At 41.6% G+C, this 65,254-nt stretch overlaps 2 protein-coding genes across 53 annotated transcripts in view; both read right to left on the bottom strand.

The window, feature by feature from the left end:
* Positions 1–5,030: 5,030 nt before the first annotated feature.
* RBM44 (RNA binding motif protein 44) lies at positions 5,031–33,525 on the bottom strand. Of its 3 annotated transcripts, none has more exons than XM_043448150.1 (16): positions 33,409–33,525; positions 30,306–30,396; positions 27,653–29,256; positions 27,312–27,367; positions 25,305–25,481; positions 24,280–24,463; positions 24,162–24,184; positions 23,948–24,029; positions 20,978–21,092; positions 19,963–20,091; positions 18,043–18,122; positions 17,870–17,943; positions 15,736–16,024; positions 10,380–10,525; positions 10,102–10,246; positions 5,031–5,833 (listed from the first exon to the last, which is right to left on the bottom strand). In XM_043448150.1, exons 2-15 carry the CDS (start codon positions 30,376–30,378, stop codon positions 10,123–10,125), a joined length of 3,156 nt encoding a protein of 1,051 aa, XP_043304085.1. In that variant the 5' UTR covers positions 30,379–30,396; positions 33,409–33,525; the 3' UTR covers positions 5,031–5,833; positions 10,102–10,122. The 3 variants fall into 3 exon arrangements, with proteins under 3 accessions (XP_043304085.1, XP_043304101.1, XP_043304094.1); XM_043448166.1 differs by having other exon boundaries at positions 15,871–16,024; XM_043448159.1 differs by having other exon boundaries at positions 27,653–29,253.
* Positions 33,526–40,479: 6,954 nt separating this feature from the next.
* The window catches only part of LRRFIP1 (LRR binding FLII interacting protein 1), a 160,538-nt gene continuing 135,763 nt past the window's right edge, over positions 40,480–65,254 (bottom strand). For 37 of the 50 annotated variants that reach the window (XM_043462108.1, XM_043462113.1, XM_043462135.1 and 34 more), the window contains 5 exons: positions 62,205–62,297; positions 61,184–61,276; positions 59,930–60,022; positions 58,260–58,401; positions 53,163–56,085 (listed from right to left, as the gene is read on the bottom strand). In XM_043462108.1, the coding sequence (XP_043318043.1) occupies positions 54,407–56,085; positions 58,260–58,401; positions 59,930–60,022; positions 61,184–61,276; positions 62,205–62,297 (2,100 nt within the window). In that variant the 3' untranslated portion in view covers positions 53,163–54,406. Of the gene's footprint in view, positions 41,341–43,112; positions 43,218–44,725; positions 44,806–45,872; positions 45,991–48,082; positions 48,133–53,162; positions 56,086–58,259; positions 58,402–59,929; positions 60,023–61,183; positions 61,277–62,204; positions 62,298–65,254 lie in introns of those variants that run through there. The other 13 variants (XM_043462130.1, XM_043462132.1, XM_043462126.1 and 10 more) reach the window with 5 other exon arrangements.

Raw genomic sequence — 65,254 nt, 5'->3', positions numbered from 1 at the left:
TCATTTAAGAGACAGATGAGTCCCAACTACATGTTAAGACTTTGCTGGGTAAACAAGGCAGGTGGTTCTGCCCTTCAGTTGGTGAGTCCAGTGAGGCGCCTGCAAAAATCTCAGTAACACAGGAACCACAGGCCTGGGCCTGATGTGGCTGGCTCAGCGGCAGTGTGAGAAGCCTTGAAGGCTGGGTGGGCGAGTGTATGAGAAGGCTGCAGGCCAGAGTGAAGAGCCTGCTGGGAAAGGCACAACTGAGGGGTGGGTGGGAGTGGGGGTAATAAGTGAGGTCCCAACCCCTCCCTGTGAAGCACGGGATCTCTGCTCTCTCAGACTCCCCCTCCACTCACCCTTTCCCCCGTGGCTTGTGGACCTCTCTGCATCTGCTTATGGTTGGGCTCTTTCTTCATTACCCAAGGCACCTGGGACCCCTCTCCTTTCACTGTTGGGGTCGGCAGGAGGCAGGGTCTGGGTGGGAAGCCCTCTGCCATTTCTCCTCTCCATTTTCTCATGCTCCCCACGCTGACAGATACATGTACCTGACAAGACAGAGTGTATTTCTCAAGTCTGTGGACTTAGGAAGCTCACAATTCTCTTGGGAATGCCATAGTTGGGGGTGTACCCACTATGGCACTTTCTCCCCTAATGGTTTTATCTGCACTTGGGTCTGGGTAAGAGATGCCCCAGTAATTACTGTGGGTTTTCCCTTTGGCAGAGGTAGGGAAGTGGGACAAACTCTCATGTCTTTATACCTATGATATCCTAAGAGTTGCCAATTTTGCCCCAGTCACATTTCTTGCTGGTAGCATGGACAGTCCTCTCCCTGGGCACCTCCATCTGCATGAGTGTTAGGTTAAGCAATGGAAGAGTTGAGAAGATGGCCAAATGCTTTACTGTATGCACAGCAGGGTTAAAGACACAATCTAGACAGATCAACAAGACCTGGTCAACATGACTAAAAATTCAAAGTTAAAAGAAGACTTCAGCTTCCATCCATGATGAAGTAACAGGGACTGGATTCACCTTCCCCGCTTAAACTAAAACGTTGGACAAAACAGATCAAGGAACAGTTGTCACCCGGGACTGCCAGACAGAGGCCCCGAGAGCAGGGAAACAAGTGAGGCAAGCCGTATGACCGCTCACTGCCCGCAGTTTCCAGCCACAGTCTAGGGGCTCCCAGGGTTGGGCGGGGGGGGCAAGGCAGCTGGAGCTAGCAGGCTGCCAGAGTACCAGAGAGGAGAGAGCTGCACAGAGAAAGCTGCAGCTGAATACTGATCAGAGTATGCATGTAAGGACAGTATCTGAGGCAGGAAAACAAACCCCTGGCCAGGAGCAGGTTAGAACAATCTCTCAGAGCTCAGGCAGGGCCTGGAAAAGCTCCAGCTCCACCAACCATAGTGAAAAACCCAGAGATAAGTACCAGAGTAGTGAGAATTACTGCCTTTAGAGTCGGAAAAAAAAAAAAACAAACTATAAAGGCTGCCCTGGGGCCACCTGACAAGGCTTCAAAGCAAGAACTGACTAGATCTAATAAACTCTAAGTAACTAGAACAAAGACTTAAGAGAACAAAACAGCAAAGAACCATGAGACAACTTCAAGTGGCTTAATATATGTGCAGCTGGAGTTCAGACAAATATGTGACATACTGTGTAAAAATCTTGATAAATCTATAAATTCAAGAATATCAACAAACCCCAAGAACAAGAATGAAGAAATATACATCAAAGCACACCACAATCAAATTGCTTACAACCAGTAATAAAGAGAAAAGCTTTATTAAAGCGACTGGAGGAAAACTATGTTATGTACAGAGGAGCAGAGATAACGGCGACAGCAGGGTTCTCGTGGGAAACGATGCGACCCAGACAGGATGGAGCAACACTAGCGAGCAGAGAGAAAGCACATCCCGTGCTCTACAGACAGCTTTTCCGTCGTCTGCTGATACAGGGCAAGGTTTTGCTGGAGCCCCCACGCCCAGGGTGGCAGTTGAGGTGGCGCTCTAGTCGTCCTCAGTGAGGACTGAGCGTCCCAAAGGCGTGCTTGTAAGCAGCGACAGCGCCGCCCTGTGGCTTGCTCACACAGCACAACTGTTGGACACACATGAAACATAACCAGCTGCATCGTGGGAGCACTCAGCGTCATCAAGTTTGGGCATTCAAACCTCAACACTGCTGTGTGCCTATTTCCCAGTTCTCAGTGAGCACTGTAACCATTCCTGCGTACTCAGGAGTGTGTGTATGTGGAGGTGGAGGGGTGGTAGGGTGGGGGAGGAAAGGAGGGAGAAGAGGAGAGAAAGAGAAAATGGGAAGAAAGCAAAGGCTTTTGATCCAGTTAAATCTGAATTATTTTCTGGAGGTGTCAATTACGTGAGTTAAATTTTACTTTTTTGTGTGCTTTGGCTAGTTTGAGTTGTATTTCTGTCATCTGTAATCAGCTGCCCGCGAGTAACATACTAACTTATGGCCTGCTTCATTCTACGAAACTTTGAGGCCGTGTATAGGCATTTATAGAAGAGGGAGAAAAAAAGATAAGAAAGTGGAATGAAAGCAAAGCAGCAGGACAGCACAAGTCGGGGTAGTCACTGCACAGAAAGACGCATCCCTGCACACTGCTTGCAGAGGCCCTTCCAGCAGCGGCAAAGCTTGAAAGCCTCGTCTACTGCGACAAGTACTGAGGCAAACGCTCTACTCCATCCCCGAGGGCAGCTGCTTCCATCTTCATCTGACACACCAGACAACTGAGGCACAGGGCTGTTACCTAACTGTCCAAGGTCAAACACAGCTGACAAACTCAGCCAGGAATCTGAATCAAGGAAATCTGGCTTCAGAGCCTGCCTTCTTAAACAGTACACTGTTACAAGTGATGCAGGAGTTTGAGCAAACTCCAGGAGATAGTGAAGCACAGGGAAATCTGAGGTGCTGCAGTCCATGGGTTGCAAATAGGCAGACATGACTTAGCGAGTGAACAACAAAGCTAGGGGGTTATTTAATACTCACAGCTCATAACCGCTTTATCCCCAAGAATCAAAATTCAGGCAGGAATCTTATCTTGTCCCCAGAAGCTCTTGAGAGATAACCCTTATAGCTGTATTAGTTTTCTATTGCTGAGGTCACACACTACCACAAGTTTGGTGGCTTAAACAACACAGACCTACTATCTTATACTTCTAGAAGTCCAAAGTTGGAGATGGGTTTCACCAGGCTAAAATTAAGATGTCTGCGGGGCTGCATTCCTGCTGGTAGCTCTAGTGGACCAGCCCTTTCCAGCTTCCAGAAGCCACTTGCAATCCCTTGGCTCCTAGCCACCTTCCTCCATCTTCAAAGCCAGTTAACAGTGGTGGAGCCCTTCTCAAGATGTCATTTCTCTGCTTCTCTCTTCTGCCCGAAGATAATCCAGAATCATCTTCCCATCTAAAGGTCAGCTGATTAGCAATCTTACTTGCTTCTATAACCTTAACTCCCTTTTGCCATGTGACACATTCACAGGTTTCGGCATGAAGACTGGTCAGTTTGGAGGGCCATTACTTTGCTGACCACAAGAGCTAACAGTATTAAACATTTTACTATTATGCCGGATAGATACTTTGTAATAAGTAACTGATCAATAATGAAAAAGAAGTTAAGTCAACATATAAAGAATTTCGGCTGAAAAACTTTTTTTTTTTTTTTTAAAAAGAAACCACCTGAAATATTGAGCTGCTCAGTTACACATATTATCTCTTTTGACCAGAATTAACACTGGCATTAGGCAGAGCCAATTTAGAATTTTCAGTCCCAATTTAGAATTTTTTGGGGATAGTCTCAGGGTATTTTACAACATTCTAGATCTCTGGTTATCTCTAAACATAACTACCTGTATATCCTAGCTGATATAGTTAAAGTGCTCTTTGGTGTCCCAGTAATACAGTATGAAATAAAAAATGATTCTGAGCAACAATTAATCATATTGAAATTATCTGAAATTTTGCTGAAGATATTTAGAAACTTGGATAATCTGACCAGTCTTTAAAATTCTCTAACAATTTTATATAATTAACCAATATCAAGTTAGAGAACTTAGAAAATAAATATTGCTTTTTCACTTGTAGTTCTAAAGATTCATGAATTATTCTAGTTTCTACATTTTACTTGGGAAGTTTAATAACAGGGATCAATTTACATGGTCATTGTTAAAAACCTTTTGATCTAAAAGCTGCCTGATCTTTCCTTTATGTTTTGAAGAGGACATCTTTATTCCAAAAAATCTCAAAGTTATAATTTCAAGTGATCCTTTCTATAGTTCCCCAAAATGAATTCATTAATTTGGTCTCTATGTTTTTTAAAAGGGAATTCCACTTCATTAAATCCTTTTAGAAACAAATGACTAGAGGCAAAAATTCCATGGACAGAGAGGAGCCTGGTAGGCTACAGCTATGGGGTTGCAAAGAGTCAGACATGACTGAGCACACGAGCACATACATATACTCCTCACTGCCACTAGTATGTTAAAAATAATGTCTGATCCATGTTTCAACCTCATTTAAAAAGGTTACTCTGAATGTAGCCTTTTAATATAAACAGTCATTATAGGAAGCAATTTGCGTAATTCTAGGATTCTACTAACTTGATGTACAGCCCAAAGGAGAGAATCACTTACTAACCTGATGGTTATCAAATTTCATTTAATAGTGTCCTTTTAAATCATTATTATTACTTTCTGTATCCTGGAACTCAATTTCTGGTAAACATTTGGAGTGGATCTGGTAATAACTTGAGACAAATCAATATATGAAATAAGCCCAAAAATTCCATGGAAGAGAAAAAATTTGAAACCCAATAGTTTGATCTATAGCCTTACTGTCCATGTATATTTCATATAAACACTGGTAGGTTAATTTACACTTGGAATGCCATCAAATGTGCAGAAAGTATTAAAGTTTACTATAGATTCTACCTTTATTAAATATAATACACCAATTGTAAATGTTAAATAGGTAACTTTTAATCAAGCAATACCAGCTACATATTGAATGCTATAAACATTTTAAACATTTGAAGAAAATACATATTTAAGTGTTCATCTTACTATTAGTAAGACCCTAACTTTAAACAATATTATCTTTAAAAGTAAACAATTAAAATTTATGTTATCAGATAAAGCAAAAGAATAGGTCTTGAAAAGTGTTCCAATGTATACTCTAACCTAACAGAACTTCTTACAAAATGAACATAATCAATACAGTGACCACTTTATATTTAAGTAAACAGTTTACCAGAGCACAAACGGGTTCACTCTTCCTAGTGAAAACAGGGAAAATACATCTAAACCTATTAATGCATCACAACAGTAATTATTTTGGAAACTTAAAAACAACATACACGTTACAAAATGTGTATCTGTAGATCCAGTTTATCTGTTATCCTATGGTCCAATATAAGAGTCTTAAGACAACTGAAAACTGAAAATAAGAACTTCAGATAGATTATATTCTTCACATATAAAATAATACTTTCTATTGGTCAATATTTTAAAAACTGACTTAACACAGATTTTTTTTTTTAAATTGACACCATTTTTGTCTCTGCTCCAAAACATGCAGCTTCAAGTCTCTAAGTGAGAAGTTTGAAATACAAAGTCTATAAACATTAAAAAGTTATCTTTTAATTTATATATAGAGATCTTTATATTGTCAAAACAACAGTTGCTAGATTTTAAGAGATGGCTATATAAAGTAGAATATTATAACAGCTAACCCCATTTATCGAGCCTATTTAATTATATCATTTTGCTATTACCACAATTTTTTCCTAAGTGCTGGAGAACATTCTCTGTAGGAAGGAACTCATGCTTTCCAAGGAAATTCTAGAGGTCAAGAGAAGAAGGAAGAAACCAACAATAAAATGTTACACTAAATCCAAAATTCCGTAAAAGTACATAGTTATCAGTACACTTTATTACTAAACCAATCATTGTCAGTTAACTCATTTATCATATCAATTAATACCATATTTACTTATACACTTATATATGCTTGCCTGGTGGCTCAGGCGGTAAAGAATCCACCGGCAATGCAGGAGACCAGGGTTCAATCCCTGGGTCAGGAAGAACCCCCAGAGAACGGAATGGCAATCCACTCCAGTCTTCCTGCCTGGAGGAGCCTATCAGGCTACAGTCCATGGGGTCACAAAGAGTGGGACACGACTGAGCAACTAACACTTTCACTTTTCATACTTATTTGCCATTAATTTCTACCCCCTACTAGGCATATCACTAAACTCAGTAAATACTGAGACGTGGAAATACTGGATCATATAATTCTATTTTAATATTTGGAGGAACAGTCATACCATTTTCCACAATGGCTGCACTATTTTACCTTCCTATCAGCAATGCATGGGGAAGTTTCCAATTTCTCCACATCCTCACCAACACTTGTTATCTTCTGGTTTTATCAGGAGGATAACAGTCATTCTAATGGGTGTGGAGTGAATATCCCATTGTGGTTTTGGTTGTATTTCCCTAGTGATTAGTGATAATGAGCCTATTTTCATACGCTTATTGACCATTTGCATATCTTCTACAGAGAAATGTCTATTCAAATCCTTTGTCCATTTTTAAACTGGGTTGTTGCTGAGCTTCAGCTATTCTTTATTATATTTTGGATATCAATCCTTGTCAGATAAATGATGTACAAATACTCCCTCCTACTCTGTAGGTTGCCTTTTCACTGTTGATAGTGCCGATACACAACAGTTTTAAATTTGACGCAGGTTATCTATCTTTTCTTGTCTGTGTTTTTGGTGTCATATCCAAGAAATCAATGACAAATCCAACAGTGTGAGGCTTTTCCTCTATTCTTAGATTTTAGTTCTAGCTCTTGGGGTGGTGCTGGGGACCCCCAACACAGTACATTTTACTCTCTTCCCAAGTTACGAGGTGCTTAGAACAGTTGCAGTACTTAATTCTCTCTCAACTTACAAGCTACTATTGTCTTATATTAATTACATTAGGCCCTATAAAATACCATTATTCTTGTTTTATATAGTATTAGTTGATCTATACACTTTATTCTTCAATTTGTCTGCGTCTCTGATCTTTCATCTGAAATAAGTTTTCTTCTTTCTAGAAAACACTCTTTAGTATTTTCTTTACTACAATGGGTCTTCTAAGTAACAAATTATCTTAGCTTTTAGTTGAGTAAAAATAAATTTATTTCACATTTACTCCTGAAGGCTCTTTTTGTGAGTACAGAATCCTAGGTTGGTAGAATTATTTGACAGCTTCTGTTGAAAATCAGATGTCAGTTTAATTGCTGTCCTTTTTTTTCTCTAGTTGCTTTATGGCTAGCGTTTCTTTTTGTTTTTCAGTTTTCCTATGTGTATGTGTCTGGATGTGCAGGTGAGCACCGCTTTTTTTCTCTTGCTTATTCCCTTATTCATAAAGCTTTGGGGCTCATTAAATGGTTTTGATTGACTTTCAGCAGCTTTGCATGGTGGTCACCAGGATCACATTCAGGCAGTTTTTCTGATGTACTGAGGTCTTTTTATTTTTCCTGATTGGCATTTGAAAGTTTTACTAAATTTCTAATATTTTATCATTTACATTTTTTTCAAATATTGTATCTGTTCTATTTTCTCCCTCTTTTTATTTTTTGGTTAAAATTCCAGTTGCACAAATTATTAGAGGTTTTCTTGGTATATCTTTGTTTCTTCTTTTTTGTGTTTTTCACCCCTTTATCTCTGTGCTTCATTCCACAATTTTTCTGACCTTTCCAATTGTCTAATATGCTATAGAACTTGTTAACTGAATTATTCATCTAAGTTATTCTGTTTTTCATTAATGGAATTTCCTTTAAAATATTTCCAGTTCTACCCTAAAATTCTTAACCCTGTTTTCTGTCTCCTTGAACATAGTATTAATTAGCTTTTGCTGTGCAACAATTAACTTTCACAGCTTAGTAGCTTAAAACAATGAGCATCTGTTTAGCCTCTGATTCTGCAGGTAGCAATGGGCTAGACTCCTCTGGGTGATTTGGCTCCCCTTGGTTGGGCTCACTCATGCCTCCACGGACAGCTGCCTGGTTGGTAGGTTATCTGCTGATCTGTGCTAGGTTCTGTCACGTGTTCAGGGGCAGCTGGATGCAGGGTGCAATGCCTCGGCTAGCCTCCATGTACAGCTGGCCCTCCATGTCTTCAAGTTCTGCACTTGCAGATTCAACCAACAATGGACTGAAAATATTTGAAAAAAAATTCCAGGAGGCTCCAAAAAGCAAAACTTGAAATCTACTGTGCTCTGGCAAATATTTATAGCATTTATATTGTATTTACAACTATTCATAGTTATTTAGAATAGTATTATTACATATTAGAAATAATCTAGAGATGATCTAAAGTATACAGGAGGATGTGTGTAGCTTATATGCAAGTCCCTTGGAAAGCAAGGAGAGCAAACCAGTCCATCCTAAAGGAAATCAACCCTGAATACTCAATGGAAGGACTGATGCTGAAGTTGAAGCTCCAATACCTTGGCCACTGATGTGAACAACCGACTCACTGGAAAAGACTGGGATGCTTGGAAAGACTGAAGGCAGAAGGAGAAGAGGGCAACAGGGGACAAAACGGTTGGATAGCATCACTGATTCAATGGACATGAACTTGGGCAAACTCTGGGAGATGGTGAGGGACAGGGAGGCCTAGCATGCTGCAGTCCATGGGATCACAAGGAGTTGGACATGACTTGGTGACTGAAGAATGCTATTTTATATAAGAGGTTTGGGTGACCTCTAATTTGGTATCTGCAGGGGTTCCTGAAACCAGTCTCCCATGGATGCTGAGGGGTGAGGGGTGACTATAGTCTCTTGTCCTCTAGCAGGTATCCTGGGTATCCCTATGTGGCTGCAGTAAATTTCCGAGAGAGCAGAGTGATCAAAGTCTCTTGAAGGCTAGGCTTGGAAATGGCACAAGCAAGTGAAAAGGTCAGTCTAGATTCAAGTGGTGGGAGAAGAGACTCCACTTCTTGGTCAGAGGAGGGTCCAAGTCACACGGCAGAGGGGGCATGGTTACAGGGAAGGAATAACTGTGGCCGTTTTTGCAAACCATCTACCACATGCTGTTATTGTTCAGTCACTCAGTCGTGTCTGACTCTTTTCGACCCCATGGACTGCAGCAGGCCAAGCCTCCTTGTGCATGGGATTTCCCAGGCAAGAATACCAGAGTGGGTTGCCATTTCTTTGTCTAAGGATCTTCCTGACCCAGGAATCGACCCTATGCCTCCTGCATTGGCAGGCGAATTCTTTACCACTGAACCATCAGGGAAGCCCCAATCTTCTCTTACCCTGGCCCAATAATTCATAGTATCTTGATAGCTCTCTTGTGTCTTCAAGCAGGCACAGTCTTTATATTTATTCAGCTTTTCTAACTATTTGCTGTGTAAAGTTGGCTTTACTCACCCAGACAGTTATAAATAGGAACAAGGCCTCATCCATTATTTTATAAACAGGGATTCTATGTTTGTATGTGGTAATTTAAAGTACACGCACAAATTCTTTGAAACACCTTTCTTCAAGAGTGTGGATTCACACAGTGACTTGCACCTGACAGAATGTGGTAGAAATGGTGGAGTATGACTCCTGAGGGTGGGGTCACAAAAGCCACTGCAGCTCCCATCTTGCACTCTCTCTGATGGCTCTTGCTCTGAAGAAGCCAGAGGCCGTGCTGTAAAGACACTCAAGCAGCCCTACAGCAGGGCCCACGTGGTGAGAAATAGAGGCCCCTGCCAACAGTCACGGGAAGAAGCTGTCTCAGAAGCACGTCCTCCAGTCTCAGTCAAGCCTCCTGATGACTACAGCCCATGCCAGCACTTTGATGCAACATCACGAGTCACAAAGCTAAAACCACCCAGCTATGTCATTCCTGAATTCTGACCTGCAAACTAGGTGATGATAAAGATTGCTTAAGTCAATTAATTTTGGGATAGCTAGTTTTGCATTAACAGTGAACTAATACAGTATGCTTGTTTTAGCTTTTGTAATATTATCTTATTATTTTCAATATAACTTTTATTTGAAAAGGAAATGGAATCCACAGCTTAAAATGTTTACTATTTAAATATGAAAGATATGACTGACTTACCTCTTATTGCTTCTTTTATTCCTAACTGGAAGCAGAGTTTTCCAAAACAGAGGAAGTCATTTCCACAATCGTATTAATAGATAAGCCATTCAGAAAACCTTTATGATTTACTCTTACTTCCTGAAGAGCATCTATAATGTGATCTCTATGCCAAAGGAAAACATACATGAGCATTTGTCTTTTCCAAAGTAGCACATTCTAAACATGGCTGTTATTGAAAGGAACTGTAGTTTTACACAAACTTTTAAAGCCAGTTAAAATATAACTGTAGTCATTACCTGCTAACTTCTGGATGTAGTTCAGCCAGTCTCTTCATGATCTTGGTAAAACTACGCAGGTTCAATGTATTTGGAGGTATGAATTGAATAGGTGTATCAGGTAATAATTTAGTAGACTCAATCTGTTTACAATTCTTCTTTATACCCTAAATAAACATTTTAAAGTTTTATTTAAATTAGTGATGATTACAGAGGCAATTCAGCCTATTCTGATTTTAAAAGTTACAAATAGTAAAATCAAAATTTCTAAAACATCTATTTTGAGATTATTTTTTTTCTACCAAGTATATTTACTTGAAATGTATTCAGGGCCACTTATTTTAAAAAATGCCAAACACATGGCAAGTATATGGGCTATGTTGAAATTAGCCTTTTTCAAAAAGGATTACTCATCTGATCCACAGGACTCAGAAAATGTTAACTATTTTCTCAATTTTCCCTAAGATAGGACATAAGCAGTTTTAGATGCATAGGAGAGAGGTTCATTCATTACATACAATGGATATCTTAGGCTTAGGGCATGAAGGCTTCATTCTTTTACCCAACCTGACAGAGAAAGGATAGTCTACATGGTAATTATATATACATATTTATATCTTATAATCTGTGTCTTATTTACTAAACATTTAATGAACAATCTATATGCCCAGAACATGCTGGGGAGGGGGGAAACTAGTGCTATAAAATAGAACCATCAGTTATATATCTTATAATTAAACTGAAGAGACAAAATTAAAATGATCAATTAATTACTATTAACCATCCAAAATATCAACTACTTCTGCTTCACTGACTATGCTAAAGCCTTTGACTGTGTGGATCAAAACAAACTGTGTAATATCCTTAAAGAGATGGGAATACCAGACCACCTTACCTGCCTCCTGAGAAACCTGTATGCAGGACAAGAAGCAACAGTGAGAACCAGGCATGGAACAACCGATTGGTTCAAATGTGGGAAAGGAGTACATCAAGGCCGTATATTGTCACCCTACTTACTTAACTTATACGCAGAGTACATCATGCGAAATGTTGGGCTGGATGAATCACAAGCTAGAATCAGGATTGCAGGGAGAAATATTAACAACCTCAGATATGCAGATGATACCACCCTAATGGCAGAAAGTGAAGAGAAACTAAAGAGCCTCTTGATGAGGGTGAAAGAAGAAAAGTGAAAAGGCTGGCTTACAGCTCGACATTCAAAAAACTAAGATCATGGCATCTGGTCCTATTACATCATGGCAAATAGATGGGGAAAATGTGGAAACAGTGTCAGGTTTCATTTTCTTGGGTCCAAAATCAATGTGGATGGTGACTGCAGCCACAAAATTAAAAGACGTTTACTCCTTGGAAGAATAGCTTTGTCAATCCTAGACATTGTTTTAAAAAGCAGAGACATCACTTTGCCGACAAAGGTCCATATAGTCAAAGCTATGGTTTTTCCAGTAGTCATGTATGGATGTGAGAGTTGGATCATAAAGAAGGCTAAGCACTGAAGAATTGACGCTTTCAAAGTGTGGTGCTAGAAAAGACTGTTGAGAGTCCCTTGGACTGCAAGGAGATCCAACCAGTCCATCCTAAAGGAAATCAATCCTGAATATTCACTGGAAAGACTATGATGAAGCTGAAGCTCCAATACTTTGGCCACTTGACGCGTAGAGCCAATTCACTGGAAAAGACCCTGATACAGGAAAAATTGAGAGCATGAAAAGGGGGCAACAGAGGATGAGATGCTTGGATGGCATCACTGACTCAATGGACATGAGTTTGACAAAACTCAGGGAGATAGTGAAGGACAGGGAAGCCTGGCAAGCTGCAGTTCATGGGTTGCAGAGTCAGACACGCCTTAGTGACTGAACAACAACAATGCAAGTAGGCTATAAATTGTATGAAACCACTGTACATCCCATAAAAGTTCAACAAGGAAAGAGCTGACACTTTCAATCTAGATGAAATTCATGGTAAGATATATAAAATATTAGATCTCCCAAATCACAATGTTATATATTTTAAATATTTGCCTATTGCCTTATCTCCTTCATTAGATTTAAGCTCTTTGAGTTGATCAGTCGTGTCCCAACTCTCTGTGACCCCATGGACTGCAGCCTACCAGGCTCCTCTGTCCATGGGATTTTCCAGGCAAGAATACTGTAGCGGGTTGCCATTTCCTTCTCCCGGGGATCTTCCTGACCCAGGGATCGAACCTGAGTCTCCCGCATTGCAGGCAGACACTTGACTGTGAGGCAGGAGGGAATCACCTTAAGCTCTTTAACAGCACAGATTTTTGTCTGTTTCGTTCATTGCTATTTTCCCGCTGCCTGCAATAGTGTACACAGTTGGTATACTATTTGCTAAATAAATAATTCTGATGTAATAGTTTAGATAGCAGTTGAAACCACAGAGAGGATGGGTTTTCCAAGAAAGCCAAGTTACTAGTAAATAACAGTTTGTGGTGGTGTTGTGTGTTATTCAATGTCGTGTCCAACTCTTTGTGAACCCATGGACTGTAGCCTCTGTCCATGGGATTCTCCAGGCAAGAATACTGGAGTGGGCTGCCGTTTCCTTACGGACTGAGTACACTGTCCATGACAGGTATTGTTCTGAGGAATTTTCTGTATTAAACTCACTTAAAGCTCACAACATTTGTGAGGCAGGAAAACTTATCCCCATTTTAAAACAAGGACGCTCAGACACAGAGGGTGGTAACTTGCCTAGCCCATGATGAGTAGGTAGTAAAGCCAGGTTAAGAATCGGTTCTTCTTAATCATCAAGCTCTACCTCTTGTTATAGACAATAAATATTTTATAAATGAATGAATATAATGAAAAAATGTTAATCTGAGAAGAAAGGTGACAGGAAGCTGCTAGAAAAGTAAGAGTACAATTTAACAAAGACGCAATAAGAGCTGCCCTGTCCACAGACTCGAGGACAGCAGACTTCTGGCCTAGCCCATGGTGCCCTATTTACAACACATGACCTTCCCTCTACCAGCTCCATGGCCTGCTGCCTCTGCTGACAGGATCAAGAGTGCTGTTATTACCTGAACCCATGAACACCAAAATCAGGCTGGATCAGATTCCCTGTCTAAAGAATGTGGAACTGGAACACAGAGCAAATGAGTTAGTTAAATGATTACAGAAGCTTGAACTGAAAAATACTGTAGTCAGAATTAAGCAAAATAAAGCCTCCTGGAGGGTGAGAGAAGTCGTGAACAGACAGAGAAAGCCAGTGTGCAGAGAGAAGCAGAAGAAAGGCACTTACAGGGATGTAGAGGCAAGAGACCAGGTGAGGGGCAGGGAGGAGCCACAGCTCCCAAAGCTCTAGCTCAAGTCCCCCTGTATCCCAACTGTAGTTTCTTTCCTTCCTTCCTACTATGGATTGAAGTTACGCACCAAAAAACCCATCCTAAACACCAAGTGTCACTAAATGAAAGGAAAAGAGGTTAAAGAAAGGAATGACCAACATCAAATGGGCTAAATGGTCAAAATGAGGGAAGACAGGGAGAAAGACCAATGATAATGTCACTAGTGACTGTAGAAAGAGCACTATAAATAAAATTTTAAGAGACTGAAGTCAGATTATTACAATGAAGAAAAGGAATAATCAAAGAAACCCAGACATTGGATATAACTACTTGTTTGGGAGGTTTGACAGGAAAAACACAGAACAAATAAGGACGGTCATGTCAAAAGAATGAAAAGTCAAGTGGAAATGTTGGCAGGATTAGGAAGAGCTGTGCATAACTCTAAGTGGAGAAAGGCCTGTGAGTAGAAACAGAGTCACTAATGGTACAGAAAAACAATGGTATAACTCCAGGAATTAGTGGAAAGGATGGGATACAGACACAGGGAGAAGAGATCCCTTTATCTTACTTTCAAGGGAAAAAAAAACTAAATTCATTTACTCAACAAATATGTTTTCCTTTCATCCATTTATTAAAAAGGGATTTTCTCTGATCTGTAGAGTCCAGCTAACTACAGTAAAAATCCAAGTAGGATTTTTTAATGGACAGTGACAAGCAGAATTATGAGATTTATGGGCAAAGACAGTGGAATAGCCCAAACAATTCTGGAAAAGAATAAAGTTGAAGGACTAATTCTACTTGATTTCAAGACTCACTGAATGCTATAATAATCAAGATATGTAGTACTGGTGGAAAATTTGAGAAAGAGGTAGAAAAGACCACTCTAGAAATAGACCCACCCAAATATGGTCAATTGATTTTTGACGAAGGCACAAAGATAATTCAGTGGAGATCAGCTAATCTTTTCAACAACGATGCTAGAACAATTCCATACACAAAACAAAAACACAAACCAAAAGCCTCCTCAATTTATATCTCACATATAATATAAAAATGAACTCCAAATCTTTGTGACCATGGGTTATGCAGAGGTTTATGTAGAAATGTAGAAACAACACTAAAAACACACTTTAAAAAACCTGATAATTGCCAATTTGTCAACATTTAAAACTCCTGCTCTGAGAATACACTTAAAATAATGCAAAGTACAGGCTGGGAAAAGTATTTGAAAATTTCATACTTTGATATGATAAATGATTTATCTTCAAAATATGAAAACCTCTTAGAACTCAGTAATACAATGCATTAAGCTAGCTGAAAGAAGCCAGACTAATAAGGCTATAACATTCTGTTCACAGGATGGTCTATAAAAGGTACAATTATACTAAAAGGAACAGGAAACAGAGCAGAGCACAGGGCTGTGTTGAAGTGATGGAACTGATCTGTATCTTAATTTGGCAGTGGTTACATGCCTATGTACATATGTCTAAACTCAAGACAGCAAAGAGAGTGAATTTTACTGCATGTAAATTAAAGAAGAAATCTATGGCATGCCTATAGGATGCCAGGTATTTTCTTGAGCAGTACAGAGATAAGAATGAGTAAGCCTCAACTTTATCACCTTCCTTGTACCATTTAAAACCTCAACGAGGTAAAGAGGAGAGCACACATAATATAAATGACTATATTTTATGGTTTTAATAATTATGAGATAAGGTTAGCTATGAAAAAAAGAGAATGACGAAAGTGTAAGTAGCCACTTACAGAGTAATACTGTCCAAGATAAAGAGATAAAAAGACTGCACAGAATTGACAAAGAGCCTAGTTAAGGAGAAATGAGTTTCTCTGCAACAAGGTCTGCAAAGATCTGTTTCCTCCAGGAGCAACTGGAGTTGTACAGAAGCAGCCTAGTCTGGAGTCAATGTTAGAAACTATTCAGATTAACGTCCTTATTCCCATTTCATGATGCTTTCCTAGAGTTATTTGTATACAGAGTTACTTATTGAAATATAGCATACGAGACAACCACTTAAGGGTTTGGTCAAGAAAACTAACCTTTTGGTCAAAAGGGAAGAACTCACTGTCTTGCTCAGACCCCAGCTGTCTCGGCCGAGTTCTGGGCAGTCTAGAAATAGAGGAGGGTGAGCTGATTTCTTTGCTGGTGCTTTTTTCCAAATTACTGAAACTAACTTTATTTCCATTTTTGGAGGAAAGTGGTGATGTATATTCTCCAGGAGTTTTGACAAGCCGCACATTTACTGATTTCCCATTTATTTCTATACCATTCATTTCTTTCACAGCCATCTTTGCATCACTGTTTTTTTTAAAAGCAAGAGATGCATATCTAAAACATAAAAGCAGAAAACCAAAAGGTTCTTGTTAAGGACTTTAAATGGCCTTAAACATCATTGTGTAATAATTGGCTAGCGTGTATCTTTCACAATAACTACTGCTCTTAAAAATAAAAAAGTCACCACACTTACCTTGGGATCAGGAAGAATACTTAAAAGACAACTAAATAAAAAACAACTCAAAGATGGAAAATAAAACAGCCATTTCTTCTGAATTATCGATTAATTTTATATAAAAATTTAATGTAAAGCATTTGCAAAGTTCATACATGACAGAGTTACTACACAGATTAGTGTTCTCAGGACAATTAGTTATCCACATTAAAAAATTAAAATTAATCCCTATATACATAAATGTGTCTGAAAGATACATTGAATACATTGAAGGCTTGAATGTGAAAGGAAAAATTTAAATAGAAGAGAATGTCCTATGGTCTTGTACTGAAAAAATACGTAGTCCAAAAAGAGTTGGAAAATCTAACCAGAATTTTAACTTTCTAAGTGAGAAGGCTGGGCAAGAGTCCTCCTTCTGAAAGTGCCAGCTCTAGACAGTGTAAATGCCAGAATATATATCAACTCTGAAGGGCAGATGTCTTCAAAAGATGGGACCATGATTAATCTTTGTAACCTCCTTATATTTTTGTATTTAATTTTATTTCCTAAATTTTCATACAGAATGTATAATACGTCAAGGAATAAAAATACATAGTTTCTCTTTTTCAAAGGATTCAATAAGACACTAAAAGAATCTTTCACATCAAGTATAATAGTAATAATACTCTTAGGAGCACAACACTACTTTTAATATACTGAAATATATTAACATATTAATAGGTCAAAAAAAGCATATGATCTTAAGTCTATACATTTAAGACAAAATGAAACACTTACTTTTAATAAATTTCAACCTAACTACAAATGGAATCCTTTTAAAATGTATTTTAATTTTTCATATCTGAAATAAAAAGCTATACTTTTTTGTGATAAAACACTAAAGCCATTTCCATTAAGCTATCATCATTCTTATTTGATACTTTTGAATGCTCTGATAATGTCACAAAAAAGGAAGTAGCAACATATGTATTAGAAATGACTATCTGTAGATAATATAGTCGTCTACCTAAAAAATAAAGTATCAACTGAAAAGTAATTAAAATAATAAAATTGAATATAATTTTCTGAGTGCCCATTACATGCCAGGCTTTATTTCTAAAGGCTTACTTATTTACTTCATAACAGTTTCACAGCAATGCTATGTAGGTAGCATCATTATCCTCCAACTTTATAGATGCAGAGTCTGAGATACAGAAAGGTTAAATAACTTGACCAAACTTATTCATCAAGTTGCTGATGGAGCTGGGAAGTGAATCCAAGCCATCTAACTGTAGAGCTTGTTCTCTTAACTAATGTACTCTACTGCCCCCCATGAAATGGTATGAAACAAGGTAACTTCAGAAAACTCAGAAATTCTCCTGTATCTCATTAGTAACACGTTAAAAAGTATAATGAAAGAAAGACTTGATTAAGAAGAGCACCAATGAATGACTGCAGCTATCTGTCAATGTGTATTCCTCTTCTGGGCTGTGAAAGTGTTAGCATTAATCACTCGGTTGTGTCCGACTCTTTGTGACCCCATGGATTATAGCCCACCAGGATCCTCTGTTCATGGAAATCTCCAGGCAAGAATACCAGAGTGGGTTGCCATTTCCTACTCTGGGCTGCAAAACTCCTGGTTTAATCACCAAAGTGGTTGACATTTAGTCAGAGAAGACCCCTGATTAGACCTACACACACCAGACACCCAGTAAAGGTACATTTATTGAATTTGGGAAACATACCTGTAATTAGGAGAAGAGTCATAAATTGAAATGTCAGAAATTTCATATTTCTGGAAATAAGACCTTAAATCAGCCTAAAAGAAGATAAATAAAAGTTTGTGAAAGGCAGAACAATCAAAATATGAACACTGATAGATCTGAAAGTGAAGCTCACAAAATAAATCCTGGCATACCTCAGACACTGAAGGGCAGAGACCACCAACATGTATCAAGTAACCTTTCTCTCTTCGTAAGGGTTCTACTTTCTTTATTTCTGCTTGTAGATAAACATGATATATAGCAGAAGATAATCATTATTGTATCAATATTTTTGAGAGAATGTAACAATTGTTAGATTTCATTTTTTATTATCACAAAGATTATTATAAAGCTATTAGCAAATATCAGTACTAGGCTGAAGAGTAATAGCCTGAAGTATAGTTTCAAAATTTCTGGGATTTAATCATACCATGTTAAAAATAAAGAGGTTGGATTGGTTGATATTTAGTCCCTTGTGGCTCAAAAATGGATCAATAACATCTAATTAATTACATCAACCACTAAAAAAAGTATCCTCCATTTATCTCTGATTCAGAGAGTGCTATCTAGGATGTTGGATGCACCCAGGATGCTCTGTGTGGACGCTGGTGAGGGCTCTCTTTACATACATTCCTTTGCTAGCAAAACATCATACCAGGGAAACATCTAAATCAGACAAAAATATCAACAGCAGGTATTATTTTAAAAAACATAGATATCGGAATTATAGATTCATTTGATGACATTTTCATGATTTCTATTTTGAAGGAAACCTGGTCTGAAATCAAAAAGAATTTAGTGAACTGAGATTCTTTCAAGTTACCACCAAAATCTAAACCTGGCGCATAGAGGGTGAACAATAAATATCTGAGGAACAGATTCTTAGAGTAGTTCTATTTGTGATTTATAACTATTTATGATATAGGGTATTGGTAAGTTTTATTTTTTCATTAAATAATAATAGTAGCATAACACTTCTTGAGTGCTTTCCATGTTCATGCAATATGCTAACACTTTATATGCACCATCTCTTGTAATGCTCACAGATACCCTGTTAAGTTGCAACCATTACCGTGTCCACTTTCCAGATAAGGATACTGATGTCTTGGAGTTTACACCACAAATCCAATAAGCGGTGGTGCTGAAATTTAGGCAGAATCCTTCATCCTTAGGCAATTAATACCTAACCTTCTTCATTAAGTTACTTTAACTTGTTATAATCTCTTTCGTTTATAATGTACTGTATAGAGAGAATGAATTACTTATCTTTATAATTTTACATTGGGGTGTGGAGGGAGCAAGGAGCTACAATATAGTAGAAAAGGCAATAAATAAGAATCAGGAGACATACACTGTACCCATCACCTCACCTTCACCAGTTTAGCCTATCTACTAAATACCCCACGGGTAGAATGCTGTACCTGGCACTGGGCATAGGCAGTGAACAAAACCTCAGAGTTGATATTTTGAGTGTGGGAAGGCAGTTAAAATATCAAGTAAGCAAACTACACAGCATTTGATAAGTGATACAGAGAAAAATAATGCAAAGAAAGAAAAAAGTACTTACAATAAAACTAGGCAATATGATGCCATTTATTTTAAACTATATATGTATATTATACATAAGGATAAAGAAACACATTGAAGAATGGTAATGAATATTAGTAGTTATTGCAGGTTAGAGACAGTTCAGATAATTTTAACTTTTATATTTTGCTTAAAAATCTTAAACATTATTTATAAAACAGGGAAAAAATAAAAGTATCCTATTATGTCAAAAGAACAAAAATCCATAGAAATATATAAAAGAAATAGGAGAAAATAGCGTATCATTAGAAATGACAGAGGGGCAGTAATCTCAGCTACTAGAGGAAATTCCAACCTTCATAAGCAATTAAATGCCATCTAAAGATGAAAACATTCTTGAAGCGGACTAAGTTATTAGCATGTGGCAAGCAAACGGGAATAAAATGTTAAAACAGTGCGCCCCCCCCCCCCAATAATACAGAAGAAAGTAAGCACTATCTTATGAATGAGCTAGGTTAGGGTTTCTTAGTAAACTTTTAAGAACCAACCAAGTGTAAACTTCGGGTCCCCTTTGTCTTGTTCTATCTGATTTTCTTGTATGCCTGAGAAGTCTGCTCCAGTCAGGTTCTCTTTAGCATCAAACCAGTCTTCATTTACTTCTCGGTAATTTTTGCAGTCTGAGAAATTGAACAGAATTAGCAATGAGTTATATATAACGTTTAACATTGGGATGTTACCTGAGTGATCTGCCTCCCAGTTTTAATTAACACGGATTCCTAGCTTATTCAAAGTCTTATTTTCCTGATTACAAAAAGTTATTTATTTATGTCTGGCTGCGCTGGGTCTGGGGCTGCCTGTGGGCTTTCCCAGCTGCAGCGGGCAGGGGCTCCTCTTCACTGTGCTGAGCGAGCTCCTCACTGTGGCGGCTTCTCCCGATGTGGTACACGGGCTCTAGAGCTTGGGTTTCAGTAGTTGAGGTACATAGGTTCAGCTGCTCTGCAGCCATGTGGGATCCTCCCAGGCCACAGAGCAAACCTCTGTCCCCTGCATTGGCAGGTGGACTTTTAACCACCGCATAACCAGAAAATTCCCATATTTTTATGATTTTTAATTATCCTTTACTGAAGAAGAAACATCTTTATAAACAGAATAATAGTAAACATCTGTAAAAAGGGGTTAAGCAGTGCTACAGGTCTTTATTTCATTAAAAAGTGAATTAATGATCTTTCTGGAATGATCATAATCTTTTCATAGAGAAAACTAAAAAAACAAACCAAAAACCACACAGTTTACAGAGATATAAACTGGACAGAAGAAAGAATTTTTGAATTGAAAACCATGAATCAGAAGAATAAGTCTGTATTATTATTTGGCATTGTCAGATATATTAAGTAACCTTAAAGGTATCAAGTAGATGTAATAAGAACATACTTAACATTCATAATCAGAATTTTGTCATTCAGTTAATTAAAAAGTTTAACCTAATAGATTGGCAGAAGAGATATTTTAAATTTTATTATTTACTTTCTGGCAATAACACAAGACAAACATTTTTATACTAACCTTTATCATCAAGCTTTAGTTGACTCAAGTCTACATCTATATCACCATTTTTTGAACCACCCTTTTCAGGTGATTTATCTTGTTTAGGATGACCATTGTCAAGTAACAGAGGTGTCTGAGGATTAATAACAAAAATAATAAATAAGGACTAACAGTTATTATGCACTCTTACTATGTGACAGGTAGCTTTATTGGCATTATTTATCCCTCACAATAAGAAAGACTGAGAGACAAAATAATTACCAACCCAATTCACAGATGAACAAACTGGACCTAAGCAACCTGTTTATTTAGTCTTATGTCTGTCACACACGAGAATTATGATTTGAAACTAGCTATACAGTGGAAGCAACAGTTAGAACTGGACATGGAACAACAGACTGGTTCCAAATAGGAAAAGGAATATGTCAAGGCTGTATATTGTCACCCTGCTTATTTAACTTATATGCAGAGTACATTATGAGAAATGCTGGGCTGGAAGAAGCACAAGCTGGAATCAAGATTGCCAGGAGAAATATCAATAACCTCAGATATGCATATGACACCACCCTTATGGCAGAAAGTGAAGAAGAACTAAAGAGCCTCTTGATGAAAGTGAAAGAGGAGAGTGAAAAAGTTGGCTTAAAACTCAACATTCAGAAAACCAGGATCATGGCATCCAGTCCCAACACTTCATGGCAAATAGATGGGGAAACAGCGGAAACAGTAGCTGACTTTATTTTTCTAGGCTCCAACATCACTGCAGATGGTGATTGCAGCCATGAAATTAAAAGACGCTTACTCCTTGGAAGGGAAGTTATGACCAACCTAGAGAGCATATTAAAAAGCAGAGACATTACTTTGCCAACAAAGGTCCGTCTAGTCAAGGTTATGGTTTTTCCAGTGATCATGTATAGATGTGAGAGTTGGACTATAAAGAAAGCTGAGCGCCGAAGAATTGATGCTTTTGAACTGTGGTGTTGGAGAAGACTCTTGAGAGTCTGTTGGACTGCAAGGAGATCCAACCAGTCCATCCTAGGGGAGATCAGTCCTGGGTGTTCATTGGAAGGACTGATGCTGAAGCTGAAACTCCAGTACTTTGGCCACTTGATGTGAAGAGCTGACTCACTGGAAAAGACTCTGATGCTGGGAAAGATTGAGGGCAGGAGGAGAAGGGGACGACAGAGGATAAGATGGTTGAATGGCATCACCAACTCAATGGACATGGGTTTGGGTGGACTCCAGGAGTTGGTGATGGACAGGGAGGCCTGGCGTGCTGCAGTTCAAGTGGTCACAAAGTCAGACACGACTGAACTGATACAGTGACTGCATGCGAGGTGGTAGTGGTTTAGTCACTAAGTTGTGCTTGACTCTTGCGACCCCATGAACTGAAGCCTGCCAGGCTCCTCTGTCCATGGGATTTTCCAGAATTCCAAGAATACTGGAATGGGTTGCCATTTCCTTCTCCAGGGGATCTCCCTGACCCAGGGATCGAACCCAGGTCTCCTGCATTGCAGGTGGTCTCTTGCATTGCAAGCGGATCCTTTACTGACTGAGCCACCAGGGAAGCCCCTGTATGTGAACACCATCATTATTTAGCAAAGTGTTACAACCACACACTAGAAGTACCTGAGATGATTTTTGGAGGTATGCATGTAAGTATTTTTCAAATTGATATTTAAGTTATATGTTTAATGCATGCTTATTTATACCTTTTTTTTATGGGGAGGCTAATATTTCTTTCCCACACATAAGTTACTCTTCACATATAATTTTTTTAAAAAAGGAGAATCATTTAAAAAATACAGAGCAAACAACATTATAGATAATACAAGACTAAGAAAAATTATGAAGAGGTACATAAGTAGTTGAAATTTAGAAACACTGCATACTTTCATGTATAACTTAATGAGACAGGTATTAAAAAGTATTCCTAACTTAAGATAGTTTCAGAATCAAAATTAAGATTATAAATGTTATCCCTGCTTCTTGTACTTTTAAAGATTGTTCTGCCCAAATAAGCAGGTTACACCATTGCTACCTTTATAACGATGAAAAACAAAACCCCTCCAGAACATCATATATCATTAAATGGACAAGTTGTTTAAGCAAACTATTTAAGTTATAAAAATCTGATTTTAGACCTGTTAATTCTTTGTGGATAATTGAGACTTTCTTTTTTTAAAGAACAGAATGATGGAATAACTAATTTGCTAATTTATTTTTAATCATTTATCTTAACAGAAAGGAATATAAACCAATCAAGTATTTATTTCCCTTTTGGCTTTGGGATGCATCTTACTGTTTATAACTACCCAAATAATAATATAACCACAGGGTTAAGACCAAAGTCAGAAAGCAGAAACAAACTTCAGTTTTCTTACTCCATTGATAATGAATATAATTCATGTTTCTCTATTACTTCAGTTTTCAAAGTACTCTTACACAGACTGTCATCTGACAAACATCAATTAAGAAAACCTATGAAAAGCATTTAAAAACTATTTTAAACATTTTAGCAAAGAAGTAATGAAAACTTAGCTCCATCTAAAATGAACTGGATATTATATTATACTACCTCATGAGATGAAGGCATAGCATATTAGTTTTCACTACCCTGGATTAACATGATGGGGACCATAAACTATGATCTGCCAGAGACAGTCAAGTTTTATATTAATTGTCATGGTGAATTATTAACATCACTACCTTTCATCCTTAAAGTCTCCTGATTTGATGACAAACTGTGTGGTCATATTACTCAACATATGCTACTGACATCCATTTGATCAGGATATTATGTTCCTTCTAATCAGCCACAGTCCGCAAATGGTAGTATGATTCTTTAGTAGTATGAACCACCAGGGAAGCCCCAAAGTAAGCCAGCTGAGTGAAAACAAGGATGTGAAAGCTCCTAAAAATTAGTTTACTTTGTGCAAGCCATAAAATTAAAGACATATTGATGAACTACTTAAAAAAAAAAAATCTCACTTGAGAGAGTGTCTTCTTTAGGCTGGAAGAACCAACATCATGTGTCCTTTGATTATCTAGTTCAGAATCTGCTCCTGAAAAGCTAAACAGATTAACATTTCATTAAAGCATTTATCAATATTCTGAATACAGAATAAAACAGAAAACAAAGTTAACTGAATTAACCAATTTTTAAGATTTAATAAATTTCAAATTAAATGAATATATAACTTACATAGGTGACTCTTCTTTCATTAGCTGCAAAGAGAGAGAAGGGAAGAAAAAGCTTTTAGTTTAAAGTGTTTCCTGTCCAAACGAAGTAAAAATTTTATTTGTAAAACATAAATACATACCCTGGAAGCAAAAGTAGAGAAGGCAGATAATAATCTTGATTCTATTGACAAGGGAGGCAGCTCTTCTAGTGGTATACCCTTGTTTATCTTTTCTTTCAAATTCATGTATCTAACTTTTAAGTCTCCTAAAACTGACAGTAGTGCTGGTCCTAATTCCTTCTTAGTAGAATTACTTGATAAATTCCTGTTCAAAAGTTAAGTTCACAGAACTAAATTATTTAGGCCCAAGCCATCCATTTAAAACTAATATCAAATTATACATCTATATATATTTACTTCTAACTCTAACAGATCTCTAAAAAATTTTTACAAATGTTTAATAACAGAAAATGAATCACAGAAGATATGCTTTTCTTGGGGCAGTAAAAGCAAACTTCAGTATACAAATAAGCCAGAAAGAATGTGGTAGAATGTCATGAAAAACACTCCAACTGACTTCATCCATATTTGGACTTTATAAACACTGAATCTGTCTTTTTACTGGATTCATTATCCCAACATGCACTGTTGCTTATCCATGAAATTAAAATATACTACATTCTAATTACCCTGATGCTCTGAAAAGGTCTTTGAAAAGACCCTGGTGCTGGGAAAGATCGAGGGCAAGAGGAAAAAGGATGACAGGGGATGAGATGGCTGGATGGCCTCACCGACTCGATGGACATGGGTCTGGGTGGACTCTGGGAGTTGGTGATGGACAGGGAGGCCTGGGTGCTGCAGTTCACGGGGTCACAAAGAGTCGGACACGACTGAGCAACTCAACTGAACTGAATTACCCTTAGGCTAGTTAAAAACCCAGTTACAATCTACCCTCTTTTTGCCCTTCAAAAATGAAAACTAAAGAAATTTTCTAGAATAAATTTATAACGATAGGTTTCTAGGAAAATACAGATTTAAAATTAACAATCACCTATAACTATAAATCAAGTATAATCTTTAAAACCTGTGAATCACTATGATATATACCTGAAACATATATTATAAATTAAAGAACAGGTAATAAACAAAAAGGCCCTAACAGTCACCTATTTAGTCCTTCCTTATCTTCCATCACAAGTCTGTAAATATCACTGCAATGGCGACGGCACAACTGATAGTGAACATTTAAAAGATGCGACTCGGCTTGGATGGCTCTCTGCATTATCTGCTGACAGCACTTAGATGGCAAATTCTTCTCTACCTCTTTAGGAAGCTGAGGTTCCCTTTGAAATGAAAAATTGGATTAGGTAAGATTGCAAATATTTTTCTGTGTTAATGACAAAGAAAGCCTCCAGAAACAGATTTTAAATTTCTGTTGTTTCTCTATTAAGTTTAAATCAATTTCCACTAAAGATGGAAAGGCTGTAGAAAACAAGGATGTCAAGAATCAAAGCTACATATATTCTTTTTAGAAGAGAGTAAATAATTCTCAAATTCATACATCTTTTTTTTAACCAAGAAAATAATTCTAAAATAAAGTACTAACTTATTTATCCAGAATCAATAGATTTTCAACTTAAATCAAGCACTGGTTTTTAAGTTATAAATATTCTGGAGGAAATGGTTTTTACACATTACCATTTAAACAGAAAATATAATTTACATTTTAAAAATAATAATGCTTGTGTTATTATAAGTACTTTGTCGTTATCATATCAAAAGGCTCCAAAATCACTACTTCTTTTGAATGTTAACAGTTCTTCCCTTCCTACTAGCTGCCACTTCTAACTGTTCTCAAATACTTCTGTCTCTTGAAACCAACTATTTAATTTTATACGACTGGACACAGGATTAAACTCATTAGAAGGAAAAGGATAAATGAAGGAAAAAGTCAATGACCTCAGAGCATGAAAACTAATTTGACTTCTCAGAGATCTTCCCCTTTCTCTCCTCTTCCCCACCACCTGGTTCTCCATGAATGCAAAGTAAATTATACAACGAATTAAAATCAGGACTAAAACACTCCAGTACAAGTATTTATTTATCCAATATATGATTTTTGTCCAAATGTGCTATCTTGGTCTACAGGGGATTGAATGAAAGAAAACAAAGTAATTAAATCAGTGTGAGTCTGGGTTGGATAAACAAAGATGACATCAGCTTTCTGAAGGAATTATTCAGACTTAAATTTCAGTAAGTGAAAAGCTTTAATGTTCTATATTATTCTAATATTTATGTGTTTCAAGACAAAAGGCTGAAGCGGATATCTCTTCAGATCCTTCTCAGCTATGATTCTATATGGTTAAGTACCCTATGGGCTTTCCAGGTGGCACAGTGGTAAAGAATCTGCCTGCCAATAAAAGAGTTGCAGGTTCAATCCTTGGGTCGGGAAGATCCCCTGGAGTAGGAAATGGCAACCTGCTCCAGTCTTCTTGCCTGGAAAATTCCATGGACAGAGGATCTTGGCAGGCTACAGTCCATAGGGTCACAGAGTCAAATACAACTCAGAGACTGAGCATGAAAGTACCCTACACAAAAAGCAAATTGCTACTTTATTTCCTCCTGTATTTTGGGCTACCTGATGCGAAGAACTGACTCACTGGAAAAGACCCTGATGCTGGGAAAGATTGAAGTCAGGAGAAGGGGACAACAGAGGAAGAGGTGGTTGGATGGCATCACCAACTCGATGGGTATGAGTTTAAGCAAGCTCCAGGAGTAGGTGATGGACAGGGAAGCCTGGCATGCTGCAGTCCATGGGGTCGCAAAGAGTCGGACATGACTGAGTGACTGACCTAAGCTGATGTATCTGCAAGCATATATTCATTGGAAGGACTGATCCTGAAGCTCCAATACTTTGGCCACCTGATGCAAAGAGGTGACTCGCTGGAAAAGACCTTGATGCTGACAAAGAATGAGGGCAAGAGGAAAAGGGGGTGACAGAGGATGAGATGGTTGGATGGCATCACCAAGGCAATGCACCTGAGTTTGAGCAAATTCTGGGAGATAAGTGAAGGAGGGAAGCCTGCCATGCTGTAGTTCATGGGGTTGCAAAGAGTCAGACATAACTCAGTGACTGAACAACAACAATCTGGAAGTATATACATCTGACTTACCTTTCAGAATGTTTCTTTAAGTCTGTGAACTCGAATGTTTTTAACTCCAGGGAATCCTGAAAACATTATTTAAAATCAAATTAGACATATATGACAAACAATACATGTTGTATCTGTTAATATGTAAAATCCAACTTCTAACTGATTTTGTGGCAATAACTGCCCCCAGAGAAGAACACAGTTGGTAACAATCTAGTCACCTTTTCCCTTCATCCAGCATTTTCTCACCAAAGCCTCATAAATCCCTGACATAATTCAATGAACCAAAAAGTCTACATTAGCATATAGTACCTTTATAAAGTCAATATATAAATTTTTATTATTAATCATATTGGTTTTACCTTATTTGGGACATTTCTGTTAGGTTTTAAACTGTCAACGGAGAGAGATTTCCCTGAAGGTCCTTTTGTCATAGCCATCTGTGGATCTTTAGTATCTTGAATGTATGACCAATCTGTGTTACAAGCCACACTTCTTTGTTTCTCACTTTGCCATTCACTAGGCCGTTTTTTATTCATCATTGTTATCTCTGTGTTGCTTGATGTGGATACTACAGAAGATCTTGCACTTGTTGCCCTGCTTGTTGTGAAACAAGCCCTAAAATCAGCACTAACATCCACCGTCTGATTAACTGTGACTGTACAACCTGCTGCATCTGTCACTGATTTGGGACATGGTCCTTCCGTATTGCAAAAGTGTGCTTTACTGATGGTATTGCCATTAGCAACTTTTAGGGAGCCACTTTCTTCTACTGCCTGATTATCTCTGATTGCAGACCTTGGTAGAGTAATAGAAACATCTAAGGCTATGTTAGGGGTGCTTTGCAGGCTTTCATAATGTGAACACCCACAGGCAGAAATTACTGAATCATCAAAAACAGAGGAAGTCTGACAATCTTTACAAGGCTGGAGTAAACTCTCTAAATCTTTGTCCTGAGGCAATGTGCCTGGATTGTCAAGGTGCTGTAACATTTTGTCCTCAACAATTAAATTTCCAGTAGAATCTTTACTTTCAGTTAATTGAGGGCTCATTTTGCAAGTATAAATTTTAGTTTTTGATGCTTTCTGAGGGTTTAGAAAACCCGCAGACTGAGACTCCTTGTGCTCAGGATGACTGCTCCTGAGCACAACTTCATCCAACACTGTGTGAAGCAGTAAACTAGCCTCTTGCTCCTTACCCTTTCCATGCTTAGGTGCAGGAAATGCTCTCAACGTAACAGAATTCTGAAACTTGGAGACACGAGGTGAATCTTCTCGTCCATAAACATCAACTGAATCTGAAGAGATGAAATTACTTTCCAATTTAACATGACTGTCTTCTAGATTGCTAGCACATTTAACTTCACAGCCTGAATTTCTTAATCCCAAAACTTCCAGATTAGGTATGTCTAATGTTTTTGCCTGGTCAAATGATAAATGGTTATTTATATTCTCTTGTTCTTCTGCACTGTGATATTCCTGCTGTGAGTCTTCATCTATATCAGGCTTTTGCACATCTTCAGCAGTTTTTTCATAGTCATCATATGAAATCTTGTAGATTCTTTCCAAGTCAGTAGTCTTATTACCTTGATATTCCAAAATATCAAAAAACACCTCTTCTCTTTTCTGCATTTCAGAATCTAATTCTGAATTTAAATGAATAAGACTTTCACTCTTTAGTTTTGACTCTGAATCATGTATAGTGTAGGTTTCATTCAGGAAAGCATAGTCAGTACTATCTTCAAATTCACCTGACTGAGAGTAAGCACTCTCTATGTTAGTATCTGGACTTGTGGTAAAAGATGGCTCCAATAAATCTGTTTTGTCAATATTGCTGATTTCTTTGTCATTAGCTCTTTTTTCTAATGCCAAGGAATCACAGTAATCATTAAGAAAAGTCAATTTGGCTGCTTTACAACCATTAGGAGATAACAAATTTTCTTTCTTGGGATTAGAAGGCCCATCTGCTTAAAAAAAATAAAAAACGATAAAATGTTAGCAACATCACAGAATTTAAACATAAGACCTTAGTCTGGCCCAAGCGCTTCCCAATGGAGGAATACTGTTTATATTATTCATGACAAATATCCCTAAGTAATTGCTACTATGGACTGAATTATGTTTCCCTCAATTTCATATGTGTTGAAGCCCTAACTCCCCATGTGGAGATGGGACATTGGGAGGTAACTAGGCTAGGTGAGGTCATGACCCTCAAAATGGGATAAGTGCACATATAAGAGAAGAGAAGAGACAGCAGACAGTTTTCTTTTTCTCTCTACCATGTGAGGACATTGCAGGAAGGTGGTCATCCATTGATACAAGGCAGGAGAGAGCCCTTATCAGATCTGACCATCCTGACACTGATTTGGACTTCCAGCTTCCAGAAGTGTGAAAAAATAAGTACCTGTTGTTAAAGGCACCTCAATGGTATTGTGCTATAAGAGCCCCAGCTGACTAAGTAGAATGACTAAGGTTACTATTTGCTGAAAAATCCACTATTTCCCTTCTGACTTGAAAAAGAATTTTTATCATAAAGTCCTCTTAACAGTTAAAACTACATGTATTCATAAACACTTAAAGCTTAATCATCTTGCTTTTTATGCCCTTGTTATTTTCTCTTCTACCTTCATGACAGAAAGAGAAATTTTAGATCCACGTAAAGAAAAAAATCTTCCCTTGGGTAGCAGAGGTCAACCTGTCCACTTTCCACTTATTACCCTGAAGGCAACTATACCTATCAGTAGTTCCTGAAAGCCTGGCTGGACATAAACCCTCTCTTCTAGCTCACTTCTCTTTCTTAAATTTTCCATCTACCTGAGAGATCCTGTTTAGGTTGCTCACATTTACCAGCAATCACCTGAGTGATCTGTCAAGTTAAAAACATGCTGAATCTCACCTTACTGGTAGGAAGGCTTAACATATAGCAACACTGGAGAGGGAACTATTAATATCAAGTCTAATTACATTTAATTATTTCTCTCCATTCAGAATAAAGCCAACCAGACTCGTCTCTTACCTTTCTGAATGTTTCTTCCATTATTGTAGTAGCCTTTATTAGAAGCTGTCTCAACCACTGCAGTAGATTGCATCACTCAAGGATGTATATCCTAGAAGAGGTATAAATACTGAACTATGATACTCAGCATATATTTTAAAAACTATTAGAAAAACGAGAATTTGACATAGTAATTATAGTCAAATATTCTAATATCAGAGGGCTAACAAAACAGCAAGACATTTGAATAACTTTTTTAAAGACATGAACAGAGGACTACAATAAAAGATTATATCATTTAAATATCGTGCGTGCATGCATGATCAGTCACTCAGTCGTTTCTGACTCTGTGACCCCCATGGACTGTAGCCCGCCAGGCTCCTCTGTCCATTGGATTTTCCAGGCAAGAATATTGGAGTGGGTTGCCATTTCCTCCCCCAGGAGATCTTCCAGATCGAATCCATGTCTCCTGCAGCTCCTACATTGGCAGGTGGATTCTCTACCACTAAGCCAACTTGGAAGCCCATTATTTAAACAGATAAGACATACTCTTTTAGAATTTTCAAGGAACATTTGGAAAATGTATTAGGCTACCAAAAGCAGAAAAGTTCTAGGCCAAGTGAACAAAACTCTAACCTGAATCATAAAAAGAGTCATGACTCCTCAATCAATTCCCAGACCTGTGTAGAGACCTAGAACTCCTTAAATGAAAGGGAGGCTGGGTCTTCTTGAGGAAGAACCCCAAATACACTACTAAAAATACTCTTCCCTAAACAGCCCCTATAGCCTTCTTCTGGGGTAACAGTACACTGGGGAAACAGTTGTTAACCTTTGGGGTTATAGACTTTCTGCAGATTTTATAAAAGTCTGAGAAAATGCACATACATACACATATAATTAAAGGATTTATGGACTGCTATACTACATTTAAAAGCAGAAAGTTTATAACTCCTGGCTTAAGGGATTTTAATTAAGTCAATAAAGATTCTACTCTAGGAATGCGAGGTAAATATTTAAAATAAAGAGTAGATGTAAAGAAAGCCAGTTTATCAAAATAATTAACATTAAAAAGAAAAGTGATTTCTTTGCTTAGTTTGCATTCTCAGTAATTGTTCACATTCTTAAAAAGTATTGAGAATCCCAAGGAATATTTGTTTATGTGGGTAATATCTATTAACAATTATCATATTATAAAGTAAAACAAAACCTTTCAAAATTTCAAATACTTAAAATTTATTCATAAACAACCCACTACTTAACACAGTGTATGCTCAGTTGCTTCAGTGGTATCTGACCCTATGTGACCTTATGGACTGTGGCCCGCCAGGCTCCTCTGTCCATGGGATTCTCCAGGCAAGAATACTGGAGTGGGTTGCCGTGTCCTTCTCCAGGGCATCTTCCTAACCCAGGGATCAAACCTGTGTTTCCTGCACTGCAGGCAGATTCTTTATAGGCTGAGCCACCACCATGCATTCAGTTCAGTTTAGTCGCCTAGTCGTGTCCAACTCTTTGCGACCCCATGAATCGCAGCACACCAGGCCTCCCTGTCCATCACCAACTCCCGGAGTTTATTCAAACTCATGTCCATCGAGTTGGTGATGCCATGCATTAGGGAAAGGCAAATCAAAACCACAATGAGATAACACTTTACACCTACTAGGATGGCTGTTAAAAAAAATAGAGAGAGAGAGAGTTAAGTATTGGTAAGGAATGGGGCTTCTCAAATGGCTCAGTGGTAAAGAATCCACCTGCCAATCCAAGGCAAGTTTGATTCTTGGGTCAGGAAGATCCCCTGGAGAAGGAAATGGCAACCCACTCCAGTATTCTTGCCTGGGAAATCCCATGGACAGAGGAGCCTGGCGGGCTACAGTCCATGGGATACAAGAGTGGACACAGCTGAGCAACTGAGCCTGTGTGCACACACGCACAGGCAAGGAAATGGAGAAACTGGAACCCTCTTACATTGCTGGTGAGAATGTAAAATGGTACAGCCATTTTGGAAAACAATCTGGCAGTTCTTTAAAAAAAAAAAAAAAGAATAACTACATGATCCAGCAATTCCATTCCTAGGCATATACTCCTTTTCATTCTGCTCTCCCAGCTCTCATTTACCAAACCATTCCCTCCTTCCTGTGTTTTCAATCCTAGAACCAAACCAGAAACTGCTCTCCTTTGATACCTCCCTCATCCATACCAGGCCCTGTCAGTGACCCACCAGAACCTGACACCTTTTAGTCCAGGGACTGCTGACTCTTTTAACGTGGATCTGGGCAACAACCTCTACCCGGCCAGAATAATCTTTCCTAAATGCAGAGCTGATCAGTTCACCCTCCTACTTAAAGCCAAGCAACAGACTGGCATCATTCCTTGGAGAGTGATTAAAATCTTACTACCGTCTTTGCCCCTCCACGGGCCTGGGCCCCGCATTCACCTTGGCACTTGTGGGATACACACACACACACACACACACACACTTCCTCACACAGGCTGCGTCAAGCGCGTTCTTCTCCTGGCCTTCAACCACCTACAATTCCTGCTCAACCTTCCAATCTCACTCCCAGTAACCGTTTCTTAGGGAAATTTTCCTGGCCCTTCACACAGCAGCAGGAACTTTGTCAGTTTGGACAACACCCCACGCTTTTGCCATCCATCCCCCGCATTTTGGACACTAACGTCCAGCGTCCACTTCTGGCTCTGGACAGTGTCTCACTTGCTGCTGTACTCTGCCCGCCTGCTCTAGAGACTCCGCTCGTGTTTGTCACAACGATAAACACACGAGTGAATTTCCACCTTTCTCCGGAGAATTCAGCGTCCGGCCCTGCCACTCGGCTCTAAAAGAGATTTGGGAGCGCAAGACCTCGTCTCCGGGCCTGCTAAGCGAGGCTGGGGGACTCACTTGGAACCGAATGCAAAGGTACCAAATTGGGGGATTCTAGAACTCCAAGGCCATCCGACGGACGCGCAAACCCCGCGGACCAAGATGGCACCCCCGGACCGCAGCAGCTTCCCCTTGGGGCCCGCGGGAGGAGCCCTCGACTGCCTCCTCACACCGCGCAACCCTGGGCGGGGACAGACCCTCGGCGGGGACCTGCCGCAACTTGGCTTCGCTACCCCGTCTGCTCACCCCGGCTTCCGCTCTGGCCAGCCGCAGCCGCCCGCCGCACCTCAGAACCGCGCTGTTGCCGCCGCCACGCGTGAAGCCTCCTGTCGCGAGCGCCGCTTCAGAGAAAGTGCTGCTCCGCGTGCAGCCGCGGGGCCCGTCGGGTAACGGCCGGCGGCTCCAGCCCGCCGCCTGGTGGAGCGCTCCCATTGGTCAGCGTGCATAGGATCGGCGCCGTGATTGGCCGGGCGTGCAGACTGGAAGGCGGGAACGAGGTCGCCCGCTGTGATTGTGCGCTGGCTGGCGGCGGGAGCAGAGGTGCCGCCCGCGGGCTCAGCTCGCAGCGACGCCCAGCGGAACCTTAACTGCTCTGTAGCCCGTGACCCTTGACTCTCGTGTGGACAGCGCGGCTGTGCAAAGCCACGGGGAGAAAGAGCTGGGCGGCGCCACACCCTCGCGCAGAGGCCCCACTGCCTCCTGGTTTGGGCTCGGTACTCTCCGAGTCCCGCTGTCACAGAGTCGGGACAACCACGCCTGACCGCCCTCCTCGGGCAGCTGTCCCCACAGACCTGTGTCCTTTCGTGTCTAACTCAACCTGTCCTCCCACGGGCAGTGTTTATCATTATCAGGAACAGGGTTGGGGTGAGAGAACTTGGCCTCGGGCTCGAAATTTGCGGGGGGAGGGGAGGGGCGGGCGTCAAAACCCTGGGTAATCAAGATAAATGATATTGTAACGAGTCGTTTAAGGAAATCAAACGTAATGAAAAATCCAAATTGGACAAAATAGCTATATCAGTACTCCTAATTTTTCCTTTTGCCTCCAGCTCTAATATGGCTCCTCAAGGGACCATTATCCTGTCTTTAAAATGAGCATTTTCCCATCATTTTGTGTGTGTTGATTTTGACTTTTGCTTAAATCATTTCATTTAAAATCGTTTAATGTTGCAATGCCTTCCTGGGTGGCGCTAGTGGTAAAGAATCTGCCTGCTGATGCAGGAGACGCCAAAAAGAGGTCGGTTGGGTCCCTGGGTCAGGAAGATCTCCTGAAGGAGGAAATGGCAACCCACTCCAGAATTCTTGCCTGAAAAATTCCATGGACAGAGGAGCCTGGCAGGCTACAGTCCATGGGGTCGCAAAGAGTCGGACAGGACTGTACGCACTCCCCCCCGCCCCCACACACGTAGATTGCATTAAAAATCAGTTTTTGGATGTCGCCTCCAGTTATTACCCCTTAGCCTTGGGGCAGCGGGATTTTTGCTCCTAGTAGTTTCTGGTGTCTCTGTGTGTAGCCTGCAGCACTGCCTTTCCTGTCAGGCAACTCTTATATAATCGATTTGGGGCTTCCATAATTTTGATGTGAAGTGTTATATTTTGATGAAATTTGTCAATCCATTTGTGATTTAATGTAGTGATTTTACCCCATTTCAAGTACAGAATAATGGTATTTGCACAATAGTTTTTACTTGGCTTTTATGATTTGATTAACATTTCCTTTATTTCTTATAACTGAAACACTTTAACTTACTAAAGTCACATGAATTTAATGTAGAAAAATGTGAAGAAGAGAATAGGAAGTCCTTGTAATCCTGCTTCTCATGGAGCCTCCCTTTGATTGTTTTTTGGGAGTGCTACATAGGAAGTTATAATTGGAATCTTCTCCCATGTGGACTTTCGTGTCCTTTTGCATATTTATCTCTATTCAGGAGCTGCTAACATTTTTTTTTTCTTATTCCACAAACACTTGCGAAGGTCTTACTGTGTATCTGGCAGACCAAGGAGTACAAAACTTAAGGCAGTTCCTCTGAAGGAGCATACAGTCTAGCTGATACCAGAGAGAAGTCACTGGGAGCTGAAATGTGTGGAATAGACTGAGATACCACAAGAGTGGGGCCAATTTGTAGAGCTCCTTTAATGGCATGGAAGCCACACTCTGGGAATTCTCAGGAAATGCAGTGGGAAAATATGGCAGAGAAAAACCATGTGTGCCCTTGTGAGTTAGGCTGGCTGTCCAGGGACCTGTCTGTCATTTCACCTTTGTATCCATGACACCTGGTAGAGGCTACTCACTGCCCCAAACTGTCTTTTATCAAAATTATCTAGGTTTGCAGTATGACAGACAACAATTAAAATAATTTTGTGAGAGTACCTCCCAAAAACTCAAAGTGATTTTTATAAGAAACATGTTAAATCTATAAATTTAGGAGAAAGTTACATCTTTATGATATTTATTCTTACAATACGTCTCTGTAGTTTTTCATGTCTAACATTTCTGAGCAGAATGTATAGATTTCCTTGGGCTTCCCAGGTGGTGCTGTGGCAAAGAATCCGCCTGCCAATGCAGGAGATGCAGGAGACGTGAATTCAGTCTCTGGGTGGGAAGATCTCCTGGAGTAGGAAATGGCAACCCACTCCAGTATTCTTGCCTGGAAAATTTCATGGACCGAGGAACCTAGCAGGCTACAGTCTGTGGGGTTGAAAAGAGTCAGACATGACTGAGCACACATACACAGATATCCTTAATATAGGTCCTTATATTTTTAAGGCTATTACTGTTTTGTTGTGGGGAGAGTTACTTTTCACCATTATGAATGAGATCCCCAATGAAATTATCTAAATCTAACCAGTCAGTGTTGATATATAGGAAAGCTATTGATTTCTGTGCATGCATAACTTATCTTACTATTTTAAGGAACTTTATTTTCTTGGGCTCCAAAATCACTGCAAATGGTGACTGCAGCCATGAAATTAAAAGATGCTTGCTCCTTGAACAAAAAACTACGACAAACCTAGACAGCATATTAAAAAGCAGAGATATTACTTTGCTGACAAAGGTCCAACTAATCAAAGCTATGGTTTTTCTGGTAGTCACGTATGGATGTGAGAGTTGGACCATAAAGAAGGCTGAGCACCAAAGAACTGATGCTTTTGAACTGTGGTGTTGGAGAAGACTCTTGAGAGTCCCTTGGACTGCAAGGAGATCAAACCAAACAATCCTAAAGGAAATCATCCTGAATATTCATTGGAGGGACTGATGCTGAAGCTGAAGCTCCAATACTTTGGCCACCTGATGCAAAGAACTGACTCATTTGAAAAGACCCTGATGCTGGGAAAGATTGAAGGCAGGAGGAGAAGGGGACGACAGAGGATGAGATGAGATGGTTGGATGGCATCACTGACTCAATGGACATGAATTTGAGCAAGCTCCAGGAGATGGTGAAGGATAGGGAAGTGAATCTTCCCAACCCAGGGATCGAACCTAGGTTTCCCACATTTCAGGCAGATTCTTTACCAACTGAGTCTCCAGGGAAACCTGTGTAATGCTAGAAAAGTATTAGCTTTTGTAATATTCAGCCATCTACAAACCCTGTTTGTTGAAAAGTCTTTTACTATGTTGTAGAATCTGACTTTAAAATTTTACTTATGGTTTTCCATCTATACTGATAAATAAGATTGAACTGTAGCAGGTAGTAGGCCATGAAATTGTATTCTCTGTTCTGCCCCCTGTTCTCATAAGCACTGTAATGAGTAGTCAAAAGCATTATGAAGGTTGTGATCAAAGTTAGTAACATAATAAGAATATTATTTTCATTTATGATTAGAAACAGTCTTGTTAATGTTTTAAAAGTGGGGAAAATTATCTCCATAAATTTGGATAACTGGCCTTTACACTTCCTAGATGGTGCTAGTGGTAAAGAATCTGCCTGCCAATGAGATGAGAGTTGATCCCAGGATTGGGAAGATCCCCTGGAGTAGGGAATGGAAACCCACTCCAATAATCTTGCCTGGAAAATTCCATGTTCAGAGGAGGCTGGCAGGATACAGTTCATGGTGTCACAAAGAGTCAGACACAACTAAGTGACTGAGCATAGGACTCCGAAAGAAAGAAAGAAAGAAAAATAACGGAACAAGAAAATTCTGATGAATAAGATGGTGAGGAGTGAGTAGTTTGATGAATTGTTATGGTTTTGCTGATGGGCTCGTAATGTGGTGACCACACTTGAAGAACACCTGGAGATGGTCTAGGTTGGTCCCCTCAAGCAAAAATGAGCCTCAGTTTGCAGCTTGCAAGGCCTTTTGTAAAGATTAAAGAATGGAATCTTGCTCTCTGGACAGTGCAGGGTCAAGATTTGAAGAACATCATGGAAAGGGATGCTGGGCTGCCTCTGGAGGCAGGCTTGGGAGCAGACTCAGGCAAGGAATTCACATGCTTGTGCCTGGTCTTGTAGCTACAGCAGTACTTTCTAAATTGTGCTCTGCAGAGTCTTTGTCCCAGAAGGTTCTGAAAAAAGCAGTTTCCATGATCAAACAGTTTGGGAAATTGTACCTTGTCCATTTCTCTTTTAAGAACGCCCAATGACATTCACAAGTAAATGCTCCTCGATAAGCAAACTCTTTGACTGTTATCACTGTTACTGAGGAATATTTATTTATAGAATTCTTTTCATCTGGAGCCCTTACTAACATTCCCGGGAATTAGTGGTTATGGCTTGGGAAACACTGGGCCTATAGGAATAGTTGTAGTCGGAATAGTGAAGAAGCAACATGTGCTACCATTTGTTGAATGCTGTGCAGCAAACACATCTGAGCATTGGACCCCTGATGCTGAACTAGCCCTTGATCTCACGGTGGAGCAGAATGCTTATGGGGAGGGGCTGGAGTCTAGTTCTAATCCAGGGCCCTCCATTTTGTCACTGTGTCCCTTTAAGGAAGGTACCTGATTTCACAGTGCCTTGGTGCCCTTATTTACAAAATGGAGGTAGCTGGAGAACCCACCTCAGTGGATGGTTGCAAAGACTAAATATGATTCTAGATGTGATGGAGGTGGTGACATCATCAGATTTTTAAAAAATTTTAGCCTAATAGATTGGAAGTGTGAGGAAGACTGGAACAGGGGCCCAGGGAAGGATAGGCTGCCAGTGACAATGGCTTGGCCCAGAGGAATAGCTTGGTCCAGACGGGAAAAGGATGGATTTGTGACAACCTTTGTAAGCAGAATTGATAAAGCTGGGTGCCTGAGATGAGCATGGAGATAGGTGAGGAAGAAGAAGGGATCAAAAATGATACTTGGGTCTCTGACTAGAGTGGTAGCCTGGATAATGGTGCCATTATAGTGATTAGAATCTGGGGAAGAGGAGCATGCAACTGGGACTGGGAGTGGAGGGGAACAAGGAATTCAGTTTATATCAGACTTGGCTTTGCAGGGTGAACTAGATTTTATATTTCTAAACTGTTTATTGCCTTTTGTAATCTCTTCAGTAAGTAACCCTTTGCTGATCCTCCTCAGTGCCCTCTGCTGGCCCCTTCTCCACTCAACCCCCATCAGATTGTTCTTGGCTCTTCTTGTGCCCTCTATACTGTTTCCCTAGGCATGTCCATAAGGAAGGCTGAGTGCTGAAGAACTGATGCTTTTGAACTGTGGTATTGGAGAAGGCTCTTGAGAGTCCCTTGGACTGCAAGGAGATCAAACCAGTCAATCCTAAAGGAAATCAACCCTGAATATTCATTGGAAGTTGAATGAATGAAGATACTGAAGTTAAAGCTCCAATACTTTGGTCACCTGATTTGAAGAGTCAACTCATTGGAAAAGATCCTGATGCTGGGACAGATTGAGGGCAAGAGGAGAAAGGGGTAAGAGAGGATGAGATGGTTGGATAGTATCATCGATTCAGTCTACAAGTTTGAGTGAACTCCGGGAGATAGTGAAGGATAGGGAATCCTGGAGTGCTGGAGTCCATGGGGTTGCGAGGAGTTGGATATGACTTAGTGACTGAACAACAACTAGGCAAGTCTAGTCCCAAGATTTGAAAAATCCCCTCTCCGCTGATGACTCCTAAATCTACACCTTCACCCAGGTCTCTTTCCTGAGTTCCATACTCAGTTCCCTGCCATCCCGGAGCTTACATTCCAGTGGGAGTGAAAGTCGCTCAGTCGTGTCCAGCTCTTTGCAACTCCACGGACTATTACAGTCCATGGAATTCTCCAGGCCAGAATACTGGAGTGGGTAGCCTATCCCTTCTCCAGGGGATCTTCCCAACCCAGGGATCAAACCCAGGTCTCCTGTATTGCAGGCGGATTCTTTACTAGCTGAGCCACAAGGGAAGTCCAATGAGAGCTGGTCAATAAAATGAGATCTCTTGTTTCTTAGACAATAAGTTGAGAAAAATGAGTTAGGAAAGGGAATGGGGATTGTTGAAGGCTGGCAGTTTTAAACAGAGTGGTCAGGAAGTAATCACTCCTCCATCACACAGTTGTTTTTTTTGTTTCTTTAGCTTCTCAAACTTGATGAGGCCTAAATGGAACTCAGCCTTCCTCTTTGACTTACTGTGTTGACTACATTTCGCTTTCCCTGTTTCATCAGGCAAGATCTTACTGTTGTATTGTATTGTGCATCTCAGGCGTGGGGGTCATTTCTGTTAGCACACATTAACACATCTGCTTGGTGTCAACAGATTGATTCTGCTCAGATGATTTTTTTCTATGTACTCCTATAATACCTCAATGTCTTTATTTGAATATTTCATGCAGATAGCACTTTAAATATTCTTGGCACAAGGAGACCAAATTTCTCTTACCCAATGAAATGCAGCCTTGTGTACCCCAGATCCAGATAATTCTGGGGATGGACCTTTGTTGGGAATGTTTTCTTAATTATATACACACAACTCATGTCTCCTACCTCAGCACTCTCCAACTGTCAACACTAGGGATGCTTACAGATGATATTATCTTGGTTTGCACTTGCTAATACCCTGAAAGCTGGCCTACTAAACCAGCATTATATGAAACCCAACATATACAAAGAATAACCTGAAATCAGCCAGTACCAAAATGACTTCTACTTTTGTCCTTGAAGATATTAGAGTTGTCTCTACTCTGGTCTGTAACTTTTTCAGTTTACTTTTTATCCTAAGAGTGTTGATTCTTATTGTGTTCTATTCCTATTCACTGTGAATACACCTTCTTTTTTAAAGAGGGAAAGAAATATGGGTTGATTTGATAATGCTGAGAAAATGAAAAGTTGGCCCAAAATATACAGAAAAATTAGTACAAAATAAAGATCTTCTTTCTCAGTGGGAAAAATAAAAACCACATTGCTGAAGTCTCTCAACATTTCAATTTTTAATTTTTCTAATAGTACATTCTTTAAAAGAAGTTAACAACTTCAATTTTCCAAATATAAGGATTCAATAATGCGAATGAAAAGCTGTCATTTTTCAGTTAAGCTGTTGCCTAATTACCCTGGAAAAAAGTATTCTTTTGATTGAACTGATGCAAAAATCCCTTAGAAAAGCTTCATTGTTGCCTGGAAAGAGTCTTCTTAAGGTCACTTTTACTTCTAGACCATCCACTTGTTTCTAGTGAAAGAGTTTTGCTTGGTAATGGCTTGTGGTTCCACAGTGTTTTGTGTATGAAAAGCGTAGACTAAGAGATACTACTGAAGTCGCTCAAATTGTAGATTCAGCCACGAAAGAAAGTCCCAACACTGAAACATTTCCCCTTAATGTTCAGCAAGACACATGGAAAGAGAACTCAAGTCCCACTTTTGTCTTTACTCCGATCACCACTTTAGACGGCGTGAAGAGGTTGCCGCGCCGTCGGAAACAGAGCTCCATGGCCCACTGTGCTTATTAAACAGCCTGCAGGTGCAGAGTGGCTGCCCCAAACCGGGTCTCAGTCTGCAGACACAGGCATCTCATGGCTGCCGGGGCTCCAGGCAAAAGCAGGGTGCTCCCCGACGTGTTCTCTGAGAAGCAGGTGAAGAAGCAGTGCTCCTGGGCAGCAAGAGACCAGCCTAAGAACCCGTGCTCTCCACCCACCCATCCGTGTCCTGTTCAGAACCGGCCTTCACTGCTGGGACAAGAGGACGCTCCTGTTGGCTTTCATCTTCTCCAGACGTTTCACTAAGTGGCCGTTGCTCACCTCGAGCTCTTCTGTTTTGTCCAGTGCAGAGCGAAGCTGAAAACAAAGGTGAAAGTCAGCAAGCTTTGATTCTAGCCCCACTGAAAATCACACTGATGACCCAAACCCACCAAGATCCTGAAAAGACACACATACCTACAGGTGTGTATGTGTATATTTCTTAATTTAAAAAGTAACACAAGGCACGAGGTTCTGGCCTCATGAGTAACTAAACTAGGGACCCTCCCTCAGGAACTAGACCCAGACATGGCACAGTCTTGGGGATCCTGGTGGTCTCACAAAAGGTGAGGCAAACACACACACAATCAAGTGCTGAGCCAGATCAGCTGGAGAAGGTGCTCCCCACAGCCCTGTGCAGCTGGGTTTCTGCATTCTGCAGCCAGAAACCAAAGCGAGAATGCCTGAGGCCAGGATGGTCATACCCGGGAGCCAGGGCCATAGAGCCTGGGAGACACAGCAGAAGCCACGTCAGTAGGGAGCTGCCTGGACCAGCAGGCGGCGTGCAGAGTGGGGGCGCCCCAAGGTGGGGGTTCACGGCCCTGTGACTGTAGAGACATGCATCGTTGGAACAGAGTCTGCGGTTCTGGTTCTGATCCAAAACCCTCCAGGCGGCTGGGTGGGGTTCTGAGACAGGTGAAACTCCCCTGCCCTAGCTTTCACCAGCAGACACAGAAGCAAGTCCCTCCGTGGAAATTTCCCCAAGGCGAGCCTGCAGTATTCCTATACATTCAAATCAAGCACAACCTTACGAGACACCAAAGACAGGATGGGACAAAGCATTTGAGTCACAGAAGCAATAAACAACAGAAACAGACCTCAAAGACTGAACATGCTTTGGTCGTCAGTGTGGAAAACAGAACAGCTGCATATGAAATCTTTAAAGAAATGAGGCTATGATCAACAAAGGAACTATCAGGAATGAGTATATTTCAGAAAACAAAAGGAGGCGAGCTGGAAGATCTCTAAAAACTGTACATTTTGCAACACTGGGAAGTAAGGAGACAGAAAATGGAAAAGACAAATGGCAGAGAAATACAGAGGGGTCCATGAGCAGATCTGGTATCTTCTGATCAGAGTCCCAGGGGGAAGGCGGACTCCGGGAAGAGGAGTTACTTAAGGAGATTGTGGTTGAAAATTTTCCAACATTTATTTAGAAAAGAAACCTCACGGATCAAAGAAACACAGCACATCTCAAGCAGAAAAAATAGCAGTAAACCCACATATATTAGTGTGAGATGTAGAAAATCAAAGGAAAGAGAACAGCAGAGCAGCTAGAGAGTGGAAAAAAAAAATCACCTAAAAGCCAAAAAATACTGGGCTTCCTCAGTGGCTCAGTGGTAAAGAATCCACCTGCAATGCAGGAGAGGCAGGAGACATGGGTTTGATCCTGGGTTGGGAAGACTCCCTAGAGAAGGAAATGGCAACCCACTCCACTATTCTTGCCTGGGAAATCCCATGGGCGGAGGAGCCTGGTGGGCTACAGTCCACAGGGTCGCAAGAGATTGGGAACGACTGAGCACACACTCGAGCAAAAAACAGATTGATGGATTTTTTCAGGGGAACCCAGAGGGTGGCAGCATGATAGCTGCAATCACTGTAGACAGAAAAATGACTGATGGTTGATTTAAGCTCCTAACCGACTGAACTACAGTTTCCTTTATGATGTGAGCAAGGCCCTTCAGAGTGACCTGGAAGACGTAACAATGAATGGTTTAGCAGCAGATTTCCAGGCAGCAGATCCTCACCCTGCTCTCCCAACCAGAGTATCATTACCCATTCTTTTCCTAGAAATAACCTAGAAAATTTACCTCTCTTTGGAGTTTCCGTTTTTCAGCCTTAAGTTCATCTTCTATTTTTTCAGCATTTTCAGCAGCCTGTTTATAACGTGATACTTGACTTTCTAACCTTATGACCTGGAAGGAAAGGAAAAAATCATGTGTATAAATTGATAGGCCCGTTTTCTCTCCCCAACTGCTTGCTTATATTTGCGATCCAAGGGTGTAAAGTAGTAAAAGGAGAGAAGACACTGCAGCATGAATCATGATCTAGCACATGGAGCTGTCCCATAGGTTCTAGCCACACAAGCTGTTTGTTCACACTTACGAGCAACCCAGTACTGGCACATATCAGGGACTCATTTCCTCTCTGACCCTTGTCCCAAGTGCAGTTCCCACCGTTCTGACCCTGAGACACCACCCTCTCTGATGAGGGTCGATCCTGCAGAACAGGTTGGCAAACAACGGCTCCCTCAGGACCTCAGCTCCCGTCCGATCTCTCCCAGCGGTGGTGGGGGTGAGGAAGCAGGAAGGGAGAAGAGAGACAAGGGACTCAGAGAGGGGTGACAGGAGGCAGCTTTGGGGTGGCATCTGGGGCTGGAGACGGATTCTGCTGCCCTCAAAGGCATGCTTCCAAACATGCATTGCTTTGGAGGTGGGCTTCTCATTTTCGTTTCTACAAAAATTCTCAGAAGTTCCAGCCACATATACCCACGATGGAGGGGGCAAGAGGACCTGTTTTTATTTTTCCCTTCAGTTAGGACACAGTCTGTCCCAGGGCCCAGCATGCCAGAGGTATGAGTGCCCCAAATCAGGAGATCAGAGCGAGCCCCGGGCTGGGAGGGAAAGAGGGAAAACCCAGGCAAGAGGGACACGCCTGCATCAAGTGCTTGGTAATTAACCATATTTTTTTTTGTTTTTTTTAAAGAACTTTCAAGAAAACTTCCCAGCCACATTAGGTACTTTCTTCAACTAACTTTGTTTATAAAGGATTGTTGTTGTTTGGTCTCTAAGTCATGCCTGACTCTTTTGCAACCCCGTGGACTGTAGCCCACCAGGCTTCTCTGACCATGGAATTTCTCAGGCAAGAATACAGGAGTGGGTTGCCAGTTCCTTCTCCAGGGGATCGTCGTGACCCTGGGATCAAACCCACATCTCCTGCATTGGCAGGTGGATTCTTTACCTCTGAGTTACCAGGGAAGCCCGATAAAGGATTGGCATTGATTATAAGTGTCCGACTCTGTGACCCCATGGGCTGTAGCCCACCAGGCTCCTCCATCCATGGGATTTTCCAGGCAAGAATACTGGAGTGGGTTGCCATTTCCTTCTCCAGGGGTTCTTCCCAACCCAGAGATCAAACCGGGGTCTCCACACTGCAGGCTGACTTTTTACAGTTGGAGCCATAGGGACGGCCCTATAACAGCCCAGATCCTAGCAATGACCTTTCCCTCTCTATGTTCTCTCCTTGTGGGAAATGCTTGGAGAGTCTTGCTGCCTTGTTTATCCTCCTTTGGACGTTTTTTTGGCTCTAAAATTCTCTGCCTCTTTCTGTTCTCAGCCTTTGAAGGGTGAGTTCTTTCTAGCATATAAAATTTCAGTTAATCATCGGCTGGGCTGCCCGTGATTGCTTAAAAGTGTGCACGTACATTTTGTTCTAATGCAGTTATCTCTTGCTCAGATTTTGCAAGTTTAAATTTGAGGTCGCTGATCTGTCTGTTGGCATCCCCTAAAGGTTGAAAGAGAAGGAAAATTTGTTAAGCTCTCGGGGCTTTTAAAATGTTAAAACAATAGTTACTGGGAACCAAGCCCTTAACCTTGTAATCTTCTTGCCTGTTGTGGCCCCACAACTGAGGAGGCGCTCTTACCTCGCACGGAGAGCACCTTAGAGCAAAGAAGACAAACGGTGGGGGGAAGGGGGAGGAGGCAGAGAGACTGGGCATGCTTTTATCCCTTTAAGCCTCTTTCTAGTTTTGTTGTTGCTGTTGGTCAGCCGCTAAGTCATGTCCGACTTGGCACCCTCATGGACTGCAGCCCTCCATCTTCCCTGTCCTTCAGTATCTCCTGGAGTTTGCTCAGGCTCATGTCTATTGAGTCAGTGATGCTATCTAACCACCTCACCCTCTGTCATCCCCTTTTCCTCTTGGCCTCAATCTTTCCCAGCACTTCGGTCTTTTCCAAAGAGTCAGCTCTTCACTGATACATTCACAGTATCGGGCATGCATTATTTTGTAACTCTGGGTGAAAAATTATCTTTAAGGTTGAAATTCCTCTTGAGTTCAGGAGATTTTTCCATACATAGTTTTAGTGTTTATCTGTGGGAGCATGCTTAGTCACGTCCGACTCTTTGCAACACTTTGGACTTTAGCCCGCCAGGCTCCTCTGTCCATGGGGTTTCCCAGGCAAGAATACTGGAGCAGATTGCCATTTCCTAGTCAGTTTACTGGCATGGAAAAATACCTTCTGACTTCCCCCATACAGTCAGCAGATCCGAAGACTGTATCCAGCAGAGCAAATGTGGTTTCTAGCAGCAAGTCATCTGGTGGTACCCTGGTGCTCATTCTGGGCACCTGTTCTGTTTCCTAGGCTCAGACAGAAGCATGCTTGTCCTGCCCACTGCCCTTCCTTGTCCTAGCCCACAAAGAAACAGCTTTCTGCTTCTCTACTCAAGGGCTTCTGGGAGGACGTGGGGGAACACTGGCCACTCCTTGCCATGATAGTTTTCTCCGCCTGCACCAGTACAATAAAAACCGCACATGGCTAAGGGATTCCTTCTATATGAGGATTGACATTTACTCTGTAGATCCATCACGTGCACGTCCGTCCCATTTTGTAAGACACCATCTTCCGGGTGCAGAGTGTCTAATCTGATATTCTTCTGTCTCTCTTCCAGCTGCCCCTTGAGTTTCTTAATCTGAAAACATCCACCAATAAAGTACATTAATTTCTCTATTTTAAATGAGACTAGAGCCTATCAGAAAGGAAGGAGCATGTCAAATCAAACCCCATGTCCCACAAGTACAATCTGATGTTGTCCTGCCATCATTTCGCATTTCTCTAAGCTGAAGGGTTACGTAAAGAAGCAGGAGAGAAATACAGTAAAATGTTACAACCCACCGGGAAGATGGGGAGTCTCTCTCTTTTGATTTGTTTGTCAAGAAACAAACCCAAATAATACATAAATGAAAAACCTTCCACCAGTGAGCACTCTTCTTTGAAAGTAATAGTATAATGGATGAAAATGAGACTATATTTACAGTATCAGGCATGCATTATTTTGTAACACTGGGTGAAAAATTATCTCAGGTTGAAATTCCTCTTGAGTTCAGGAGATTTTTCCATAAGATGGTTTGTGTTTATCTATGTATGCATGTGCACTCAGTCATGTCTGACTCTTTTCGACACTTTGGACTATAGCCCACCAGGCTCCTCTATCCATGGGACTTCCCAGGCAAGAATACTGGAGCAGATTGCCATTTCCTACTCCAGGAGATCTTCCCAATCCAGGGATCAAACCTGCATCTCCTGCTTTGGCAGGCAGATTCTTTACCAGCTGAGCCACCAGGGAAGCCCAAGTATTTATCTACAAGTTCGTAAATCTGTATACAATTATGTTTGCTTTATTCACTAAAAAGACAGATATGCCACCAGGAGCCTTCCAGGCATAGAAGCACTGTCCCCAACAGAACCCCATCAGGTTGCAGGTTTGCCACCTTCAAGGGGTTGACCTCTACATGGCCTTCTTCCCTCTGAGAGACACCTAGGGTAGTTGGGATTGCAATTAACAGCCACGTGTGTATGTGTGTGTTGTGTGTGGAATTTTCTGTTGTGCAATGGGGAGTCTCCCAGCCCTGGTCCTGTTACCCTCCAATCTCTGCAGACTTTTTGGAAGTCCTCCCCACCGCCACTGACAGGGGCAGAACAAACATTGATATAGACCATCGGTGCATACTGCTTTGGAAAGCAAGTACAGAATTACCACGGACACAGGTTTACAGAAGATCACAGACCCTTCAAGAGAATCCTCTCACCACATTTAGTGGTTTACCCAATTTTGAAAGAAATCTTCAAAACTTGAAAAAAGTGAGGCAGATACCGCTGATTAGGCTTACGAGGGAAAAATGAGAAGAGTCGATTTTCCTTAGAAAGTGATTGTGGAATAATTTCTTAATAATAAAAAAGGGCTTCCCTGGTAGCTCAGCTGGCAAAGAATCTTCCTGGAATGTGGGAGACCTGGTTTCGATCCCTGGGTTGGAAAGATTCCCCTGGAGAAGGGAAAGGCTACCCACTCCAGTATTCTGGCCTGGAGAATCTAATGGACTGTATAGTCCATGGGGCCACAAAGAGTCGGACATGACTGAGTGACTTTCACTATCCCACTATGAAAAAGACCAAGGCATGCCACTGTGTAGGATTTCTTGAGGCAGAAGAGATCAAGGTAGGTAAACAGCAGTGAAAATAACTTGGATCAGCTATAAGCAAGAAATACCTGCCAGAGAGGGGTGCTGATCACTGAGAGATTACAAAACTGACTTAAAAAGACTTTTGCATATGGGACCTTAATTCCCCGACCTGGGATTGACAGTGCACCCCCTGCGTTGGAAGATGGATTCTTAACCACTGGACCACCAGGGAAGCCTCAAAACTGACCTTTATGAGCAGGTAGAAAAGGAAGGGTGTTGGAATGTTTCAGGAACACCCTTGCCTCTCAATGTTTATTCAAGGTCTTCTACCCAAATCTTTTATTTAAGCAGCAATTCATGTAAAGTGTGCCAAATTCAGAACATGGCCTTGAATCTCTGGGACACATGTCCCATAAGTCCAGTATGACTTCTGATGTCTTACTTGGATAAAAACATTAAGAACACTGGTTGGCTTGATAATTATTTTCAGGCATGATGTATCAGGGGTTTCCTGATGAAGCAAGAAGCTAGAGTGGGAAGGATCCCGGTTTTAGGTGCCCCATTCCAGAACTCAAAAAGTAATAATAAAAAAAAGATTGTTACCTGTTCCAGTAAGCATTCCCGTTCATCAACAAGCTTTTTCAACCTAATATCTAAAGAAATCAGAAAGATAACAGGTTTAGGTGACTCGGTGAATGCCCCTTTCAGCAAGTGGCTAAACCACAGAATGAGCACTGGGGTTAGTGAAACTGATGATGAGGGTATTACGCACGTACCACAGTGAATGAGGCCACAGACAGGATGGGGAGGAATTCAGCCAAGGGAGGGCTGAGCCGCGTCAACCTCCCACACATGCTTGTCTCGTAGGGCAGTATCCGGCTGCATGCAAGCAGGCTAATCTTCTACTTTGGGTTAGCATGCAAGAGCTCTAAGGCCAAACCACACTGCAACACAAGATCTCACAGGCTTCACGGTTTAACATCATTAGCAAGGTATTACAAACACACTGAGAATCATGACCAGATATAACCAGTATTTTCATTAGCCTGGACTTTCCGAGTTTCTACCCCAGACGTGTGTATCTTATTCATTTCTCTCAGAGACGCACCCACATCAGAGTTGTTTACGGCCCCTAAGTGTGCTGATGACACACCAGCTAACCCACTTGTGAGGCACTGCTCATCTTTTGCGGGCGGACAAAGTCATAGCTCAGGTTTCCGCCATTCCTCCCCCCAGACACAGAAGTCTGCATGTATGTAAGCACCCAGAGTTGGAGCAAGCTCCAGGAGACGGAGGAGGACAGGGAAGCCTGGTGTGGGGTCGTGAAGTCGGACACGACTGAGCGACTGAGCTGAACTGAAGCACCCAGAAATCCCCCAACATCTCTGTGAAGGGGCATCGAGGAATACAGTCTCCAGAGTACAGAGGGGGAAACAAAGACTGGGGCGGGTTTCAGGGGCAACACCCTACACCAGTTTTTCCAGGCAAAATCAGGATGAGGTGATGATGGATGCCAGTGTGTGACGTGGTGCGCCCCGGCGACTCGCACCGCCGCCCACGAAGCCCCACGGGGAGGCACTGCTGCCTCACTGCCCCTCTACAGATGAGGACCCCGGCCCAACAGCTTTCCTGAGGCCCCGGGCCGCACCCCCGACCACTGCGCTCACTGTTTGCCTAAACCCGGCTGTCTGAGTCAGACCGACTCCTGGCCTGAGGCTCCTCTTCCCGAGGGGCAGTGCTCTCACACTGCCCAGATTTGGATTAGATGTGTGAAACGGAAATAATTCATAAAAACACACCTTTGTTTTCATTTTTGAAAAGTCATCTATCCTCATTCTAATCCAAATTATATGCTTTCTCAATTGCTTTCCCCAACATCCTAAATTGCTATTTTGAAAGGCATAACAAGGAAATAAATGGAAGCAGAAAATGTTACGTGTAAGATACATTTATCATCCTTCTAAGTTCTGTTTTAATTGACATACAAATTGCTTCTGACAGATCTTTTCTTTTGTCCTTTCCATAAATGCACCCAACACTGAAACAAAAATTAAAAAAAATTAAAAACCTGGCTCTCGTATGCAATATCACTTTTCACTTTATCCTGTATATTTAATACTCCTATGTACAATAACCACAGGCGTAAGAAACACTGAATATAACAGAAAGGGATTTGAGGTTCATGGGTCCATTTACAATTTTATTATTATTTTTTCTATTAGAAGTTTTCAAATATCTTAGCAAGTAAAAAATGTTAAAATGTAATAATAGTGCTAGCAATAAAAAAACAAGGGTAATGTGACCTTTAGTCTTACAGTGGAAACATGAAAAATAAAGAGAGAAATGTGAGAAATTTTAAAGCAGAATTGGAGAAGATTAAAACTAGATAGTTTTAGGAAACTGGAGAAGAGAAAGAAGCAAAATTGCCTGATATAAAGAAAATGAGCACTGTAGTCAGAGAAAGACAAACTGTGTGTTATCACATATATGGGATCTGAGGAATAAAACAAACAAATGAATTTAGCAAGATGGAAACAGACTCACAGGTGGTTATCACTGGGGAAAGGGAAGGGAAAGGAGCAAGATGGAGAAGAAGATGAACAGGTACGAAATACCAAGTATAAAAAGGCTAAAGGATATATTGTATAGGTCAGGAAACAAAGTGTAACCTATAAAAATACTGAACTATGTTTTTATATATGTTATACATCTGGAACTAACATAGTATTGTAACTCAACTATACTTCAATAAAAAAAGATAATGAGTACCGCTTTTTTACAGCTTTAAAAATCAAAAAGTCTAACTTGTCAGGTGAATAGTGAGGCCTGACTGGTAATCACTGTGATACTCAGCAAGTGTTGCAAACCTATGCTCACTAAACAATCCTACTCATCACTGGTCTGTAACACCCAAAGGATGAGCATTTAAGAAAATTAAGTCACAAAGTCTCAGACTCAGAGTTTTCTTTTATATTAGGAAGTTAAAAGCAATTGGAAATTAAAGTTATTTTAGTAACAGTGTCAACAGTTTACCTTTTAAAAAAAATCTGGTTTTTATATTGGGTTGGCCAAAAAGTTCGCTTGGGGTTTTCCGTAAGATTGAATGGAAAAATGCAAACGAGATTTTTGGCCCACTCACCCGATATATTAAATCCCAACACACTTTCTGGTGTGAACTTTAGAGGCCTGTGAAACAGGGAACAAAGTGGCAGACCACGCAGACAGTCAGGGGGGCAGCAAGCAAGCACCAGGCCCCCAGCCCTGCCCTGGGGGCCCCGAGTGCCGCGACTGCGTCTGTCCCAGCTGCAGCAAGGTCGACCACCAGCAACAACCACGCCTCTCTTTACTGCTTTACTTGGATCTAATCCTTATCGCCACTCTAAAAGGCAGGTTCTAACCCCGATTTCAGACAGTACAGTGAGGCACATAGAAGGTAAATAGCTTACTTATAATGATATACACTCAGAAGAATAATTTTCATCCTTAGGTTAATTTCTCCCATCCTTAGGCCTCCTCGCCCCCCTGCAGAGAAAAGTCATCTCCCCCCATATTTGCGAAGATAATGATTGTAAGACAGGTCTCGAGAAATCCACTGAGTGTGGTCCTCTCTGCTTCCTTCTTGCACTGACTTAGTTTGATCTTAATCCATGTGGTCAGTTTCCATCTTGCCCAGGCCTAGCCTCCCACGCTAGGATCACCCCCTCCTTCCTGTAACAGGGAGAACTGGGACAGGGCAGGCTGCTGAAGGTGATTGTTTTTTTCTCCTGCTTATGGGCCAAAGAGGTCTGTACAGATTCCTCGCACCAGCCGCTGTTTCAGTTCAGTTGAACAGCTGAAGCCTTTCATGTCTTGAAAAATACGCACGTCTTTGAAGTAAGAGGGGCAGAAAGGGTGAAAGGGGTTTTTCTCCTGATAGTTTTCCCTATGTATGACCATCACACCGAATAAGTACATATTCCAAATGTAGCACACTCACAAACACCCCTTCCTTTCCTTTTGGAGCCAACACTTGGAATGAGTCTTACTATTGTGTTCTCATTTCGATGGTCATGCTGGCATGTTGCACAAAGGGGTCGCCTAGGAAAGGGATCTATCAACAGAAAACAGGAACCCTAAACTGTCTAAACTCCCAGAAGCAGCATTCCAGGCTCACAGTGACAGTGGAAATTTAAATGCTCAGGTCATTAGGTTTTCCTTTAACTAGAAATACTCAATGTTACAGAAAGTAGTTCTTAAACATTCTTTTCAAAAATCTTACTGCTTCCCAACCTGTGTATGTGATAAAATAGCCTATAATTCAAAATTCTCAGTACCTCTATCTTTTAAAATAAACTCATAATTATACTTATTTATACTTTGAAAGGAAGATTAACATTTTACACATAGCCACTATGTTCTGGTTTGAGGCTGAAAAATATCCCAGCTTTTTGATTTAAAGAATCAGTGATCCATGTTTTTCTCTGTCCTTATTATAGTGAAACCTCAGCGGTCCAGGTTACTCTGGGGATGTGTTTGGCGGGTAACCTTTCTATTCTTTTCTGAGTCTGATTCGTTTGACATTGCGATCTTTCCAAACTGCCTTATATATTAGGTTGGGCAAAAAGTTCATTCGGGTTTTTCCATAAGATGGTATAGAAAAACTCAAATGAACTTTTTGGCCAATTCACGACTCCCATGCCTTCCAACACCAAATACACCAGAGGCAACCATTTCTTGGTAATTCAGGGGCCTTCACCTGCACATTAATTACTGGGTGAAGTAATATCATTTCGTCCTCGGAGCAGAGTCACTGATGTTCATAATGAAGGCTCTTAGATGATCAAGAATCGTTTGACCCTTTAGAATCCTTGTCTTCTCTTTTGCTCCCCTTTGCAATTCTCAGCTCCTGCTCCCCCTAGAGGCTGGTCCTATGTGCTTGCTCCCAGCACCTTCTATATAGGAGGTGATCTACATGTTCATTGATTAAATGCAGGAGTGAACAGCTGAGACTGCTGAGGGATGGGAAGTGTACTGCAAGGCCCTTAAATGTGCTGTTGAATAACATGAGAAACAGAGGAAAGACTTTAAAAGGTTTTTATGAGCTCACCATGGAGTGAGTTCGGCTCTTGAATCACTTCCCCAGAGGCCTTGAAAGTTAGGAAGGAGGGCTGCTTCACAGAGTGTATTCCAGTCCGAGCAGAGCTTTGCTAAAGTTAGAGACACCGACTTGCAAGTCTGTGGAGGCCCTTGGGCCTGATGGTCTAGCAGGCCTCCTAGTTTCCTATGCACGTGGCGTAAGTGGACAGAACTGGTCAGTTCCATTGTCCCCTGCTTTAGGACAGGATGCAGAAATAGTGTTTATTTGAAGTTCCCATCATCCTCTTTGAAACAGTCTAAATGTCAGCACCTGTAAGCACCCGAAAGCACGGGATGGAGACTTTTCTCAACTGAGCTCTTCATCAGAACCACAGATCACAGGAGATTCTCTGAGGAAAAGATCTTGCTCAAGGACGGTCCAACACTGGCCCCAGGGTGGATGCCAGGAGTGGAGCTATTCGCTATCGGCAAAGGCCATGAAGCAGGAGTTCTCTATGGAACCCTGACTGGGAATCAGCAACCCAGAAGCAGACAAAAGTAGATTAAAGATAGCATTATGTAGCCACAACCAGAATTCAAGTAGCACAAGAGTGAAATCACAGGCTTATAAAATTATAAAACGTCTTTATTTCAATGACATAGTAACACTTCCGTTTGCCTCAAGTTTTGTTGAGGTTTTTGGTCTTTTTTGCATTCAATTATACCTTGTAACAATAATATGAAGTCATGTGATCTCATAAAGTGTCAATAGCATTCATACTGTACATCCCCTTGTAATATTTTACAATGATTTTTATTTAACTTTACAATTATTTTAAAATGTTTCTTCATATAGAAAATATATATTTTGTTTAGGAGGATCAAAACAACAAATTTTCACTAAGAATATACTGAAAAACAACAAATGAAAATATTTATACCAAAATAACCAAAAGTGATTCAACTATTAAAAATATCCTGTTAGACTCGACTCAGCAGTTTGCACAAGGGTCCTTTTGTGTTGCTCTACTGAATAATGATTAGACAAATACAAAGATAACTAATTTTAAGGTTAAAAAAATAAATTTCAGAAATGATTCTCCCTGCCCAAATCCTGCAGTAGGAAATGCAATTACAACATATATCTCTTTCAGAACAAAAAAAGTCTTTGCATAAAATAACTTTGGTACATAATTGGCACAAAGTCAAAATCTCCTACAAAATAAATTCAGGTATCCTCAAGAATGAGATGGAAAAGTATTGGTCTGAGATAAGATACTTGTATGAGGTAAAGGCAAGCAAGCTATTTGCTATCCCTCATGTGATAAATTATTGTCCTAAGGTGCAAATCTCATGACTCAGTGACCTATACACTGCTTTGCTGTTTATGTCTTTTTAAATAAAATACCATACAGGTTATATTATACATATGAAAATCAAATATGAATGCACATATGTTTAAACGAGACCACTTAAATTATAATGTGGAAATCTCAGGATACTATTTGGTCCTTTCAGTTAGATGCTGATACATTTGGTCAAGAATACGCACATTCATATCAGCTTAAAGCAAAAGCTAAATGTTTGGATTTTGATTTTAAGCAGAAACAAAACAGTACACATCACTGCCTGATACTTCTGGAATGCTCCCCGTAAGAACTTACTCTGATAACAGAAGAGTCCTTCTCATCAGTGTGATAACTTTAATGATGAAATAGAAATCTACAGGTAACAGTCTATATAGCTTGAAGGAGTAGATAACCTGGTGGCTGACTGTCCTTCGGTGCATCTATACTGATCTAGAACATTCTCTGAGTCTCTCCCAGCGGACTTGCTGTGCAGTCTTGGCCCCTCCCCAGGACCTGCCCTGACCTACGACATGGTGCAGTCCTCTTTGTTTCTGCCCTTCCCGGTCCCACCTGTCTTCTCTTCCTTGCTTTCTGAATTAAAGTCCCCCGCCTCATCTGCTGCTGCCAGGCCATCGTTTTCTAAATGAACACTGTCTGAAAACTCTCTGACTGTCTGATCTAGACTTTCTGGCATCACATGCCCTTCTGTGCCTTCTGTTTGGGAGGCATCGTTAGTGTCCTTTGCAGGACTTCCATCTTCGAGCAGGGCACTGCTGGGCACCTCTATATTTTCTGGACCTGGAGGACCACTGGGAGCCCTGCCATCTTCCTCAGCCTCATCTTTTACAGCACATTCGTCTAATTCTTTATTAGTGCCTGACGACTGAATCATATTATCTTCAAAATCCAATGTGTCTCCATCAGCCTTAGTGTTTACAGCAGCATCGTCTTGGTTAAGCTTTCCATCCAATTCAACTTCAGGATTTTCTGGACCATCACTATTTTCACTGCCCTCTGCTACACTGTTCTGTTTTGGGGTTTTACTAACCTCGTTTTGGGCATTTACAACCGGTTCTTCATTAGTGATTTTTCCCTGCTCTTCTTTCACTTCACTTAAATCTGGGTTCTGAAATGTTAACTCTTTCTGAACATCTTTGATCTCTGCAGGTGCCGGTGATTTTTTCTTCTTGTTTTTCTTTTTCTTGCTCTTCGTCTTCTTTTGCGACAAATCCAATGCCTCTCCCTGTTGATCATTCTCCTCATTGGGGTCTTTCACATCCAGGGGTTCACTTTCAGCATCTTCCACCCTTGGGTCCGTCACCTCCTGAGGACTGCTTTCGGCTTTGGGAGAACAAGGGCTGGTTTGGACCTCTAGCTCAATTGGTTTCACCTCCCTTAAGTTCCTTCCTTCATCCTCCTCCTCCTCCTTGTTCTCCCCACCTGCCTCTGTGCTCTGAACTGGGGCCTCCCTGGGCTCAGCTACCTCCTGGTTGGCAAGTTCCTTCTCTACATCCTGCCCTGCGCTGGGGTCTGACCCCTCCGGGGCATCTACCAGGCATTTTTCATGGTGACTCCCTGGGTCATCACTACCACTTAGAGGACCTGAGGCTGCACCGCCCCCCTGCTCCCCCAGCCCCGTGAGCCCTGCCTCTGGCTCAGCCTTTGTGGGGCTCCCACTCTGCTTGCTAGGGTCTGCACTGCTCTCCTGTTCAGCCTCAGAGATCTGCGGAGGAGCAGACTCCTGACATGGTTTTGTGCTCATCTCTCCCAAGGTGGTCTTCAAATCTTCCTGTTTTCCTTTTTCCTGTTCTTGAGCAGATTCTTCCCTTTGATTTTCGATATCCAAAGCATTACCACTGCCCCGCCCAATCCCAGGATCTGGGATTTCACCAACTAGTTCACTGTTTATGACCTCACTTGACTCAACCTGCTGGGTGTCTGCAGGGAAGGAAGCAGAATTTTCTAGAATTTGGCTTTGACCCTGTTCCTCATTCTCGGAACTGACTAATGTTCCTGGGGAGGGGGCACTGTCTTCAGAGGTTTTCTGGTCCTCGGCATTGTCACCAGGATGTAACACCTCTGTGTCCACACAGTCCTCTCCCGGGTCCTCTTTGTGCTGTCTTTGCTCAGAGTTCTGCAAGATTTCTCTTTTCCCCTCATGCTCCACCATTTCATTTTTCACCTCCACTTCATTGGCTCTTCCTAAAAGACCATTGAGAAAATTGAAGGGACCCCATGATGTGGTTGACCATACAACACAAATTACAGTGTAAACACATGTTCTCTTCCCCAGCCAACCCCGCTCCTAGAGAGAGAGAGCGCCATCAGAGAAGCACGCGGACAGAAGCCTCTGCCAGTTCCGTGTGGCAAGCGGCCATCGCGTGAGCAAACGCTGGGTCAGCGGAGGCCACTGCCGCCACGCTGCTGCCATGTGGGGTGCACGGGCTCTCAGAGGGGAACTTCTAACAAACAAGGAAGAGCTCCAGATCAGACAGCCCAGCCGTCCAAGACGAGGGGTTTCAGAATGACTCAAGGTTCGTGGTCCCCGTTCTCATTTCTGGATGCACAAGGGAGCCACGCCTACTCTTCCAGCTGTCAAATTGCATGCACGTCACCCGGCTCTAAGAGCAGCCTTCAGATGGCTTTTAAAAGAAACACTCAGTTCATCTGGAGAAACTCAGCCTCGAGGTCCATCTCAAGGAAGCCACTTTGGAAACTGCTCATGGAGGTAAAAAGAACTCCACCCTCCGTCCCTATTCCCTGTCTTCCTGGGGAAGCAGCCTGTGCCCTTTATACCCCTGTTCTGTCCCAGAGGGACAGGGGGGCGGCTACAGCAGGAGGCCAATGCCTCTGATCAAGAGACCACTTAATCAAACATAAACCATTCACTGATTAAAGACTTATGAATGAAAGAATCTGTTACTGCTTTGAAATGAAGAATTGCATTTTGGGTTCTCAACACAAACAACACTCCAGTGTGGGAGCTGCCATGTCACTGAAAATCACAGCTTGGTGACTTAGGACCAGCAGTCTCCAGGGAAAATGGACAGACAAGCAGGATTCCATTCACAGTCACCTTTGCTTCATCCCTTAAGAATCTCTGGTATTGTGTCTGTTTTATATTAATTAAATATTACACATAGAAATGAAAAATAAACATACGTATTGGGAAGCTCCCACAATTCTTTACTATATACGATCCAAAAATATGTGCATACACAAAATGCATGTTTCTAGTTCTTTAAGTATGTGTTACACAGCAGTTATCAAGGATTTATAAAATGTATAAGAGCAGCAGGGTGAATCCTAGCTGCTCAGGTAGGAACATAAAGAGAGGATGGACATTCATCATTTACTTTCTTTCAGTAACTTCAACATGATGAAAAGAGCTGTGGTTCTTGAATAGCCATCAGATAATGAAGCACGTTCTGGAAAGGCAGACCTGGGAAGCTGGGCCTACAGCTTTCTCCACTTCCATGGAGAACCTTCCAAATGGAAATGAAAGCCATGGTCCCTGACCTTGTCCCAGCCTCGCTGTGAAAAGCTGAAATGCAACTGATCACCGGTTGCAAGGGAGGCTTTATTTGCCAGCTACAATTTTAGGCTGTCCATCAGATGCTGACCAAAGCCCAGTATTATGACAAATATTAACTGGTGGATCTGCTCAGGTATCTGCAAATTGTATAACATATTCCTACTATCTATTGGGTTCCTCAATTTATACTCTTTCAGAAGCAAAAACATGACATACAAGGGAACATCACCTCTGCCAAATGGGCAGACACATTCAGACTCTTGTTTGTAAGGAAAGCTGTCCACACCGACCACACTCACACCCCAGGGCTCCCTGTCCATCTCCCCACCACCCAGGGCTCCCTGTCCGTCTACTGTCCACAGGCACCTCAGGCTCTCAGAACGCTTAACGGTGCACGGGACTCGCAGCATCGGCTTGCAGACACAGTCAACTCACTCACTGTACAGCCACTGCTATTCTGCTCTTTTGACAATTCTGTAACAAAGTAAGTCACAACGCCATATTTGGCACATAACTGAGGAAAACCCTAATAGAAATGTCAACACTGTCACTGAATTTTGAGATTATTTTCCGTGTATTCACAGTCTCACTGGTAGCTTTGAGAAGCAAAAGAAACATATTCTTAAGCCTTTGGTGGTGAGCAATGAACCGAAGTACACACCAGACAACACACATGGGTGGTGGCACCGTGTGGTGAGGAAGTTCCCATGAAGTGACAGAATGCAGGGCATGCCGGGTGATGGTTAATCGATCAGTGATGACCAAGTCAGCTCTACCAATGCATGGAGGTGGACCAGTGCTGACCGGAAGATGGGAGGGTCAAAGGAAAGCACGAACTTACCGAGGGTCCCGTCCCCTGTCGCCTGGAGGGCATTCAGCTCTTCCTTCGTCATTTTTGTAGAAGTTTGCAAGGCAATGCTGTTCAGAGTGTCTGGCATCTCTCCATTGGTAGCTATTTCTGAATTTAGTATTATTCCATGTTTCTGGGAATAAAAACAGGCTCATCGTAATACTTACTAAGTGATACAGAGTTAAACTTCATTTTATAAATAGTAATTGTAAGAAACCTCACTTTTCCCTAAGCAGAGGAAAACTCTACAGAGATAGAGAATTGTTAGGCTCCACCCCTGCAAATATTCTATCAACACACACAGATCTGGGAAGTCTTCCTCCAAGGGCCCTTCTTTCTTACATGTTCCCATCCACATCTTAATGCACTGGTGACAAAATGCTTTCATCTGGCATCCCTTTTTAACTTCAGGCGGCCAGAAAGTGGAACATGAAGCACATCACCATAAAAGGGTCTTTACCTCTAAAACCCCGGTTGTGTTCTTTAAAAGGAGACACAGAGGTAAAGAAAGAAAATGTACGTGTTCTGACTGAAAGGAAGGGTGAAAGTCGGCTGGAATGTCTGTTGTATTCCAAAGAAATACAGTTTGTGCTCACTTGATAGCTTCCCTTGTGGCTCAGCTGGTAAAGAGTCTGCCTGCAGTGTGGGAGGCCTGGGTTCGATCCCTGGGTTGGGAAGATCCCCTGGAGAAGGGAAAGGCTACCCACTCCAGTATTCTGGCCTGGAGAATTCCATGGACTGTTCATGGGGTCACAAAGAGTAGGACACGACCGAGTGACTTTCACACTTTCTTTCACATAGCAAAGCACTTTAAACTCAGCTGCACTTCACAGTGCCAGGATACCCGCTTCACCCCGAACCACCCCCTCCCTCCCGCCCTCCTGCCGTCTACAGCACTTTCTCTTCTGCTTTGGAGGAATTCCCCAACCCTCCATGTGTACTCACACCCTGGTGAGGAGGATTTCTGTGACTCTGAGCTCTGACCCTGCTGGCTTACTGTTCTGACCTTGACCTTTCATTGTAAGTAGCTGACATTGATGTTTCTGTTGGCGATGCAGGAGCCAGTCTGTGGCCACAACCCCTAGACTCAGCACCTCCTCCTATGGTGCCGAGAGTCCACCCAGAGCTCTGACCCCCGCTGCTGCCCGCTTGTTTATTTCACTCAGCGTCCAGCTGGCAGCAGAAGACCCCTAGACGTGGCCCAGACAGGACACAGAACTACCTACAGTCCATGAGATCTCCCAGTCTGACCAGTGACACCTATACACTGTCCAGCCAGAAAGGTCCTTACAGTCCAGCCTTGATATATATATATTTATATGAAGCAAAGATCTACTCTAACTTGGAGTAATGTCCTGGAGAATTTACTAACGAGTTTGAGAAAACATTTAGACAGCTTGTCAAAACAAATTCTTGGAAATCAGAATTGCCTTCAAGATCAGATATGCTTGTAAACACCGACAGGCAATGGGCATGCCCCCACAGGATGTACAGACTTTACTTTCTGGGGTCAGTGAACCCACGATTTGACATTACTAATGGAACAAAAATCAACGTCATAAAATTAATGAACACCACTATCCACACACACTCATCCTTGAGGATCTTGGAGCTGCTGCTGTTGCCTGTTTTTTTTTTTAAACCATACTTTGGCTTCGTACCTTTAATTCCTCTTTCAGCATGACTACTTCTTCTCTAAGATCGTCTCGTTCACTCCTCACGGAATCAAAGAACTCTTTCTGTCTCTCTAACGCCTGAGTGTGTAGCAGAGCAGAGAGAGAGAAGATAGGCACAGGTGAGCAGATGACCTCAGAAGCAGGACTAGGAAGGAGGCTTCTATGAATACTAAGGAAAACGCTGACATCGGCAAGGCATTCAACAGACTACACTTAAAGACACAAACGCAGCGCAAGTGTGAAGCTTTTCATGTAGTTTACGCCAGCCAAGAAATGTCGCTGTGCATGCTCCCTGAACGACATCAGTATTTTGAAGGATGCTCTCTTTTTCACATCCTGTCCTGGCTCAGTCTGTGGTTTCACAGCATCGTCAGAGAAGTAACAGAAGCACTGCACCCATTTCAATGAGGGGTAAATGGAGATATGCTTATGAACCCCCAGTGACAACTGTTTTATTTAATAGCAATCTGACTATTTTTGTACGTTGCTTCTTGGTGTCTGTTGTCACAGATAAGCATAGAGTGGTCCTGAAGCAAGCACAGCGCGCACACAGACATGCACACAAAATCCTCGGGAAGTGTCTGTGAGTGCGTCAGAGTGAAAGCAAGGCGCAGCCTCACAATGTAAAGGCGCCGAGCCTTGCTCCAACGTCTAGAGATGGCCGTGAGTCGCTGTGGTCTGGAAGCTGTCTGGCATCACAGGGCAGAACCGTTCCTTAGCTAAGTGGGCTCCTCTCTGCCCACCCAGCACTCCTGAATGCAGGTGGACTGCCTCTCTCCTTGGGGAGAGAGACGCTGACACCTCCCTGGGGAGACCTGAGGCGGGGCTTCGAGGGGCACTGCGCCTGCCACCTTGCAGCTTCCTCAAAGCCCTCTGAGAAGGAGCCCGGGCGGCAGGGCGTTCCAAGAGGTCTGAGCCCCCGTGGACCTGCCGGGTGCACGTCCTCACCCCTCTGATCTCTGTGCGCCTGGCTGCTTACAGGCAGGCCGGGGCCCAGCAGTGCCGACAAAGTGGGAACCTCCCTGGCTGAAAGTCAATTTCCAATCTGGAGTTAATGTCCATTTGGGTGAGTTCGTGCAATCTCTCTCTTATTCATTTTGTGTCACGTGGCGGCGAGAGGGGGGGAGTGGCGCATGCAAACTCACACAAGCCTTTTTGGCAAACCAAAGAATCTGAAAGCGCTCAATTTGCTAGGCAGATTGCCCACTTGCACAGATGTCAAAGGCTTGGGAGTCCTACCCCTATTTTTTTGTCTTTCCACTCTATTGTTTCCTGAAGATCAGAAATCTCCCTGATATAACTCGCCTGTTTCTGCTGTAGCTGTCGGATTTCCTGAAGAATAGGGACAGATAGAAAGAAAGCAGACACAGCGTTAGACAGGAAGGCACTCTGCAGTGTGGACGGCCCCGGAGCCAGCAAGTGCCCCAGAGATCCCAGCACCAGGTTTGCTCACTGATCCTGAGTTTGTTCTCAGGATGCTCCCAGCTCCCAGTGTAGGAAGAAAACCTGGAGTGAAATTCTCACTGACAGGTGCTAAAGTTCCAATCAAGTTAAAAAGGTTAAAAAAAAAATCTAGCCTGTATTAATTTCCTATTGTCACTGCAACAAATAACCACACATTCAGTGGCTTAGAATAACACAGGTTTATTTTCTTACAGTTCTAGGGCTCGGAAGTTCAAAAGTCTTGCAGTGGCCCCAAGGTGTGGGCAAGCCTGGGGTCTTTTCTGGAGACCAGGGATGGGGCAGAGTGGGGACAGAATCTATTCCCCGCTTCCTTTAAGCTCCTAGGGGAGCCCACAGTCTGGCTTGGGGCCCCTCCCTCACATGGCTCTGACCTTCAACCCCGTGGTCACGTCTCCTAATCTGCCTTTGACTCTGCTTCCCTCTTACGAGGACTCTTAGCATCACACTGGGCCCACCTGGATGATACAGGATCGACTCCCATCTCAAGGTCCTCAATCCCATCTACAAAGTCCTCTTTGCTGTGAAACATGACTTACAGTTCCAGGGATTGGGACGTGGACATCTTAGGGGGCCAATATTCTCTCTTCCACACGTCCTCGAACAAACCCAAAACCACCAAAGAAAGAGAATCTGCTCAAATAAAAGGTGCTGCCTCCTTAACGCTGGCATAGAGAATTCGTCTGAAGTCAGTGTCCAAGAAAACTGATTAACTTTGGTAGTAAACTGACAAAATGCTCCCAAGTCACACATACACACACACACACACACACACACACACACATGAAAAGCTACTCACCTCAAGCATTTCTTCTCTTTGCTTCAGGGCCTCTTTCACTTCAGCAAACTGAAACTGGAGTATACTGTGGGCATGCTTTTCCCTTTCAAATTCCTGTAAAAGAGGAGAGGAACATTCAAGCTGCAGTGGAATCACATTTTTCTGTCCCTCTAGTTCACATTCTTATGATTGACCTTCACCTGCTACTATGTCAACACAGTTTTCAAGGCTTTTTTTAATGATAGAAGCCCATTTCTCTGGATTTTCTAGGAGACCCCCCTATGATTTACTATAAAATTAACCCAAGGAGCTGATGCAACTGACAGTATCTCCTGATTTCTTTAAGGTAAGCAGTGCCCTGGAAGGGGTCCCTCTACAGGGTGTTTGCCGAAGTCCACAGGGTTGTCTGGGCTGAAGACCTGGAGGAGGCAGCATTGCAAAAGACTGATAATAAAATTTGTAAAAGGCTGATGATAAAAATAAAAATCATTGTGGATGGTGACTGCAGCCAACAAATTAAAAGATGCTTCCTCCTTGGAAGAAAAGCTATGATAAACCTAGACATCATACTAAAAAGTAGAGACATCACTTTGCCAACAAAGGTCTGTAAGTCAAAGCTCTTGTTTCTCCAGTGGCCACATACGAAAGTGAGAGGTGGACCATGAGGAAAGCTGAGTGTCGAAGAATTGATGCTTTTGAATTATGGTGCTGGAGAAGACTCTTGAGAGTCCCTTGGCTGAAAGGAGATCAAACCTCTTGACTAAGGAGTTCCATAGTCGATCCTAAAGGGAATAAACCCTGAGTATTCATTGGAAAGACTGATGCTAAAGCTGAAGCTCCAATACTTTGGCCCCCTGAGGTAAAGAGCCAAAAAGACTCTGATGGAAAAGACCCTGATGCTGGGAAAGATTGAAGGTAGGAGGAGAAGAGGGTGACAGAAAATGAGATGGTTGGACAGCATCACAGACTCAATGGAAGGGAGTCTGAGCAAACTCTGGGAGATTTCAAAGGACAGGGAAGCCTGGAGTGCTGCAGTGCACGGGGTCACTAAAGAGTCGGATACAACTTATCCTTTGACTAAACGACAGCAGATAATGAAATTATCCCTGATATTGAAATATGCCAGTGAATACTCTTTGGGATAAAAAGGGGGTAAATGTGGTCTACTTTGGCAAGTTTATCTCACTAACAGTAGATAGCCAGTTCTGTACCCTAGAGACAAAATAGGGGCAAGGGGACATAAAGCACTTGTCAACATAAAGCCACTCCCCCATCCGACTCTCCCCTGTATGGAACTCACCCTCACAACTAGGCACTGCGGCTCTTCTGCCTTCTGCTCAGCTCACTACGGTAGCACAGTCCCTAATGATGGTCTGGTACCCAACCAGCTGCATGTCCAACTCTTTGGCAGCACCATGGACCCGTCAGGCTCCTCTGTCCATGGGATTTCCCAGGATTTCAGGGACAGCAGGGGACATCTTCCCTAGATGTGTTACCTGGCTATTCTAGAAGGGACTGGACCTTAGCTCACTGTGGCATCCTGAGAACACTCGTTTTCTGGAGTTCGGGGGTGACTGGGCCCTCCAAACCATGACAAGGGCTATCTGTTGGGTTTTGCTTGGTTTGTGATCCCCACTTTGGGGCAACATTCCAGGGTCACTCCACTTCTCTGGAATTAGATTTGGGGTCTCTTGGTCTACTTCCTGATGCCTAAGTGAGGGCATACTAGGAGTATTTAGAATGTGTTACGTATTCGTCCACCTGAGTGGGATTGAGAATATGCTGTTTCTAAATTGTGAATCAGTTTCAAAGGAAGCTTTCATGACATCAGGTCTCATGAAAAGTTTCTCCTTCATTTCAGCATTCAGCTATCAGGGCCTTCATAGACAAAATTCTTCTTTAGCTTCTAACTCAACCACAGCAGTGAAATAAAGAGGCCCGGAGTTGTTAACAGCACCTTGGGTTTAACTCCTGGGATTTAGAGGATATTTTTGTTGTTATTTTGTCGCTAAGTCAGGTCTGACTTAGTGACTTTTGCAACCCTATGGACTGTAGCCCACCAGTCTCCTCTATCCATGGCATTTTCCAGGCAAGAGTACTGGAGTGGGTTGCCATTTCCTTCTGCAGGGGATCTTCCCGACCCAGGGATCAAACCCATGTCTCCTGCATTGGCAGGCAGATTCTTTACAGCTGAGCCACTGGGGGAGTCCTTTAGAGGATATAACCAGTTAGAAAAAAAGATAATGACACTCACAAATTAAATTTTCTATTTATCTCAGCAATTCTTAGAAACTGGTCAGTACTCTAGGATTTGAGAAACCAACTAATTCCTTAAAATATGAAAAACAAGTATTCGTGTTCTGTCTCACAAAGAACAGTTAAGTTTGGCCTTGACCAAGTCAACCTGTTGCCATTAATTTCCAAACACGCTTATGCCTTTTGTTGGTGTCATAAATTAACACATTAACTGCAGTGCCTCTTAATGAAAGCCCAAATAAGATTCTCCTTTTTTTTGAGATTGATGAAGGTGTTTAATTCCTAAATGGAGTAACTGTGTTTTTTTCCAATCAGCAGAAAACAAGTGAATATAATTTCCTTAAAATCCTTGACACTTGCAACTATTTCTCTCTGGTGTTTAGGTAACAAAATAAAAATCCAGAAATAAATATTAACAGGAAAATCTTGAAGCATCTAGTTATGCCTTATCCAAGCATTCTGGGTCTTTTGGAGGCTGGTTTTTCCACGGTTATGATTTTACTTTACATGCAAAACACACAAGTGTCCTCCTAGTAAAATTGTCTCTAGTTTACATATTGAAATTTTGCATATCAGTATATCAAGTACCTTAGCAAAGAGAATGGTATTCTTATTCTTAGATGTTTGAGCTTCCAGGGCAAGTAGAGAATGACTGTTTTTTAAAAAACTATATACATACAAATATATACATAAACATGTATACATACATACATAACATATATATGTATATACACACCATATATCAAATATATATATGTACACACACATATTCTGATTCTTAAATATACCATATATAGTCTCCAATCCTTACATAT

The sequence above is a fragment of the Cervus canadensis genome, chromosome 2 (assembly GCF_019320065.1).
Source record: "Cervus canadensis isolate Bull #8, Minnesota chromosome 2, ASM1932006v1, whole genome shotgun sequence".
Classification (NCBI taxonomy): Eukaryota; Metazoa; Chordata; class Mammalia; order Artiodactyla; family Cervidae; genus Cervus; species Cervus canadensis.
Note: the sequence above shows the minus strand (reverse complement) of the source record. Positions and strands in the feature narration are given on the sequence as shown.

Coding starts and splice junctions, on each gene's coding strand:
- RBM44 (XM_043448150.1), bottom strand. CDS start 30,378: ATGCAATCTACTGCAGTGGTTGAGACAGCTTCTAATAAAGGCTACTAC. Junction 18,123..19,962: donor GGACCCGAAGTTTACACTTG/GTTGGTTCTTAA, acceptor ATCTACAAGCAG/AAATAAAGAAAGTAGAACCC. Junction 10,247..10,379: donor CTACATCCAGAAGTTAGCAG/GTAATGACTACA, acceptor CCTTTGGCATAG/AGATCACATTATAGATGCTC.